Source organism: Helianthus annuus, chromosome 5 (assembly GCF_002127325.2).
Source record: "Helianthus annuus cultivar XRQ/B chromosome 5, HanXRQr2.0-SUNRISE, whole genome shotgun sequence".
NCBI classification, from domain to species: Eukaryota; Viridiplantae; Streptophyta; class Magnoliopsida; order Asterales; family Asteraceae; genus Helianthus; species Helianthus annuus.
Window position 1 is genome coordinate 154,887,304 of NC_035437.2, and position 72,089 is coordinate 154,959,392.

The 72,089-nt window shown below is 41.4% G+C and overlaps 1 non-coding gene across 1 annotated transcript; it reads right to left on the reverse strand.

The window, feature by feature from the left end:
• Positions 1-14,900: 14,900 nt before the first annotated feature.
• LOC118492679 lies at positions 14,901-15,007 on the reverse strand. Its single transcript, XR_004894681.1, has one exon. It is a non-coding gene; the product is annotated as a small nucleolar RNA R71 (small nucleolar RNA).
• Between the last annotated feature and the right edge of the window lie 57,082 nt (positions 15,008-72,089).

Sequence of the window (72,089 nt, forward strand, 5' to 3'; positions counted from 1 at the left end):
TCAAGTAGACTTTTACTTACATAGTAGATAGGATATTGTGTACCTTCGTGATCCTTAACAAGTACAGCACTTACAGCGGTTGAGGATACCGCCAGATATAAGGATAACACATCTCCTTTTTCCGGTTTTGCTAATGCTGGTGCTGAGGACATATACTCTTTTAGGGCTTGTAAAGCATTCTCATGCTTCTCAGTCCATTCGAACTTCTTATTCTTCCTTAGGATATCGTAGAATTCTTTGCACTTTTCTGAGGATTTCGATATGAATCTGTTCAAAGCTGCTATCCTGCCTGTTAGTCTTTGAACATCCTTGGCATTGGCAGGAGATTTGATATTTATTAATGCTTTGATTTGTTCCGGGCTTGCTTCAATGCCCCTCTGGGTTACCATGTATCCTAAGAACTTTCCTGCCTTAACACCAAAATGGCATTTCGAAGGATTTAGTTTCATGTTGTACTTATCAAGGATATCGAATGCTTCTTCCAAGTCCCTTAGGTGATCCTCAGCTTTCTTTGACTTGACCACCATATCATCTATGTACACCTCCATAGTTTTTCCAATTTGATCTTTGAACATCATATTTACCAGCCTTTGATATGTTGCACCTGCATTTCTTAGTCCAAAAGGCATGGCGATATAACAATATAAACCGGTTGGGGTCATAAAGGCTGTATCCTCTTGGTCAGATGGTTCCATCTGGATTTGTTGGAATCCAGATGATGCATCCATAAAGGTTAACAGTTCATGCCCCGCTGTTGCATCCACCATGGAGTCAATGTGGGGTAATGGGAAAGGATCCTTGGGACATGCCTTATTCAAATCAGTGAAATCGACACATACCCTCCACTTTCCGTTTTTCTTTTGGACAACAACCACATTGGCTAACCATTTTGGATACTTTACCTCTCTGATCATACCTGCTCGAAGTAGTCTCTCTACTTCTTCTTGGATAATGGCATTCCTTTCTGGTGCAAACTTCCTCCTTTTTTGATGGATTGGCTTGATAGACCTGTCAATGCCAAGTTTGTGAGTAATAATATCCTTGGATATACCTGTCATATCTTCATGTTTCCATGCAAAGGTAGATTTTCTTCTTTTGAGGAAGGATATCATGTCTTCTTTCATCTTGCCAAGGATCCCTGATCCGATATAGATTTTTGATTCAGGATCACTAGGATCCAAGAGGATTTCATCTACATCTTGTTCCCTTGCCTCCAAGACATTCCTCGGAGGATACTGTAATTGCTATTGCTCCCTTGGCTTCGAGGTTGGCTTCATGGATGAGGTATAGCAATCCTTAGCCTCTTGCTGATCACTGTCGATCTTGATTATCCCCCATGGGCTAGGGAGCTTCACACATTGATGGTAGGTAGATGGAACTGCTTTCATGTCATGTATCCAAGGCCTGCCAAGGATAACGTTGCAACAAGATAAACAGTCAATAACACAAAATTTTTGGTAATTATGTAATCCTTCCACGTAGATTGGGAGTTTGATGTCCCCCAGAGTTTTCTTCGTTTCCCCACTGAATCCTACAAGCACGGAGGATCTTGGTGTAATGTCTGATTCTGGGATTCCCATCTTCTTCAAGACATCAAGCTGGATAATGTTCACTGAGCTCCCTCCGTCAATAAGGATCCTGCGGACAAAATGGTTAGAGATAAAGAGAGTGATAACTAAGCTATCATGGTGAGGATCCTGAACATTGACGCGATCATCCTCATCAAATGTTATCATCTTCCCTTCTGAGACACTCGAGGTTCTAATAGGCCTTTCTCCATTATCCATTTTTGATTCTTTTGCATGTCTTTTGGCCGCTGAGAAGGATGTACCACAAATGTCTGATCCTCCGGATATGAAGTTAATCACTTGTGCGTTTGCCGGAGGTGCTGGAGCCTTTTCAGGGATCCTTTCAGGATCCTGGGTCCTTTGCTTTTTTCTCCCCAACAATTCTTTTAGATGCCCCTTGCTTAGCAGGTATCCGATTTCTTTTCGTAAGGCTATGCAATCTTCAGTTAGGTGCCCGAAATCCTCATGGTATGCACACCATTTGGACTTGTCTTTAGTCCCGGATGGTTTATCATTCTTCCTGGGCCACCTAGCCTTTTCACCTAGATTCTGCATTGCAAGGATTAGTTCATGATTATCAACGGAAAAACAATATTCTGAGATGGGAGGATATTCTTCATCATCCTCTTCTTGGTCGACAGCGTGCACATTCTTGTTCTCGTTTCTTTGGTAGGATTTGAACTTGTTGTTTTTGAAGGAGGATCCTTGCTTATCTTGTTTTGAGGATCCTACTTGTCTCTCCTGGATCCTTTTGTCATCCTCTAGCCGGATAAACCTGAGTGCTCGAGTTCTTACTTCATCTAAATTCCTGCATGGTGTCATAACAAGATCATCATAGAATAATGAATCCTTAAGCAGTCCCATTTTGAAGGCTTCAACAGCCGTAGCCATATCCAAGTTGGGAATGTCCAAGGATTCTTTACTAAATTTAGTTATATAATCCCTTAATGATTCGTTATGATTTTGAGTTATCCTGTACAAATCACTAGTTAATTTTTCAAATTTTCTACTACAAGAGAATTGGTTATTGAATAAATTAACTAAATTAGCAAATGAAGTAATAGAGTAAGGGGGAAGACTTAGCAGCCACTTAAGAGCTGATCCAGTTAGAGTGGATCCAAATCCTTTACATAGGCATGCTTCCTTCAACTTTTCTGGGATAGGATTGATTTCCATCCTTTCCCTGTATTGTGCTATATGCTCCTCTGGATCCGTTGTGCCATCATACAGCTTCATGGTAGGGATATGGAACCTTTTGGGCACCTCTGCATCACAGATTGGTGGTGCAAAGCGAGATACCTTGTGGCTTCCATCTGCAATCTCTGGGATAGGCTTGACTACCCCTGGAACACTTGAGATCATGTCCTTTAGTTTCTGTAATTCCCTGGCCATAGCGTGATTGGTACCTGTATCCTGCATGAATCCATGGTTAGTGGTAGGATAATTATTTAAAGTGTTACCTCCCATTGGGTTCAAGTTAGGGAATCCATATTGCTGGGATTCTGGAACAACGGAGGGGCCAGTGGAAGCAATGGTCTGCATTGGGATGAAGTCCCCTTGATGGACATCTAGACTTCCTGTTTGCAAACTTTTTAGGGATCCTGGCATCTGTAAGGATCCTGGTATCTGGGATGATCCTGGAACGAAGGAGGATCCTTGAACCTGGGATGATCCTGGAACAAAGGAGGATCCTTGAACCTGGGATGATCCTGGAACAAAGGAGGATCCTTGGCCCTGGAATGATCCTGGAACAAAGGAGGATCCTTGGCCCTGGAATGATCCTGGAATAAAGTAGGATCCTTGAAACTGCTGTGCCCCCGGATAGGCTCCCGGATTCATGAAGGATCCCATGTACTGAGGATAGGATCCTATTGGCTGAAAATGTGAATCTGATGTCTGAGTCATTGCTGCCGAGTTGAGACGTGATCCTCTTGACTCTCCTGTGATTTGCACGTCCGGGATCCCTGATGACTGGGAAGTGATTATTGGAGTATCAAAGCTCAAGGATTTGGGCATTAGTGGAGAATGATCATCTGCCGCTTTCTTTTGTCTTTTGAGATCTCCAATTTCCCTGAGGATCCTTTCGTTAGTTTCATCTTGCCGCTGCATACGATCCTTCATCTGCAAAATCAAAGCAAATACATCACTAGTACTGGGAATAGAAGAATTCATAGCAGAAGAAGATAGAGGTTTAGAGAAAGTGGGAGTTGATCTCTTCTCAGTATTTTTCTGAGATCCTGTCGGTGGAGGAGGCAAGGTGATCTGTGATGAAGTGACCGTAGACATCGCCGTGGACGTGTTCTTCAATGATGAAGCCATGTAACTCTTTGAAATGATTTCGAACAAAAGATTTTCTTATGAATGAAGCACCAATTGCCCCACGGTGGGCGCCAAACTGTTTTGGTCAAAAATCACACAAGGATAATGCAACCAAACTCTAAGTAAACGGGGTATGATGCTTGGTTTGTAGAAAAAGTAAAGGATCACTTCAATGTGAAATATACAAAGACACAATGATTTATACGAGGAAAAAGCCCTTGATCAATGTATGATCTCCGGCATAAAAAACCTCGGGTGATGGCAACTACCGATCACCAACTTCAATATAATGAAAATGTAGTTACAACTTTGGATGATAATGAGCTGAGTACAAGGATCACTGAGTGTCTAAGTGTTTGAGAGTTGTGTCGTATGTCGTGTGTGTTCTTTCGAATGAAGAAGAGTGGTACTTATACATGTGTAGGTGACCTATTTTAGGTAAAATGACTAAATATCAGCTCATTACCCCTTTAGAAATAAAGATAATCTAGCCTAAATTGCTGCTCTTAGATCAAGCCTAGTTTCTATATCCGGTACAACGTCCGTCTTCAATTTAGCTCTTGCCATAATTGTGAAAACGCGTTCCTTGATCATGATGCCTAGAGCATATCCTGCTAGATGTTCCTGCAAAATAATATTGTAGTAAGCGAAGGTGACCGTTAGTATAAGGATCACCATAACGTCCCATGATCCTGATCTTGAAGTCCGGCTGAGGATCACTGCCTGCCAAAGAAACAAGGATCACTGGTTAGGATCACATATAAGGATCACTTATAGTAAAAATCCAGCCCTAACAAGTATCTTTGTTTAAAAATTTAAATAAATAATGAAATATAAGTGAAATTAGGATACTTATCTTGTTTTGGTTGTGTAGGTGCTGGAAAATCCACCAAGTCTGCTTCAAAGTTCAGTGTCACCGATCTCACCACCATCAGATCCTCCAAAAGAAAGGCTCCTACCAGCCCGACAGCTTCGGTCCCCAAGGCACCCCTCAGAGGAAAGGGAGGCAAGAAGAGAAAGGCCTCTGAAGCTGAGGATCTGCAAGGTCTCCCCTTGATCCGCCAACAATTCCTTGACTACTTCAGTGAGGTAAGGATCACAGTCCCTGCTCTTATATCCTGCTGATATGAGGATCACTTGGTTCTGACCTTATCCTTTGTCTTCTTTGCAGAAATTTTGAGACCTATGTTGGCCACGTTGAGGATCAGGATAGCAAGATTGCTGATCTTCAACAAGTTGCAGTGCTAAAGGACCTCAAGATTGCTGATCTTCAGAAGGATCTCCAGAATGCCAGAAACGAGACGGCCAAGGTGTTGATCAACTTTGACTACGAGAGGCACGAGATCACCGAGGATGCCAAGGTCTCCGCCGCCATAGCAATGTACAAGACCAAGCTGCAAATGGCCCTGGAAGCTCAGGATCCTGCTTTTGACAAGAGCACCTGGGATGTGGAGGGCTGGAAGGCAAGGCTGGCTGAACTGGAGGATGAAGAAGAGGCTGAAGAGATCCTGACCATTGAGGCTGGAGGCAAGGGTGAAGGTGGTGAAGCAAGTGGAGCCGGAGGTGGTGATGCAGTGAAGGTTTAGGCTGCAGGATTGGGCGATGAAGGAAACTTCTAGACATAGCCGGAGCCCAATTTTTTTAGTTTGATGGTTGTTTGTTGAACAATTCAATGGTTTGTATTTCGAACAATAGTTTTTAGGATTAAGGATCTAGGATCCTTCAGACAATAGGTAGGATTGCAAATGGTGGAGGGATCCTCTGTTTGGGGGATGAAGCCATTGTGATCCTGCCGCCTTTATATTCCTGCACTACTTTGAACCTATTATCATGGACACCCTTTACCTACCCCAGCGGACGGGCCACGTATTGCTGGTAGATGCTCGGGGTAGGTAATTTTGACAACCTTTGAAGGGTTAGTCTCTTTGTTAATAAATAAAATCTTAATCTTTTGTCGCTTATCCTGAGTTATTATCCTTTTGGTTCCTTTAATTCTCAATTGTTTTGATGTACACTTATTAAATAAGCAATTTTGAATAAGTCAGATTGAAAACATGTAGGATATGATCCATGATCAAATATCCTATAGTTGAAAAATCCCAAAAAGTAGTATATGTTTTAAGGATCATAAGTTCAGTTGTCAAAGTATAAGGGTTATTCGAATAAACAATGAATAGAATTAAAAATAGTTAAGGATCATACCTGAGGATCCAAGTTAGGATCCTAACCACAATCAGGATAACTATAAGATAAACCTTAGAGAGGAGTAAGGATCGAGGATCCCTAGTTGTTTAACTTCAAGGACCTGAAATAGAGCATAACTTGGGACTAAGCCAATATAAAACAAGAGTTAGCAACTGGGGATAAACCCAAGGATAACTGGGGACAAGCCCAAGGATAACTGGGGACAAGCCCAAGGATAACTGGGGACAAGCCCAAGGATAACTGGGGACAAGCCCAAGGATCGTCTGTAAACTGGAGTATGGCCCTAACTGGCGACTATCCAAACTTAGTGACATGGTAATGCCAAAACCTTAGCTAACGTGAAAACGAGGAAACCTTAGGAACGGATGTATGGTACGTCTACCATTATACGTAGGATCCTAGGTATAGCCAGTACAATGGAATTATCAGCCCCTAAAGCGAGTACTGGTCCCACTGCCTTGAACTATACCAGGATCATCATGCGCTACAGGCGGAACTGGGGTCAAGCCCAAATAACTGGGGTTAAACCCAAGGAACTGGATTGCTTCTGTAGATAATAAACGCTTTGCTAAGGATTCCTGAACTTTCAAAACTCAAAATCTTGTGAGAGAAGGATAAAGGACACATGATCCTTATCCTTATATGAGAAAATAAGGAAATGAAATAGTTCAAGATTAGGACATTACCAGAGTAAGGATCATTGATGCTTTAAGGATCCTTCAAGGATACCCCTAATGCAAGGATCATCTATGCCATGAGGATGCTGCTCACATGAAATATTTCTTCAAGTGAACAGCATTCCAAGCTCTTGGTAACAAATCACCTTCCATGGTCAGCAATCTATATGCCCCCTTTCCTGCTTCAGCTTCAATCAAATAAGGGCCTTCCCATTTCGGTGCCAACTTTCCATCAGCAGGATTGGTGGTATTCTGGAATGCTTTCCTCAATACCATATCTCCAACTTGAAACTTCCTGATCCTGACATTTTTGTTGTAAGCACCAGCCATTCTTTGTTGATAACTGGCCATCCTTATCCTAGCTAGATCCCTGATTTCTTCAATGGTATCCAGGTCTTGAGCCAAGTTCTCATCATTTTCCTCAGGATCACGGGTACTTGTTCTAGCAGTTGGAACCACCATTTCTGTTGGGATCACTGACTCTGCCCCAAATACTAAAGAGAATGGAGTCTGGCCTGTAGCATTCTTGGGGGTTGTCCTATCAGCCCAAAGCACATAAGGTAATTCTTCTGCCCATTTCCCTTTCTTGGATCCAAGCTTCTTCTTCAAATTGTTGATGATGATCTTGTTGGATGATTCTGCTTGACCATTAGCTTGTGGGTTGTCACACCCCTAATTTCCACGTGTCACCGGTGGGCCCGGTGGGGGATTAACGTGACGTAGTTGATATCATCATAGTCAAACAACACAAATTATAATGCACAGCGGAAGCAAGATAGATTCATTTCAACTTAAATTATTGTAATATTCAAACATCACAAAATGTCGAAATAGAATCCACAGGCAGAATCAAACGAAAAAGGAACTTCATTTCAACAGACTTCATGCATCCTAAGCTTGCGGACTTCTATGGATGCTTAAGGAGTGACCAGCCTATTACGCGTAGTACCTGCACTTAGTCTTTTTGGAAAATACGTCAGTTTACACTGGTAAATACAATTTAACCGACTCATTTTGAAAATGTTTAAAATTGATTTAAATGCTCGTGGCATAAAACTTTTTATAACTTGGGATAATTATTTTGCTTAATAATCTTGTAAAAGAATTACATGTTCGTTCTGCGTTCAGTAGCCCGGGTCGTGACGGGTTAAAGATTAATAGACACACCACTTAATATAATTCCGCCGCGAGACTTCTCTCGTGCCGACGATTATACATATTGTACAACACTACGGGTGTATGCCTACACCCGAGTACTAAGGTCGTGGCCATTCTTTGAATGATGCCAAGGATATCCGGGACATGGTCATTAAGCCCCCAAAGGCGTTAAACAAACAAAACAACATTTTCAAACGGGTTAATTTGACTGCACATAACCAAGACCGGTTACGGTCAATTCCCGGCCAAGCGGTATTTTATATACCGTACCCCAAGCCCGTATAGGGAAAATAAGTTAAACGTATTTACCTGAGCAAAGTATAAACCAAATATAACGAGTGCACGTAGCTTTTACTGGGCTCCTAGATCTAGAAATTAAGGTTTTAATAACCTATTAGAATCCTAACGGGTCTTAAGCTTAGACCGGTTAGTTTTATATAAAGATTACGGTTTTAAACGCACAATAAGGCGAAGACCGTTTTAGAATGTGGTTTTGTCCCAACAAGCTTGCACACTTGTTTTATATGGGCAACATAATCACATTCTGGATTTTGAGACCAAAAAGATATGGTTTGACCCGTTTCGGCTAAAATGGCCAAACTAGTCACACAAGCTGATCCGAACGCGTATAATGCGTAACGAGTAACCATAAGAGTCAAATACAAGTTTCTGAAGTCAATATGCTTAAAATATGTTGTGATATCAGAATGATACCTTCCATTATGCCCCAAATGATTATAAACCAAAACTATGCCTCAAAAGGGCGTTTTGGTCATTTTATAAGGTGAAAAAGGGTTAAAATGATAACCTGAGTTACAGGTCTTATTAAATTAGTAAATATACTTAATTTACTAAGTTATAACAGTAGGGTATCAAATTTATGTGAAATTTATTATCTTTAACCTTACTATGCACCGTAGGGGCATTTTGGTAATTTCACATGTGCCTAAAAGGTCAATTCTGGAATTCTGAGTTCAAAAAATTTGCCTACTGTTTAAAATATAAAATTTCACTAATTACATCAGTAGGTTCAATCCCTTAAGCTTAATAAGGTTCTAGTGCACACTTATGTGTTAAAAATGCCTAAAAAGGCGATTTGGAGCCATTTCCGGGTTTTCTGTAAAAAGCTGATATTTTTAATATTCCAGAAGGCTCAAAATAATTTATTTATCATAACAAATTAGTAGAAATTGGTTTGAGGTCAAAAGGATTTGTAAAACTCAATTTATGGCCAAAAAGGGCAAAACCGGCATAAACCGAATTAATCTTAGAACACTAAGTTATGCTCAGCCTAAAAATAAATAAAAATCTTCAAAAATCCCAAAATATTATTTTATAACAGTGGGTAAAAAGTTTGGTATAAAAATTTGGGTTTTGATAGGCTATACGTAATTTACGCCATTTAATTATTAAAGAAGCTCTTAATTACGCTATTGAGCATAACTCTTAATCTAGACCTCAAACTGACTTCAAATTTTGGGTGCAAGTTTATAAATCAGTAGCTAAAGTGCCTACCCTTTTTACATTTTCAAAATCACGTTTTAGGGTCAAATGGGCATAATGGTCAACATATAAGCGATTAACGGAAACATGCAAGTGAAAAGGATATCTAATGAACCAAGTTGTATAATCTCAGAGTTATACTAACATGTAAATAGGTTCAAAAGAAGCTCTAAGGCAATCCTAATCTTGGCTTAAACGGGTCAGAACTGAAAGTCAAAGCAGAAGTCAAACTTTGCGACTTTCGGTTCCAAACCGAGCCTAAACTGAAAATTGTCGAGTTGAACATGTTGGAACATGTTCTTACATTAATTACCAAGTTATTTTAATGATTAAACAGGTTGCATGCATCCTACATTGCTAATTATGTATTAATTCGCAAATAACCTTTCTGTTGACTTTTTGTAATAAGCTTTGACTCGACAATTAACATAGTTAGAGTGGGAAACTGGAAATACCCTTTTAAGGGTTTGTTACCCACATAATTACCTACTTAAAGGTACTTTTAATTCTGATTTGACAGAGCACATTTTAATTAATCACGAAGTCAAACCTTAATTACGACGGTTTGACTTTTAGCTAATTAACTAAGCTAAAACGAATTAGGAAGGGTTAAGGACACTTACAAGAGTCCTAATTAGGATTAGGGATGCTAAGGAAGAGTGCTTGCTGTCCAGAGAGCTCCAGAGAGTATACTTGTGAACTTTGCAAATGGGTGAACATTTGGTTCACAACTCATGCTCCTTATATACAACATTTGATCTTACAAGATGGTGCCAAACAAGTCTACACTTGTTGTAGGATCATCCCACATGTCCCTAATGCATGAAAACCAGTTTGCACAGCCCCTGGTATCATTTCATAGGTTCATAAGTCGGTTAACAGCTTTAAACAGGCAGCTGTAGGTGAATTTTGTCGCTGGCACCCTGACGCGGCCCGCGTGAGTTTTTAAGGGGGGCTTACGCGGGTCGCCTGACCTGTCTGATCCAGTCAACAAGTTTCATTTGCAATTTCAGTCCCTGGTCCTTTGTAACGTGGTTTTGAGCTTCTAATTTGCCATTTCAGCCTCCAAACTTGATTTTTAAGGGCCTTGGGACATTTACTAACTTCGTTAAGTCCTTGACCAACCTTGTAACCACTCATAAGGCCATAGAATTCAATGTTGACGCTTTTAACCCCTCGAACACGAATTTGATCATAACTTTCTCATACGATAACGAAACTTTATGAAATTTTAACCACATATTATAGTGAGTATATTTTATCGTTACAAAGCTTCGGGTCTGCCAAAAGGTCACTCAGAGGTATACTTTGCACATGTTGACACTTTTAGCCCCTGTAGTTTGTAATTCCTCACTTTCCTTTATGTTTCGCTTCGTATGATCCATGATTTATTCGTTGGAAGGTATAAACATTATGTAGGGCTATTTTAGAATATATTTATCCATTGTTGACACTTTGGACCCTTATATTCACGTAGTTTCCCTGTTTGTCAACTTTAGTCCCTCCAAAGTATTCTTTCTCACGTTCAGAGCTTATGACACGTGTTTATACTTTATTGGACACAAATTTTCAAGGTGTTACATCCTCACCCCCTTAAAAGAAATCTCGTCCTCGAGATTTAAGGAAACAGATGAGGGTATTTCTCTTTCATTGAGGATTCTAGCTCCCATGTGTATTCAGGACCTCTGCGGGCGTCCCACTTCACCTTGACAATAGGCACAAGCTTTCTCCGAAGCTTCTTTACCTGTCGATCCTCAATCGACACAGGTTTTTCCACAAATTTTAAGCTCTCGTCTATATGCACATCTGTGTGTGGTATGACTAGCGACTCATCGGCCAGGCATTTCTTCAGATTGCAGACGTGAAATACATTATGAATACCATCGAGCTCTTCAGGTAAGTCTAACTTGTAAGCCACTGATCCTACACATTCGATGATCTCGAATGGTCCTATGTACCTTGGGCTTAACTTACCCTTTTTGCCAAATCGCATCACCCCTTTCCAAGGTGATACTTTGAGCAAAACTTTATCGCCTACCTCAAACTTGAGAGGTTTTCGTCTTTCATCCGCATAGCTCTTTTGCCTGTCTCGAGCAGCTTTCAGACGGTCGCGAATTTGGACAATCTTGTCCGTTGTCTCGAAGACTAAGTCAGGACCTGATAATTGCGTATCTCCCACTTCTGCCCAGCAAATGGGCGTTCTGCACTTTCTACCATATAATGCCTCAAAAGGCGCAGCCTTAATGCTAGTATGGTAGCTATTATTGTAGGAGAATTCGACCAACGGTAAATGCCTGTCCCAACTTCCTCCTAGATCAATCACACATGCACGCAACATGTCTTCCAACGTCTGAATGGTACGCTCACTCTGCCCATCCGTCTGAGGATGGTAAGCCGTACTGAAATTCAATTGAGTGCCCAGAGACTGTTGGAAACTTTTCCAGAAATGAGATGTGTATCTAGTATCCCGATCTGAGATAACAGATACTGGCACGCCATGCAAGGCCACAATCTTATCCACGTACAGTTGGGCTAGCATGTCAGAGCTGAAGGTCTCTCTAATGGGCAGGAAATGTGCTGACTTAGTCAGTCTATCAACTATGACCCATATAGTATCATTTCCCTTCGGCGTCTTAGGAAATTTGGTGATGAAGTCCATCGTCACCATTTCCCATTTTCAAGTGGGAATTTCAGGCTGTTGCAGCAAACCTGGCGGCTTCTGGTGTTTAGCTTTGACTTTAGCACACGTCAAGCATTTAGCTACATAAGCAGCTATAGACTTTTTCAAGCCTATCCACCAATAATTTGCCTTTAAATCCTGGTACATCTTGTCAGCTCCAGGATGGACGAAATACTTGGAACTGTGGGCTTCCTTGAGGATAACTGATGTGTGTAAAATGCAACATATAAATCACATTAATTAAGGCATAAAACTAACCCTTTTTAAGTACTAATGTTGGAAAAAGAGTGTTTTTGTCTTCCTTTTGTATTTTCAGGATGAAATGAGCTCAAATTCACAAAAGAAGCAAAAAGACAACTAATTCTAGCATACATACAAGAAAAGGAATAAAAGTAGTCTGCCCGGACCCTCAACGGCATCCTCCAAAGCAAAGAAGAGAAAACAGAAGCCTGAACACGCCCCGTGCTCAGCCAGCACGGGGCCGTGCCCAAGAAGCAGCATAAAAGACAAACTTGTAGAAGCTTCTATTGCCCACCACGGGGCCGTGTCCAGTGAGCACGGGGGCGTGGTGAAAGTACAGTAGGCGCATTAATTGTAATTGCGAATTACAATTAATGAAGAGAGAGAATGTCAGACGGGCACAGGGGCGTGTACAGCGGACACGGGGCCGTGCCCAGCCTTCTGTTCAGCCTATAAATAGGAGTGCTTGGTTTCATTCCATCTCATCCCTTGGCACACCACCTCTCTCACACTTCATCCACCACCCACCACCACCATAACACCATCATCCACCACCATCATCCATTGTCCATCGTAGAGTGTGTAAGTCGTCTCGGGATCCAAGATTGATAGTAAGAGTTCTTGACAATCAAGGCCATGTTTGCCTAAGTCTCTTACATCACTTGGTGAAGACAAGTGTTTAGTATAATACTTTTTATTTTTAATCTTTTGCACTTTTTATTTGGTTTTGTATTAATGACTTTAATAACTAGTTGCTTATGTTGAAGGTGATCTTTCCTTATCGTTTGTCCGTGGTGTCTTGGCATTATTTTACTGTCTATATAAAATAAAAGATTTTCACCATTCATATCTCCACGATCTATATGGAGGTATGTTGGCTACCTGGTCGGGGGTTAAGGGAACGGTTTGGTAAGGGTCTTGCCCTTGTTCAGCGTTTAGAGGTCCTGCTTGGGACCTGGGTCAAATTTAGTAGGATCTCCTTCAATGCCCATAGGTATTAGATGGCGGGGATCCAAACTCTTTGACCCCCTCATAAGTTAACTACTATTAATACTATAACCCGGCTAGTTAGGACTGTATCCTTGCTGACTCAGACTATTTAGCCGAGGGTAACGTCACCGCCGAAAGCGGGGCCTACCACAATTTGCATTAATAACTTAATTCATTATCTTCCAATAATCCGACCCTTTAGGATTGTATCCTTGCTGACTCAAACTACTGGGTTGAGAGTAACGTCGCCTTCAAAAGAGGGGCCTACTACAATAACTAAGATAATCTCTTAAACAAGTGCAAAAGTGCGAAAATAATCAAAGGTTATACTAATACACGAGTCGGATCCAAGTGATTCATCTTGTCTATCTGTTTTTATTTTATTTTATTTTTCAGCATTTAGTTAGTTTTTATTTTCTTAGTTTAAAAATATTTTTCTCACTTTTTGATTTGATTAGACGTTGAGGATAAACCGGTATTAAAAGCTCTTGTGTCCTTGGACGACCTCGGTATCTTACCAACACTATACTACGTCCACGATGGGTGCACTTGCCCATATGTGTGTTTAGTGTTAGTGAATATCGTGTTTTATAAATTTAAAACTTGGCTAAAGGTGTAAAAAGGGCTTAATTATACATTAAAAATATATTACACTACACACGCATCAAGTTTTTGGCGCCGCTGCCGGGGACACAAGGATTTTAAGATAGTTAGGAATCAACGGCCTAGTCATATTTTTATTTTTTTCTTTTTAATTTTTAGGATTTTCTTAGTTTTTCAGCTTCTGCAGAGCTCAGCACGGGCCGTGCCTGGTCGGACACGGGCCGTGCCCAGCATCGTTACTGGCAGTTTTTAGTTTTCCAGGTTACAGAAGGCTGACCACGGGGCCGTGTCGGTGCTACACGGGGCCGTGTCCAACTTCCAGTAACTGGGATCTGGAAAACATTAACTGTAACTCCGACCACGGGCCGTGTTCGCTGAACACGGGGCCGTGGTGAACCTTCTGACCAACACTCTTTTCTGTTTTTATTGCAGGACTTGGAACCCGACGCCAATCTTACATAGTGTATGAGCTCCAGTTCTAATAAGGACATAAAGGAACCTCTAGAAGAACCCGAACGCTTTCTCAGAAAAAGATTAAAAGCTAAAAACCAAGAGAAGGTTTCGGGTGATCCACCTCTAATGGCGGACCAACGTACCCTCATGGATTATCTACGACCCACCGTAGGTAACCTAGGCGCCGCTATCAATGCTCCGAATGTTGAAGCTAATAACTTCGAACTTCGGCCGCATTTGATGCAAATGCTCCAAAACTCCGCAACCTTCCATGGGCTTGCGGACGAGGATCCCCATCTACATATCACCAATTTCTTAGAAATATGTGATACCTTTCGGATCAACGGAGCATCAAATGATGCCATCCGCCTCCGTATGTTTCCTTTCTCACTGAAAGACCGAGCGAAAGCTTGGCTCAACGCCCTCCCAGCTGGATCGGTAAACACCTGGGATGAACTAGCCCAAAAATTTCTATATAAGTATTTCCCTCCCGCTAAAACTGCTAAATTAATGACTGAAATTAATACATATTCACAAGAGGACGGGGAATCCTTATATGAAACTTGGGAAAGGTTCAAGGAGTTATTACGCAAGTGTCCGCATCACGGCCTTGCGATATGGCAACAAGTATCCACTTTCTATAATGGATTGTTGCCACACACCAGGCAGACACTTGATTCTAGCTCCGGGGGACTTTTAGGTAATCGACGCCCGCATGAAATATATAATCAAATTGAGAAAATTGCTCAAACCAATTTTCAATGGCACACCCCCCGGGGAAATAAATCTATTGCCCCAGGTGCCCATAAGGTCGATGAAAGCACTTCTTTACAAGCCCAAATCGAGGCCCTTTCTTCGAAAATAAAAAAATTGGAAATGACAAAAACAGTTTCGGTTATGGCTTGTGAAGGGTGTGGTGGGTCAGATGAAAATTGGAGTTGTATGAAAGAAACGGACGATCAACAAGAAATGGTAAACTACATTGATAATAGACCTAGGCCGTCGGGTCCCCCAACGGGAACTTACAACCAAGGATGGCGAAACCACCCAAAACTTGGTTGGAGAGAACCTGGCAATAGTAGTAACCAACAAACCCAACGAACAAACTTTCAACAACCAAGAAATGAGTCACCAAATTTCACTCAACAACAAAGTGGAAGAGAAAGGCTTGAGGATACTGTATCTCGCCTCATCTCCGACACTGAAAAGAAAAACTCGGAAAGATTTCTACAATTAGAATCAAATTTTAGAAATCAACAAGCTAGTATTCAAAACATAGAAAAACAATTAAATCAAATAGCTCAAAATTTTGCCGAGAGACCGCAAGGCGCATTACCTAGTAATACCGAAACAAACCCAAAAGCGCAAGTTCACCTCATCACACTACGAAACCGAACCGTAGGGCCTGCAGAAGCGCCGCCGCCAACCGAAGAAACAGTACCCACACCTCTGCAGGAGAAGAACTCCCCTCCATCACCAGAGCTTACCAAAGCTCCTCGCGTTCCGTACCCCGGTAGGTTAATTCGTCAAAAGACCAATGAGCAATTCGCAAAATTCGAAAGTCTATTAAAACAATTGCATGTCAATATTCCTTTTATCGAGGTCCTAACCCAAATGCCCAAATACTCTAAATTCATGAGGGACTTCCTTACGCATAAAAAGAAAATTGAAAATTTGCAATTAGTCAATTTAGGCGAAGAATGCTCTGCACTCGTACTCAATAAACTTCCCCAAAAGAAAATCGATGCCGGAAGCTTCACGATTCCCTGCTCAATAGGGGAATCCCCCGTTCGTAATGCTCTAGCCGACCTTGGAGCCAGCATTAACCTCATGCCCTCATCAATGTTTAAAAGACTCGGCTTGGGAACCACGAGTCCCACAAAAATGAGCATACAACTCGCTGATCGCTCCGTCAAATTTCCACAAGGTGTCATCGAAAACGTCTTGGTAAAGGTAAGCAGGTTCGTCTATCCAGCCGACTTTGTCATACTAGATATGGAGGAAGACACCGAAGTCCCCCTCATACTAGGAAGACCCTTTCTTGCCACCACCCAAGCGGTAGTAGATATGAATGACGGAACACTCACTCTGAGGTATGGGGATGATAAAGTAAAATTCGGAGTTGGGAAGAGAATAGAGGACGACGACCCGGTCAACTACATGAAGGTTATTGATTCAAGCTTGGATGCCGCTCTCTGACGGTGTAACATGGGACGCCAGGCATCCCACTCAGAAAACATATAACCTCGCATTGGGTCTAGCCAAGGACCCTTATAAACGTGGCACACCACGGAGGCATTCTGCGGAACTATCCTTAGATTAGTTTAATCTTTTAGTTTTAATTTGCAGGAATAAAACACACTCATGGTGGTAATGGATGAAAAAGGGAACGAGAAAAATGGCCCCATGCACAAAGAACAGAGCAACCCGACACAAATCTCCATCACAGAAGGCTCAACACGGGCCGTGCCCAACCAACACGGCCCCGTGCTGAGCCACCTGCAGAAAAACGCCCAGTTCAGGTAACTGGACACGGGCCGTGTTCACCGGACACGCCCCCGTGTCCAGGCTTCTGTCTCATTTCTTTAATTTCTGTTACTGGCACCTGACCACGGGGCCGTGTCCGGTCACCACGGGGCCGTGTCCAGGCTGCCAGTAACATAAATCTTTGCTTTTTAACACCACACCACACATCCAATCAACCTAAAAATTTATTTTTGGGACACATTGAGGACAATGTGTAATTTAAGTGTGGGGGGGAAGCTAACACTTTGAAATTTTGCAAGTCCTAACAACAAGCCTTACACAAAACTCTATTGGAACCGCTAAACACCCCAAATTTTTTCAAAAAAAATTCTTTCATTTTCACTTGTCTAAAGTTTAAGTTAGGAATTACAAGTTTAATAAGGTTATATTTTTATGAAATTTACAACCGAGAGCGTCGTGATAACAAGAACCAACATAAGAAAATTATGAAAAGGCATAACAAGTCTAGTCAAAATTCGATTATATATACTTGATCACATTAAAAAAACCCATTCCCACAAAAGTGAGTTTTGAGCCTTTATTGAGCATACAAATTTACATCTTTAGACTAAATGCTCATTTTTCGTTTCTTGTGTGAATAGCCGCTTGGTTCTTACAACGCTAGAACTTGCCACGACGATACATTCCCGGTCCTTACCAACTTAAACCCAAGTAAGTAAATGATGGAGGCATTAGGACTAACCATTTTTTCTTTCTACACCATTATTTTTCATTTTTTTTACCACCTACCCAAAATCCCCCTAGTTAACCCCTTTGAGCCTAAACCTTTCATTTCATTACCCTAAAACCCTTTTTACCCACCAAAAAAACCCTTTTTATTTTTCACCCTTTATTTTAGTATCAAGCTCGGTTTTTCGCAAGCTCGCTCTTTTATGTGACTGATAAAAAAATAAGAATAAAAAATGATGATGAAGTTAAAAACAAACAAAGCTATACTAATAAAAGCTTGTTTGGAGAAATACTTCAAAATAAAAAGCCACTAAAAACAAGGTGTGTTACGAAAACCGACGCTTTTACACTTTTCGCCCTTTTTACTAACCACTAACCCAACCACCCACCTTTAACCCAAGCCTAACCCTTCACCCAAAAAGTCCTCTTGATATTTACAAAGGTAAAAAGTTAAAAAGGAGGAGGATTGATTGCTTGGCAAGCCTATGGAAGGCGTAAGTTCCATGCCGCTCTCGAGTGATTCACTAAAAATACACCTTCGGCCGAGTGTTGAGTGATTTATCCCGTGAGGTATGTGAACTTGTATATAAATGGAATTTTAAAAAGGCATGTTATGCCCAAATAAGTAATTTATCCTATGAAACGTTCTAAATAAATCATAACGAATAGGATTGTAAATAAATAAAAATAAAACCTAAAAAGATCTTGGATTCCCGACACTCTATGACAAGCAAAAAAACTTTCTCTTCTACCCATTCCATTTGAGAGTGTAAGCCACATTTAAAGAGTTTTGCTTGAGGACAAGCAAAAGTTCAAGTGTGGGGGTATTTGATGTGTGTAAAATGCAACATATAAATCACATCAATTAAGGCATAAAACTAACCCTTTTTAAGTACTAATGTTGGAAAAAGAGTGTTTTTGTCTTCCTTTTGTATTTTCAGGATGAAATGAGCTCAAATTCACAAAAGAAGCAAAAAGACAACTAATTCTAGCATAAATACAAGAAAAGGAATAAAAGTAGACTGCCCGGACCCTCAACGGCATCCTCCAAAGCAAAGAAGAGAAAACAGAAGCCTGAACACGCCCCGTGCTCAGCCAGCACGGGGCCGTGCCCAAGAAGCAGCATAAAAGACAAACTTGTAGAAGCTTCTATTGCCCACCACGGGGCCGTGTCCAGTGAGCACGGGGGCGTGGTGAAAGTACAACAGGCGCATTAATTGTAATTGCGAATTACAATTAATGAAGAGAGAGAATGTCAGACGGGCACGGGGGCGTGTCCAGCGGACACGGGGCCGTGCCCAGCCTTCTGTTCAGCCTATAAATAGGAGTGCTTGGTTTCATTCCATCTCATCCCTTGGCCAACCACCTCTCTCACACTTCATCCACCACCCACGACCACCATAACACCATCATCCACCACCATCATCCATTGTCCATCGTAGAGTGTGTGAGTCGTCTCGGGATCCAAGATTGATAATAAGAGTTCTTGACAATCAAGGCCATGTTTGCCTAAGTCTCTTACATCACTTGGTGAAGACAAGTGTATAGTATAATACTTTTTATTTTTAATCTTTTGCACTTTTTATTTGGTTTTGTAGTAATGACTTTAATAACTAGTTGCTTATGTTGAAGGTCATCTTTCCTTATCGTTTGTCCGTGGTATCTTGGCATTATTTTACTGTCTATATAAAATAAAAGATTTTCACCATTCATATCTCCACGGTCTATATGGAGGTATGTTGGCTACCTGGTCGGGGTGTAAGGGAACGGTTTGGTAAGGGTCTTGCCCTTGTTCAGCGTTTAGAGGTCCTGCTTGGGACCTGGGTCAAATTTAGTAGGATCTCCTTCAATGCCCATAGGTATTGGATGGCGGGGATCCAAACTCTTTGACCCCCTCATAAGTTAACTACTATTAATACTATAACCCGGCTATTTAGGACTGTATCCTTGCTGACTCAGACTACTTAGCCGAGGGTAACGTCACCGCCGAAAGCGGGGCCTACCACAATTTGCATTAATAACTTAATTCATTATCTTCCAATAATCCGACCCTTTAGGATTGTATCCTTGCTGACTCAAACTACTGGGTTGAGGGTAACGTCGCCTTCAAAAGAGGGGCCTACTACAATAACTAAGATAATCTCTTAAACAAGTGCAAAAGTGCGAAAATACTAATACACGAGTCGGATCCAAGTGATTCATCTTGTCTATCTATTTTTATTTTATTTTATTTTTCAGCATTTAGTTAGTTTTTATTTTCTTAGTTTAAAAATATTTTTCTCACTTTTTGATTTGATTAGACGTTGAGGATAAACCGGTATTAAAAGCTCTTGTGTCCTTGGACGACCTCGGTATCTTACCAACACTATACTACGTCCACGATGGGTGCACTTGCCCATATGTGTGTTTAGTGTTAGTGAATATCGTGTTTTATAAATTTAAAACTTGGCTAAAGGTGTAAAAAGGGCTTAATTATACATTAAAAATATATTACACTACACACGCATCAATAACATCCCGAAGTCCTCCATATACAGGAACCCATACACGTACATTTAACCTCAACATTCCGTCCTTGTCGTAGGACAACTGTTCTTCAGTTACTCCTAATTTCTCCTCAGGATAGTTAGCTTCCAACACAGCTTCCTTTTATGCAGCTAACAACCTTTCATTCAAACTATTCTTAATTTCAATGCTCTTGGCATTGATCCTTATCGGCTTCACTCTTTCCTTCCTGCTCAAGGCATCTGCGACTACATTGGCCTTGCCTGGATGGTATCTTATTTCACAATCATAATCGTTCAAGGTTTCCATCCATCGTCGCTGCCTCATGTTCAGATCCTTCTGATTGAACAGGTGTTGAAGGCTCTTGTGGTCGGAATAGATCACACACTTCGTCCCATACAGATAATGCCTCCAAAGCTTAAGTGCAAATACAACGGCACCCAACTCCAAATCATGGGTGGGGTAATTCTTTTCGTGCACCTTTAATTGACGCGAAGCATAGGCTATGACCTTCCCTTTTTGCATTAACACACACCCCATTCCGGTGTGTGATGCATCACAATACACCACAAATTCTTCAATGCCTTCAGGTAGAGTCAGCACTGGTGCGTTACTCAACTTCTGCTTCAAGATATCAAAAGATTCTTGCTGCTTGGGCCCCCAATTAAACTAAATGTTCTTACGGGTTAACGACGTTAAGGGTGCAGCAATCCTTGAGAATTTTTCAATAAAACGCCTATAGTATCCAGCCAAACCTAGGAAGCTACGAATCTCTGAAGGTGTCTTTGGCTCCTGCCAGTTCATAATAGCTTCTATCTTTGCGGGATCCACTTGAATTCCACGTTCACTCACAACATGTCCAAGGAACTGGACTTTGCGAAGCCAAAATTCACACTTTGAAAACTTGGCATAGAGCTTCTCTTGATGGAGCAGCTTAAGAATGCACCGAAGATGTTTCTCATGGTCAGCTTGGTTCTTCGAGTAGATGAGGATGTCATCGATGAAGACGATGACAAATTTATCCAGATACGGCTTGCATACGCGATTCATGAGATCCATGAATGCGGCAGGTGCGTTGGTGAGCCCAAAAGGCATCACTAGGAACTCGTAGTGACCATAACGAGTCCTAAACGCGGTCTTATGTACATCCTCCTCCTTGACTTTTAATTGATGATAGCCTGACCTGAGATCTATCTTAGAAAAGTAACTTGCTCCCTGTAGCTGGTCGAATAGATCATCGATTCTAGGCAAAGGATATCTGTTCTTGATAGTAACCTTGTTTAGCTCACGGTAATCAATGCATAGACGCATTGATCCATCCTTCTTTTTGACAAACAGAATTGGCGCTCCCCATGGAGATGAACTAGGTCTAATAAAACCTTTAGCTAGTAAATCATCTAGCCGTGTCCTTAATTCCTTCATCTCCGTTGGTGCTAATCTATATGGTGCTCTGGCCACTGGTGCAGCTCCGGGGATGATGTCAATCCTAAATTCCACCTGCCTATCTGGTGGCAAACCAGGTAGTTCCTCCGGATAAACCTCGGGATAGTCAGAAATGACCGGTATGTCTTCGATCCTGGGCTTCTTCTCGTCAATGGTTACTTATACCATATAAATGACACAACCCTTACTCGTGCATCCGGATGCCTTAAGCATGGCCACATGCTCTGGTATTCCGTGTTGAGTATCTCCCTGAATAGTGAGTGGCTCACCAGATGGGGTCTTGATTACTACCTGCTTCTTGTTGCACATTATCTGGGCTTGGTTACGCGATAACCAATCCATTCCTATTACTACATCAAAGCCGGCTAGCTTAAAGGGTAGCAAGGACAAAGGAAAAGAGTGGTTCCTAATGGATAGGACACATCCATCTAATACAGTTGAAACTGTTTCTATTGTTCCATCAGCTAATTCCACTTCATATTTCATACTTAAAACTTTAACAGGTAATTTCAACAGTTCACAGAACTTATTATCTACAAAGGATCTATCCGCCCCAGAGTCAAACAATACCCTTGCGTAGACATCATTAATGAGAAAAGTACCTGTTATGACATTATCATCCTGAATAGCTTCCTTTGCATCCATGCGGAAGACCCTTGCATTAGTCTTCTTTCCTTCTTCTGTTTTCTTGGCAAGCTTCGGGAAGTTGGGTCTAATATGTCCCTTCTCATTACAATTGTAGCAGGTGGCATCCTTAAGTTTCTTGCAATCTAATGCCTTATGATCCGAGGACTTGCAAATCCCACATAGTTTCTGCTGAGATTGGGATCTAGACTCCTGCCTGCATTTCCCGAAATGGTGCTTCTTACAAACTTTGCACCTAGGATTTTCACTCGACTGTTGATCCCCCTTCCTGGATCCCGACCCCTTCCTGTGGTCGTCATTGCCCTTTCGCTTCTTGTCTGAGCGTTGCGAACCATCATCTTCGCGTTTTCGTTTCTCGGCATCTGCGGCTCTCAGTGATCTCTGTCTAACTGCGTCTTGTGTAAGGGACAGAGAAATGTCAGCCACTGATCGAAACGTAGTGGGCCGAGAGGCCTTGACGCTCGTTTTAATTTCTGGGGCCAGACCCCCAATGAAACGGGCTATCCTCTTCGGTTCAGGTGTTACAAGATAGGGAACTAGCCTTGACAAGGTATTGAAGGTTGTGAGGTACGCCTGGCAGTCCAGGTTCTTCATGACTAAGGACAGAAAATCAGATTCTATCATTTCCACCTCGTGTTGGGGACAGTAATTCTCCTTGATTAGGGCAACAAATTGTTCCCAAGACATGTTGTAAAGAGGTATCTTCCCGGTGGCTTGAATCAGCGACTTCCACCATTGTAGTGCATCACCTTTGAAAGATTGTGTCACAAACTTCACAATATCTCTTTCAGCACAGCCACTTATATCCACTACTGTCTCCATCTCATCAAGCCAAGTCATACAGTCCACTGCCCCCTTCTCCCCAGTAAAATCCCGGGGTTTACAAGACACAAAGTATTTATACGTGCAACCCTTGGCACGTGGGGCATCATAAAGCACGATCTTCTTGGAATGATTATCATTCTCATTCGAAGAATGTCTATCATCATCCTTCTTAGATTCTTCCTTTTTAGACTTGGGTTGGACAGATGGTGGCTTGCTGTGAGACTCCGAATGAGTCTTGGATTTGATATGCGGTGTAGACAAGGTCCTACTATGGGTCCCACTGTACTCACTGTACTGTCTTTCTAATGCCTTAGTAACCGCATCATCCACAAGCGCTTTCAGCTCTGCGCCAGTTAACTGTATTTTTGCATTATCATGGTTCTCTATCGGACGACTGTTCACTTCGTCCGACCCCGCCATGTAGCTTCAATTGCTACATATAGACAATAATAGGCAAGGTTTTATTTAACAGCTTAATACAGTATTTTATGTATTTTATTAACCATGGTTTTAAATAGCCATTGCAGGTTAATTTATTAATCAAATATTAATTCAGGATTTGTATTATAATCCTATATTATAGTTAAGAATTAACATATAACTTAGTCACAAGGACAGTGTTAGTTTATAACCCGGATTCTTACAGAATCAAGGTATTAGGATCTGAATCACAGTTCATTACCCTATTCTAGACAGTGAGTTGCAGACTCAAACTGTCTCTTAGTCCCTAGGACATTAATTATTACCCGTAGGTACTTCATTCCCAAGGAATGGATATTTACTTACAGGTAATTTTAAATTAACCCAATTTTCAATAATGGCTCATGTGACTTTTACTGTGTCACAATTTGCCCAGTATGTTAACATACTTACATATGTTAACAAAATTTGGAATCTTCTAGACAGGTTCTACCATTTTGGCCATGTCTGCAACGACACGTGGCTAGGTTTTACCCCTTAGATTCTCTTTATAACGCAGATCAATCCTAAGTTGAGACGTTAATTATGGACCTGAATCTAATTATGGAGATACCATCTTGGCCTTGTCTTAAAATGACATGTGGCTAGGTCTTGTCCCTTTTTAGATTTTGCCATTTTGTATTAATGGTAGGTCTTCTTTAATTCAGGAAATGTTATTTTCATTTTTACCTGTTTATTTTAAGTTTATATACTTATTTATAACAACAATCATGAAAATTTTAAATGCAACATTTCACTAATAAAGATTCAACAGTACAATACTTGCCCTAAACGGGACTTCTACAAATAACATGCCCACGCAGGGGCGAAATACAACAAACAAATAAACAGACAAAACAACAAACAAACCCACGTAGGGGTTAATTGAAAGACATGCCCACGCAGGGGCAGAATACTAAAAGACAAGCTCGCGCAGGAGCTGAATACAGAAACAACAAGTCCACGCAGGGACTGATTACAACTAAGCAACAAACAACAAGGTCTTTAGTGACCCCTCCTCTTGGACTTCCCCTTTAGCAAGTCTGACAGACCCTTGAAGAAGCCTTGCCGCTCTCTGCGGTCTTCTCAAACTTCTCGTTCGACCTGGTTCAATCTATCAAGAACCTCCTGCTGACGCTCCGGCGGGATAAGCTGTGGCTGCGGCGGCTGGTACATAGGTGGATGCTGGTACCCATAAGTTGGGTAACCAGTGGTTCATGGTCCTCCGTATGGCCCTTCAGGGTGAAGAGCATTGTAGTCCCGAGCCACTTGATATGGATCGACCTCCGCATAATTAAAGCTGTTGTGGCCCGACATTTCAAACGGGTTGTATGCCGCGGAATAAGCAGGAATTGGGTTGTCAAAACCCAACGGAGGCGCCCCAGGCACTGAGTTAACATCTGGAATGGGGTTTGATGGAACCCCCATCTGTGGTTCTTCTGCTTCCTCCTGGAGTGGCGGATAATGGCTGCCACTTGATGGTTGGGGAGTGCTGATGTGGACACCCCCTCGCACGGACATCCGTGCGTTTGACCTCCTCCGCCTCGGTGGCTCCGGAGGCAGCTGCTGTTCCAGTGGTGGTGGTGGTGGCGGAGTAACTGCCACGAAACGAGAATCCTGAGAAGGATCCTGTTGCTGTTGCTGCTGCTACTGCTGATATGGAGAGGAGTGGTGTGAGGGGGTAAAATACCAATCGATATTCCGGAACCTCTCCTCGTAGCTATCCGGACCATGATAAGGCGATCCGTGAAAAGATGACCCGTCAGAGATCTCTATCGGGTGGTTGGGTGTTCCAGACGCGGGCTCCACGGGGTCCGTGTCTTCGTCCATGTCATCAGCGTGGTCACCTGGGAAGTGATCCTCAGGCCCTAGTGGGTTAGGACCCACGAGTTCTGGAAAGATATTAGCTGGGTTGAACCGGCTCTGGAAGGTTGGGGTTGGGTCACCAAAGGAGTGGTGAGAGTTGGATCTCTGCAAAGGTATGAAAGAGGGTGGTTGCTCGTTGGGCTCGTTTTCCGATTGAGGCCCAAAGGAATGCTGGTAAGAAGGTGAAGAGCTGAGGGAAACTGACCGTCTCCCGGGTTCAACATAGAGCCTCCACGGCTCTTGTGGACTAGTGCTCATGGTAATGGATGGGGTACGCCGGTGCGAAGGCCTGGCTTCGTGATCGTGACCCGTGACTGGTCCTTTGCCTCGACCGCGAAGAAATCTTGGTGGCATGGTGACCTGCATACAAGTTTTAGATAACAACAACAACATATAATAATAATACCCAAAAATAAAACAAAACAGAGTTTGTCCTATGTTCTATGTCTAGACTCGGAACTCGAAGAATGTGCAATTCGTGCACTGAGACTAAACACAAAAGGCTAGTGTTTACTTCACTCGGTGTTGGCTCTGATACCAACCTGTCACACCCCTAATTTCCACGTGTCACTGGTGGGCCCGGTGGGGGATTAACGTGACGTAGTTGATATCATCATAGTCAAACAACACAAATTATAATGCACAGCGGAAAGCAAGATAGATTCATTTCAACTTAAATTATTGTAATATTCAAACATCACAAAATGTCGAAATAGAATCCACAGGCAGAATCAAACGAAAAAGGAACTTCATTTCAACAGACTTCATGCATCCTAAGCTTGCGAGACTTCTATGGATGCTTAAGGAGTGACCAGCCTATTACGCGTAGTACCTGCACTTAGTCTTTTTGGAAAATACGTCAGTTTACACTGGTAAATACAATTTAACTGACTCATTTTGAAAATGTTTAAAATTGATTTAAATGCTCGTGGCATAAAACTTTTTATAACTTGGGATAATTATTTTGCTTAATAATCTTGTAAAAGAATTACATGTTCGTTCTGCGTTCAGTAGCCCGGGTCGTGCCGGGTTAAAGATTAATAGACACACCACTTAATATAATTCCGCCGCGAGACTTCTCTCGTGCCGACGATTATACATATTGTACAACACTACGGGTGTACGCCTACACCCGAGTACTAAGGTCGTGGCCATTCTTTGAATGATGCCAAGGATATCCGGGACATGGTCATTAAGCCCCCAAAGGCGTTAAACAAACAAAACAGCATTTTCAAACGGGTTAATTTGACTGCACAAAACCAAGACCGGTTACGGTCAATTCCCGGCCAAGCGGTATTTTATATACCGTACCCCAAGCCCGTATAGGGAAAATAAGTTAAACGTATTTACCTGAGCAAAGTATAAACCAAATATAACGAGTGCACATAGCTTTTACTGGGCTCCTAGATCTGGAAATTAAGGTTTTAATAACCTATTCGAATCCTAACGGGTCTTAAGCTTAGACCGGTTAGTTTTATATAAAGATTACGGTTTTAAACGCACAATAAGGCGAAGACCGTTTTAGAATGTGGTTTTGTCCCAACAAGCTTGCACACTTGTTTTATATGGGTAACATCATCACATTCTGGATTTTGAGACCAAAAAGATATGGTTTGACCCGTTTCGGCTAAAATGGCCAAACTAGTCACATAAGCCGATCCGAACGCGTATAATGTGTAACGAGTAGCCATAAGAGTCAAATACAAGTTTCTGAAGTCAATATGCTTAAAATATGTTGTGATATCAGAATGATACCTTCCATTATGCCCCAAATGATTATAAACCAAAACTATGCCTCAAAAGGGCGTTTTGGTCATTTTATAAGGTGAAAAAGGGTTAAAATGATAACCTGAGTTACAGGTCTGATTAAATTAGTAAATATACTTAATTTACTAAGTTATAACAGTAGGGTATCAAATTTATGTGAAATTTATTATCTTTAACCTTACTATGCACCGTAGGGGCATTTTGGTAATTTCACATGTGCCTAAAAGGTCAATTCTGGAATTCTGAGTTCAAAACATTTGCCTACTGTTTAAAATATAAAATTTCACTAATTACATCAGTAGGTTCAATCCCTTAAGCTTAATAAGGTTCTAGTGCACACTTATGTGTTAAAAATGCCTAAAAAGGCGATTTGGAGCCATTTCCGGGTTTTCTGTAAAAAGCTGATATTTTTAATATTTCAGAAGGCTCAAAATAATTTATTTATCATAACAAATCAGTAGAAATTGGTTTGAGGTCAAAAGGATTTGTAAAACTCAATTTATGGCCAAAAAGGGCAAAACCGGCATAAACCGAATTAATCTTAGAACACTAAGTTATGCTCAGCCTAAAAATAAATAAAAATCTTCAAAAATCCCAAAATATTATTTTATAACAGTGGGTAAAAAGTTTGGTATAAAAATTTGGGTTTTGATAGGCTATACGTAATTTACGCCATTTAATTATTAAAGAAGCTCTTAATTACGCTATTGAGCATAACTCTTAATCTAGACCTCAAACTGACTTCAAATTTTGGGTGCAAGTTTATAAATCAGTAGCTAAGGTGCCTACCCTTTTACATTTTCAAAATCACATTTTAGGGTCAAATGGGCATAATGGTCAACATATAAGCGATTAACGGAAACATGCAAGTGAAAAGGATATCTAATGAACCAAGTTGTATTATCTCAGAGAGTTATACTAACATGTAAATAGGTTCAAAAGAAGCTCTAAGGCAATCCTAATCTTGGCTTAAACGGGTCAGAACTGAAAGTCAAAGCAGAAGTCAAACTTTGCGACTTTCGGTTCCAAACCGAGCCTAAACTGAAAATTGTCGAGTTAAACATGTTGGAACATGTTCTTACATTAATTACCAAGTTATTTTAATGATTAAACAGGTTGCATGCATCCTACATTGCTAATTATGTATTAATTCGCAAATAACCTTTCTGTTGACTTTTTGTAATAAGCTTTGACTCGACAATTAACATAGTTAGAGTGGGAAACTGGAAATACCCTTTTAAGGGTTTGTTACCCACAAAATTACCTACGTAAAGGTACTTTTAATTCGTGATTTGACAGAGCACATTTTAATTAATCATGAAGTCAAACCTTAATTACGACGGTTTGACTTTTAGCTAATTAACTAAGCTAAAACGAATTAGGAAGGGTTAAGGACATTTACAAGAGTCCTAATAAGGATTAGGGATGCTAAGGAAGAGTGCTTGCTGTCCAGAGAGCTCCAGAGAGTATACTTGTGAACTTTGAAAATGGGTGAACATTTGGTTCACAACTCATGCTCCTTATATACAACATTTGATCTTACAAGATGGTGCCAAACAAGTCTACACTTGTTGTAGGATCATCCCGCATGTCCCTAATGCATGAAAACCAGTTTGCACAGCCCCTGGTATCATTTCATAGGTTCATAAGTCGGTTAACAGCTATAAACAAGCAGCTGCAGGTGAATTTTGTCGCTGGCACCCTGACACGGTCTGCGTGAGTTTTTAAGGGGGGCTTACGCGGGTCGCCTGACCTGTCTGATCCAGTCAACAAGTTTCAAACTTTGCAATTTCAGTCCCTGGTCCTTTGTAACGTGGTTTTGAGCTTCTAATTTGCCATTTCTGCCACCAAACTTGATTTTTAAGGGCCTTGGGACATTTACTAACTTGGTTAAGTCCTTGACCAACCTTGTAACCACTCATAAGGCCATAGAATTCAATGTTGACGCTTTTAACCCCTCAAACACGAATTTGATCATAACTTTCTCATACGATAACAAAACTTTATGAAATTTTAACCACATATTCTAGTGAGTATATTTTATCGTTACAAAGCTTCGGGTCTGCCAAAAGGTCACTCAGAGGTATACTTTGCACATGTTGACACTTTTAGCCCCTGTAGTTTGTAATTCCTCACTTTCCTTTATGTTTCGCTTCGTATGATCCATGATTTATTCGTTGGAAGGTATAAACATTATGTAGGGCTATTTTAGAATATATTTATCCATTGTTGACACTTTGGACCCTTATATTCATGTAGTTTCCCTGTTTGTCAACTTTAGTCCCTCCAAAGTATTCTTTCTCGCGTTCAGAGCTTATGACACGTGTTTATACTTTATTGGACACAAATTTTCAAGGTGTTACATGGGTGGACTGGTGTTGATGTTATCATCTTAATCCCCCAGCTGTCACAAAAGTTAGTAGTTCTGCCCCCAATAAATTGGGAACCATTATCACATATAATTTCAGAAGGAATACCAAATCTAGTTATATTATTTCTTTTAATGAAGGATATAACTTCCTTTTCTCTGACTTGGGCAAAAGCTTCAGCTTCTATCCACTTGGAGAAGTAATCAGTCATGGCTAGCATGAACACTTTTCCACCAGGTGCCTTAGGGAGCTTACCAACTATATCCATGCCCCATCTCATAAATGGCCAAGAGGAGGATATAGGATGTAGAAATTCAGCCGGCTGATGAAGGATATTGCTGTGTCTCTGACAAGGATCACACTTCTTAGCATATTCCACGGCATCCCTTTTCATAGTTGGCCAGTAGTATCCTGTCCTTAGGATCCTTGAGAACAGTGCCCTGCCCCCAGTGTGGTTTCCGCAATCTCCTTCATGGAAGTCTTTTAAAACTTCTTGGACTTCAGGATCCTCAATGCATCTTAAATATGGTCCTGCAAGAGATCGCTTATACAACATATTATTTAAGATTGTGAACTGAGATACCTTAATTTTGAAAGCCCTAGGGTTTTCTCCCATAGGAATCTCTCCGTGTTGTAGGTATCTCATGATTGGTGAGATCCATGATCCTGATCCTGAATAAGATTGAATATCCTCACTAGGGATAATTGCAGAATCCTCTCCTATTTCCATGGCCACATGATCCTCTATGGCAGGAGCCAAGATATGGATAATAGGGATACTTATATCCTCCGGGATCTTCAAGGATGATCCTAAGTTAGCCAATGCATCAGCTTCTGTACTTTCTTCCCATGGTACCTGTGTCAAACTAAAGGAAACAAAAGAGAGTGCCAACTCTTTGACTATCTCTAAATATTTAGTTAGTTTTTCACCTTTAACAGCATAGGATCCATTAAAGTGATTAGTGATTTACAACGAATCCACATGTACCTCAAGATACATGATCCCCATATGCTTAGCAATTTGCAAACCAGCAATCAAGGCTTCATATTCAGCCTCATTGTTAGTGGTTTGGAACTCACAAGCTATAGAGTGGGGTATTATGTCCCCCTGTGGCGATTTTAGTAGTATTCCAAGCCCTGTGCCTTTGATATTTGAGGATCCTTCAGTATAGAGTATCCAAGGATCCTTGGTCTCTTCTAGCTGCTGGACTTCTAACTCAGCTTTTTTTTGTAAATCACTACTGCTGGAACAAAGGAGGATCCTTGAACCTGGGATGATCATGGAACAAAGGAGGATCCTTGAACCTGGGATGATCCTGGAACAAAGGAGGATCCTTGAACCTGGGATGATCCTGGAACAAAGGAGGATCCTTGAACCTGCTGCGCTCCTGAGTATCCTCCCGAATTCGTGAAGGATCCCATATGCTGAGGGTAGGATCCTGTTGGCTGGAAATATGAGCCTGATGGCTGAGTCACCATTGTTGATCCATAGTGCACTCCTTTTGGTCCACCCACATATTGAACATCTGGAACCACCGATGGCTGAGAAGTAATCACCGGAGTATCAAAATTCAAAGATCTGGGCACCAGTGGGGAATGATCCTTTGCCGCTTTCTTTTGTTTCTTGAGATCTCCGATTTCTTTGAGAATACTTTCATTGGTCTTATCCTGTCGCTGTATATGATCCTTCATCTGCAAAATCAAAGTAAACATGTTACTAGTAGTAGGAGTGTAAGAAGCAGAAGAAGTTGGAGGTTTGGAGAAAATGGGAGTTGGTTTCTTCTCAGCATTTTTCTGAGATCCAGCAGGTGGTGGAGGCAAAGGTGGAATGCCCTGAGACGAATTGACCGCAGACATTGCAGTAGAGCTATTCTTCAATGATGAAGCCATGTGCTTGTATGCAATGAACCAGAATGATCACCAATAGAAAAACTTCTTAGGAATGAAGCACCAATTGCCCCACTGTTAGGGCTGGATTTTTATGACCTATGATCCTTACATGTGATCCTAACAAGTGATCCTTACTTCTTTGGCAGATAGTGATCCTCAGAGGAGCTCCAGGATCAGGATCACGGATCATCCTAAGGATCCTCACACTAACGATTGTTCTCTTTGGATTAAATGTTGTTTTGCAGGAATTACGAGTTGGACTTGGTCATAGCAACGTAAACAAGGAATCTATCACGCTAATTTTGCACATGCATAATCAAAGATGGACGTTATGAAGAATATGGAAACTCGGCACAATTCAAGGGCGATTATTTAGGCTAAATTTACTTCTATTTCTAAAGGGGTAACGAGCTAGTAGTTAGGTGATTTGCCTAAAATAGAACCACACAGACTTGTATAAAAGGCACTCTTGAACATTCGGAAGACACAACACATTTCTCACACGCCTTAGCATACGTTACTTTAGTGATCCTTGTACCTAGCCCGTTACCATCCAAAGTTGTAACCATTATTTGTTATATTGAAGATTGGTGATCGGTAGTTTCCATCACCCGAGGTTTTTTATGCCGGAGATCATTGATCAAGGGCTTTTTCCTCGTATAAATCCTTGTGTCACTTGTGCATTTTATATCTGAGTGATCCTTCACTTTGTTCATCATACCAAGCATCATTCCCCGTTTACATAAAGTTTGGTTGCATTATCTTTAAGTGATTTTTGACCAAAACAGTTTGGCGCCCACCGTGGGGCAGTTGGTGCTTCATTCATAAGAAAATTTTTCTGTTAGTGATCATTTCGAAATATTGCATGGCTTCATCGTTGAAGAATACCTCCACAGCGATGTCTGCAGTCAACTCATCTCAGAGCACTCTACCTTTGCCTCCACTACCAGCTGGATCTCAGAAAAATGCTGAGAAGAGACCAACTCCTATCTCCTCTAAACCATCATCTTCTGCTCTAACTTCTTCTGTTCCCAGTACTAGTGATATATTTACTTTGATTTTGCAGATGAGGGATCGTATGCAGCAGCAGGATGAAACTAATGACAGGATCCTCAAGGAAATCGGAGATCTCAAAAGGCAAAAGAAAACGGCAGAGGATCATTCCCCACTAATGCCCAAATCTTTGAATTTTGATACTCCGATGATTACTTCTTAGCCATCAGAGGTCCCAAACATTCAACATACTGATGGATTAAGAGGAGTGCATTTCGGCCCAGCAGCAATGACTCAGGCATCAGGATCATATTTCCAACCGGCAGGATCCTACACTCAGCATATGGGATCCTTCATGAACTTAGGATCCTCCTTTGTTCCAGGATCATCCCAGGTTCAAGGATCCTCCTTTGTTCCAGGATCATCCCAGGTTCAAGGATCCCTTCAGATACCAGGATCCTTGAAGAATTTGCAAACAGGAAGTCCAGATGTCCATCAAGGAGATTTTATTCCAATGCAAACCATTGCTTCCACTGGTCTCTCCATCATCCCAGAATCCCAGCAACATGGATTCACATCCAATGTTCCTAACTTGAACCCGATGGGAGGTAACACTTTTAATAATTCTTATACCACTAACCATGGATTCATGCAGGATACAGGTATCAATCATGCTATGGCCAGAGAACTATAAAAACTGAATGATATGATATCAAGTGTTCCAGGGGTAGTCAAACCTATCCTGGAGATTGCAGATGGGAGCCATAAGGTATCTCGTTTTGCACCACCAATCTGTGATGCTGAGATACCCAAAAGATTCCATATCCCTACTATGAAGCTGTATGATGGTACAACGGATCCTGAGGAACACATAGCACAATACAGGGAGAGGATGGAGATCAATCCTATTCCAGAAAGGTTAAAGGAAGCATGCCTGTGCAAGGGATTTGGATCCACTCTTACTGGATCAGCTCTTAAATGGCTGCTAAGTCTTCCCCCTTACTCTATCACTTCGTTTGCTAATTTAGTTAACTTATTCAATAATCAATTTTCTTGTAGCAGAAAATTTGAACGATTGACTAGTAATTTATATAGGGTAACTCAGGGTCATAATAAATCATTAAGGGATTATATAACCAAATTTAGTAAAGAATCCTTAGACATTCCCAACTTGGATATGGCCACAGCTGTTGAGGCCTTCAAAATGGGATTGCTTAGGGATTCATTGTTCTATGATGATCTTGTTATGACACCATGCAGGAACCTAGATGAAGTAAGAACTCGGGCACTCAGGTTCATCCGGCTAGAGGATGACAAGAGGATCCAGGAGAGACAAGTAGGATCCTCAAAACAAGAAAAGCAAGGATCCTCTTTCAAAAACAACAGATTCAAGTCCTACAATAGAAATGACAACCAGAACGTGCATGCTGTTGACCAAGAAGAGGATGATGAGGATTATCCTCCGATTTCTGAATATTGTTTTTCCGTTGATAATCATGAACTAATCCTTGCAATGCAGAATCTAGGAGAAAAAGCCAAATGGCCCAGAAAAAACGACAAACCAGACGGAACTAAAGACAAGTCAAAGTGGTGTGCATATCACGAGGATTTCGGGCATTTAAGTGAAGAATGCATCGCATTGAGAAAGGAAATTGGATATCTGCTAAGCAAGGGACATTTAAAAGAGTTGTTGGGAAGAAAAAAGCAAAGGACTCAGGATCCTGAAAGGATCCCTGAAAAAGCTCCAGCCCCTCCGGCAAATGCACAAGTGATCAACTTTATCTCTGGAGGATCAGACATCTGTGGTACATCCTTCTCAGCGGCTAAAAGGCATGCAAAGGAAGCTAAAATGGATAACGGAGAAAGGACTATTCGAACATCAAGTGTCTCGGAAGGAAAAGCGATAACCTTTGATGAGGATGATCGCATTAACATTCAGGATCCTCATCATGATAGTCTAGTCATCACTCTCTTTATCTCTAACCATTTTGTCCGCAGGATCCTTATTGACAGAGGAAGCTCAGTGAATATTATCCAACTTGATGTTATGAAGAAGATGGGTATCCCTGAATCAGATATCACTCCAAGATCCTCCGTGCTTGTGGGATTTAGTGGCGAAACTAAGAAAACCCTGGGGGACATCAAACTCCCAATTTATGTGGAAGGATTACATAATTATCAAACATTTTGTGTTATTGACTGTTTGTCTTGTTGTAATGTTATCCTTGGCAGGCCCTGGATACATGATATGAAGGTAGTCCCATCCACCTACCATCATTGTGTGAAGCTCCCTAGCCCATGGGGAATAATCAAGATCGACAGTAATCAGCAGGAGGCTAAGGATTGTTACACCTCGTCAATGAAACCAGCCTCGAAGCCAAGGGAGCAATAGCAATTACAGTATCCTCCAAGGAATGTCTTGGAGGCGAGAGAACAGGATGTGGACGAAATCCTCTTGGATCCTAATGATCCTGAATCAAAAATCTATATCGGATCAGGGATCCTTGGTAAAATGAAAGAAGACATAGTATCCTTCCTCAAAAGAAGAAAGTCTACCTTTGCATGGAAACATGAGGATATGACAGGTATATCTAAGGATATTATCACTCACAAACTTGGCATTGACAGATCAATCAAACCAATCCATCAAAAAAGGAGGAAGTTTGCACCGGAAAGAAATGCCATTATCCAGGAAGAAGTAGAAAGATTACTTCGAGCAGGTATGATCAGAGAGGTAAAATATCCAAAATGGCTAGCCAATGTGGTTGTTGTTCAAAAGAAAAACGGAAAGTGGAGGGTATGTGTCGATTTCACTGACTTGAATAAGGCATGTCCCAAGGATCCTTTCCCATTACCCCACATTGACTCCATGGTGGATGCAACGGCGGGTCATGAACTGTTAACCTTTATGGATGCATCATCTGGATTCCATCAAATTCAGATGGAGCCATCTGACCAGGAGGATACGGCTTTTATGACCCCAACCGGTTTATATTGTTATATTGCTATGCCGTTTGGATTAAGGAATGCAGGTGCAACATATCAAAGACTGGTAAACATGATGTTCAAAGATCAGATTGGACAAACTATGGAAGTATACATAGACGATATGGTCGTAAAATCCAAGAAAGCTGAGGATCACCTAAGGGACTTGGAGGAAGCATTTGATATCCTTGTGATGTGTGTCGGTGTGTATATATTTTTGATGTATATTTAAGCCCCTTTTTTTTACACTTTTAACCAAGTTTTAAATTTATAAAACACGATATTCACTAACACTAAACACACATATGGGCAAGTGCACCCATCGTGGACGTAGTATAGTGTTGGTAAGATACCGAGGTCGTCCAAGGACACAAGAGCTTTTAATACCGGTTTATCCTCAACGTCTAATCAAATCAAAAAGTTAGAAAAATGTTTTAAACTAAGAAAAATAAAAACTAGCTAAATGCTGAAAATAAAAATAAAATAAAAACAGATAGACAAGATGAATCACTTGGATCCGACACGTGTATTAGTATAACCTTTGATTATTTTTGCACTTTTGCACTTGTTTAAGAGATTATCTTAGTTATTGTAGTAGGCCTCTCTTTTGAAGGCGACGTTACCCTCAACCCAGTAGTTTGAGTCAGCAAGGATACAATCCTAAAGGGTCGGATTATTGAAAGATAATGAATTAAGTTATTAATGCAAATTGTGGTAGGCCCCGCTTTTGGCGGTGACGTTACCCTCGGCTAAGTAGTCTGAGTCAGCAGGGATACAGTCCTAAATAGCCGGGTTATAGTATTAATAGTAGTTAACTTATGAGGGGGTCAAAGAGTTTGGATCCCCGCCATCCAATACCTATGGGCATTGAAGGAGATCCTACTAAATTTGACCCAGGTCCCAAGCAGGACCTCTAAACGCTGAACAAGGGCAAGACCCTTACCAAACCGTTCCCTTAACCCCCGACCAGGTAGCCAACATACCTCCATATAGACCGTGGAGATATGAATGGTGAAAATCTTTTATTTTATATAGACAGTAAAATAATGCCAAGACACCACGGACAAACGATAAGGAAAGATCACCTTCAACATAAGTAACTAGTTATTAAAGTCATTAATACAAAACCAAATAAAAAGTGCAAAAGATTAAAAATAAAAAGTATTATACTAAACACTTGTCTTCACCAAGTGATGTAAGAGACTTAGGCAAACATGGCCTTGATTGTCAAGAACTCTTACGATCAATCTTGGATCCCGAGACGACTCACACACTCTACGATGGACAATGGATGATGGTGGTGGATGATGGTGTTATGGTGGTGGTGGGTGGTGGATGAAGTGTGAGAGAGGTGGTGTGCCAAGGGATGAGAGAAAATGAAGCCAAGCTCCTCTATTTATAGGCTGAACAGAAGGCTGGACACGGCCCCGTGTCCGCTGGACACGGCCCCGTGCCCGTCTGACATTCTCTCTCTTCATTAATTGTAATTGCGAATTACAATTAATGCGCCTGCTGTACTTTCACCACGCCCCCGTGCCCGCTGGACACGGCCCCGTGGTGGGCAATGGAAGCTTCTACTGGTTTGTCTTTTCTGCTGCTTCCTGGGCACGCCCCCCGTGTTCGCTGGACACGGGGCGTGTTCAGACTCTGTTTCTTCTCCTTTGCTTTGGGAGGTGCCGTTGAGGGTCCGGGCAGTCTACTTTTGTTCCTTTTCTTGTATTTATGGTAGAATTAGTTGTCTTTTTGCTTCTTTTGTGATTTTGAGCTCATTTCATCCTGAAAATACAAAAGGAATACAAAAACACTCTTTTTCCAACATTAGTACTTAAAAAGGGTTAGTTTTATGCCTTAATTGATGTGATTTATATGTTGCATTTTACACACATCAAATACCCCCACACTTGAACTTTTGCTTGTCCTCAAGCAAAACTCTTTAAATGTGGCTTACACTCCCAAATGGAATAGGTAGAAGAGAAGTTTTTAGCTTGTCCTAGAGTGTCGGGAATCCAAGGTCTTTGTAAGTTTTATTTTTATTTATTTACAATCCTATTCGTTATGATTTATTTTGAACGTTTCATAAGATAAATTACTTATTTGGGCATAGCATGCCTTATTAAAATTCCATTTATATACAAGTTCACATACCTCACGGGAGATCACTCAACACTCGACCGAAGGTGTATATTTTAGTGAATCACTCGAGAGCGGCACGGAACTTACGCCTTCCATAGGCTTGCCAAGCAATCAATCCTCCTCCTTTTTAACTTTTTACCTTTGTAAATATCAAGAGGACTTTTGGGTGAAGGGTTAGGCTTTGGGTTAAAGGTGGGTGGTTGGGTTAGTGGTTAGTAAAAAGGGCGAAAATCGTAAAAAGCGTCGGTTTTCGTAAAATACCTTGTTTTTAGTGACTTTTTATTTTGAAGTATTTCTCCAAACAAGCTTTTTTATAGCTTTTGTTTGTTTTTGACTTCATCATTTTTTTTTATTTTTTTTATTTTTTTTTGATCGTCACATAAAAAGGTGAGTTTACGAAAAAGCGAGCTTGTTACTAAAATAAAGGGTGAAAAATAAAAAGGTTTTTGGTGGGTAAAAAGGGTTTTGGGGTAATGAAATGAAAGGTTTAGGCTCAAAGGGGCTATCTAGGGGGATTTTGGGTAGGTAATAAAAAAAATGAAAAATAATGGTTTTGAAAGAAAATGGTTAGTCCTAATGCCTCCATCATTTACTTACTTGGGTTTAAGTTGGTAAGGACCGGGAATGTATCGTCGTGGCAAGTTCTAGATTTGTAAGAACCGAGCGGCTATTCACACAAGAAACGAAAAATGTGCATTTAATCTAAATATGTATATTTTTGTGCTCAATAAAGGCTCAAAACTCACTTTTGTGGGAATGGGTTTTTAATGTGATCAAGTATATATAATCGATTTTTTAACTAGACTTGTTATGCCCTTTCATAATTTTCTTATTTTGGTTCTTTTTTTTTTATCACGACGCTATCGGTTGTAAACTTTTAAAAATATAACCTTTTTAGAACTTGTTATTCCCAACTTAAACTAAGACAAGTAAATAAAGAAAATGAAAAAGTTTTTGAAAAAATTTGGGGTGTTTAGCGGTTCCAATAGAGTTTTGTGTAAGGCTTGTGTTTAGGATTTTGCAAAATTTCAAGGTTTTAGCATCCCCCCACACTTAAATTACACATTGTCCTCAATGTGTCCAAAAATAAAGTTTTTGGTTGATTAGAATGTGTAAAAGTGGGTTTAAAAGCAAAGTTTTGTGTTACTGGCATCCTGGACACGGCCCCGTGTTGACCGGTCACGGCCCCGTGGTCAAGTGCCAGTAACAAAAATTAGAGAATTGAAACAGAAGCCTGGACACGGGGGCGTGTCCGCTGAACACGGCCCGTGTCCAGTTACCTGAACTGGGTGATTTTCTGCAGGGGGCTCAGCACGGGGCCGTGTTGGTTGGGCACGGCCCGTGTTGAGCCTTCTGTGATGGAGATTTTTGTCGGGTTGCTCTGTTCTTCTTGCATGGTTCCATTTTTCTCGTTCCCTTTTTCATCCATTACCACCATGAGTGTGTTTTATTCTTAAAACAACCATCAATCTTAAAAACCATCATAACATTACTAATCATAGAGAGACATTACATAAAGATAAAGATAAAAATTACATAAATATTAAACTTATGGAGTTCTAGCCTTATGTTTTATTTTAATTTAGCAAAATTTCCAAGAAGCTACTAATCTTGGTTAGATAAGGCTTTGTAGAACTCCTACTTCCGGGTGTGGTTCTCCTCATATGTCGGCAAGCCACTCCTCTACCTCCCTTGGAAGGAGAAAAGAGGGCTCGTTCGCATTAGTTTGAGGAGTTTCAACTTCCGCTGGAACTTCTTGTGGGTTTTCCATGGGAGGTTCTGCGGGAAAGTCTCCCCACCCGATAGGGTTGTTAACACCGAGTGCCAAGTTCCAGTCTTGTTGTGGAAGGACTGGTTCCATAGGAGGTGCTACCAAAATGTTTAACCTTTGGTGCAAAAGGTTAATCTCTTGGAAGCTGCTTTCAAGTCCCATTGTAAGATCGTTAATACGGTCAATGAGGACCTCCTCTACTGACGTCATTTCGTCGAGAGCTTCCCTCAGTGCTATCACGTAGTGCACAAGTGTAGCTTCAACGGAGGGCCTCCTTCCCCTTCGGCTGTTTGAGGAATGAACGGATGATGTTTCGCTGTTTTCACTCGCCATTCTACGAAAAATAAACCAAAAGCAGTTTATATGACGAAACAGTTTCTGGACACGGCCCCGTGCTCATTGAGCACGGCCCCGTGTTCATCTTTCTGCAGAATTTTGGAGCAAGGAATCTTGGGTTTTTAAGTTATTTCCTGAGTTTATGCAAGCTTTTTGACAGTAAATAACTCTAAACAATGTTACATAACATGTTTTTACCAAGATTCCATGATCAAAACTCATTGTTCCCTACCACAAAGATTGAAAATTCAAACTTTTTATGGTAGTTCTTGAAGAAAGATGAAGAAGAAGGAAATGTCTAGAAGAGGAAAGGACAAGATGGGTTGTTGGAAACTTCTTTTAGACTTACCTAGGATTGTTTGAGAGAAGATTCCTTCAAATCTCTGTCCCAAGTTGGTCCAAATGTGCAGGATTTTTGGCTGCATTTATAGAAAACGACAGCCTGCTGGACACGGCCCCGTGTCCACTGGACACGGCCCCGTGTGCAGATAAAATTCTGACACAGTTTGTCCGTATTCTGACGTTCTGATCAGAAGGGAATCTTGTGGTGGACACGGGGGCATGTTGGCCGGGCACGGCCCCGTGTCGGAAAGCTGTTTTATGAAGTTTTGTCTCTACTAAGGAGCTAATCTATATCGGGTGGCTCTTGACTTGTTGGAACAACCCCAAAGTGCCTAAGATACCTTAATTGTCCTATACTAAGGCGAGAACGCAAGAGGTTGTCGGTGAGGGTAATTCCTATTTTCATTCTAGGTGGACAAGTCCAACCCTTTCCCGGGCTCTCGTTAATGCCGAATCGCTCAGGTCTATGTATGCACCGAACGAGGTCGATGGGGAGTCCTTCACGGCATAATCGGCACAGGGACGACTATCGTCCACGTCTTTTCTAGGTAAGAAGGTATTTTCGGGAGCAACGAGGTTGTCGGAATGCGGTTCCAACATTTCCTCATGGTCATCATCTTGGGATGGATCTAAAAAATCCTTCCTAAGTTCTTTTGACCAATTGAGAAGTAGTTCTTCTAGTTGAAATAACTCGTCAAGGAGCATTTCTCCTAGAATATCTGGCTGGGCGCATTCGAGGGAGAAATAGTGCTTATTTTTACTTTCGCCCCTCTTAAGGTTATAAGGAATCGGTGGGTCTATATAGTGGGTCCTATAAGTGAGAAAATAACATTTTAATTCCTAATGTTCGCCTCCACATATTCGACACCACAAACCATAAGAGTGCCGAAAGTAAAAAGAATTACTATCACTCATGTTTGTGTCAGAAATTACCAACCGCCGGGATCTAACGGTTCTGTTTTCAGCAACTGAATCTTGGGCACGGGGGCGTGTTGAGTGGACACGGCCCCGTGTTCAGCCTACTGTCTGACTTAAAACAGGATTGCCAGTTCCAATGATTGAGCACGGGGTGTGTTCAGCAGGCACGACCCCGTGTTGAGCTCTGCAGAAGCTGAAAAACAAAAAAAAAATCCTAAAAATTAAAGAAAAATAAAAATATGATTAGGCCGCTGATTCCTAACTTTCTTAAAATCCTTGTGTCCCCGGCAACGGCGCCAAAAACTTGATGTGTGTCGGTGTGTATATATTTTTGATGTATATTTAAGCCCCTTTTTTTTTTACACTTTTAACCAAGTTTTAAATTTATAAAACACGATATTCACTAACACTAAACACACATATGGGCAAGTGCACCCATCGTGGACGTAGTATAGTGTTGGTAAGATACCGAAGTCGTCCAAGGACACAAGAGCTTTTAATACCGGTTTATCCTCAACGTCTAATCAAATCAAAAAGTTAGAAAAATGTTTTAAACTAAGAAAAATAAAAACTAACTAAATGCTGAAAATAAAAATAAAATAAAAACAGATAGACAAGATGAATCACTTGGATCCGACACGTGTATTAGTATAACCTTTGATTATTTTTGCACTTTTGCACTTGTTTAAGAGATTATCTTAGTTATTGTAGTAGGCCCCTCTTTTGAAGGCGACGTTACCCTCAACCCAGTAGTTTGAGTCAGCAAGGATACAATCCTAAAGGGTCGGATTATTGAAAGATAATGAATTAAGTTATTAATGCAAATTGTGGTAGGCCCCGCTTTTGGCGGTGACGTTACCCTCGGCTAAGTAGTCTGAGTCAGCAGGGATACAGTCCTAAATAGCCAGGTTATAGTATTAATAGTAGTTAACTTATGAGGGGGTCAAAGAGTTTGGATCCCCGCCATCCAATACCTATGGGCATTGAAGGAGATCCTACTAAATTTGACCCAGGTCCCAAGCAGGACCTCTAAACGCTGAACAAGGGCAAGACCCTTACCAAACCGTTCTCTTAACCCCCGACCAGGTAGCCAACATACCTCCATATAGACCGTGGAGATATGAATGGTGAAAATCTTTTATTTTATATAGACAATAAAATAATGCCAAGACACCACGGACAAACGATAAGGAAAGATCACCTTCAACATAAGTAACTAGTTATTAAAGTCATTAATACAAAACCAAATAAAAAGTGCAAAAGATTAAAAATAAAAAGTATTATACTAAACACTTGTCTTCACCAAGTGATGTAAGAGACTTAGGCAAACATGGCCTTGATTGTCAAGAACTCTTACGATCAATCTTGGATCCCGAGACAACTCACACACTCTACGATGGACAATGGATGATGGTGGTGGATGATGGTGTTATGGTGGTGGTGGGTGGTGGATGAAGTGTGAGAGAGGTGGTGTGCCAAGGGATGAGAGAAAATGAAGCCAAGCTCCTCTGTTTATAGGCTGAACAGAAGGCTGGACACGGCCCCGTGTCCGCTGGACACGGCCCCGTGCCCGTCTGACATTCTCTCTCTTCATTAATTGTAATTGCGAATTACAATTAATGCGCCTGCTGTACTTTCACCACGCCCCCGTGCCCGCTGGACACGGCCCCGTGGTGGGCAATGGAAGCTTCTACTGGTTTGTCTTTTCTGCTGCTTCCTGGGCACGCCCCCCGTGTTCGCTGGACACGGGGCGTGTTCAGACTCTGTTTCTTCTCCTTTGCTTTGGGAGGTGCCGTTGAGGGTCCGGGCAGTCTACTTTTGTTCCTTTTCTTGTATTTATGGTAGAATTAGTTGTCTTTTTGCTTCTTTTGTGATTTTGAGCTCATTTCATCCTGAAAATACAAAAGGAAGACAAAAACACCCTTTTTCCAACATTAGTACTTAAAAAGGGTTAGTTTTATGCCTTAATTGATGTGATTTATATGTTGCATTTTACACACATCACCTTGATAATTATAACATGAAGCTTAATCCTTCAAAATGTCACTTTGGTGTTAAAGCAGGTAAATTTCTAGGATATATGGTGACCCAGAGGGGCATTGAAGCAAGCCCGGAACAAATCAAAGCATTGGTGAATATCAAATCCCCTGCCAATGCTAAGGATGTGCAAAGGCTAACAGGCAGGATAGCAGCTCTAAACAGATTCATATCCAAATCCTCAGAAAGGTGTAAGGAGTTCTATGATATCCTAAGAAAGAACAAGAAATTTGAGTGGACTGAAAAGCATGAGAATGCTTTACAAGCCCTCAAAGAATACATGTCCTCGGCTCCAGCATTGATGAAACCAGAAAAAGGAGATGTGTTATCCTTATATCTGGCGGTATCCTCAAAAGCAGTAAGTGCAGTCCTTGTTAAGGATCATGAAGGTACACAATATCCTGTCTATTATGTAAGTAAGAGTTTACTTGATGCTGAATCCAGGTACTCACACCTTGAAAAACTTATTCTTGCATTGATTATGGCATCTACTAAGCTAAGACATTATTTTGAAACCCATGTTATTATTGTTAGAACTAATTTTCCGATCAAGAATGTCCTCAGGAAACCAGAAATGTCCGGAAGGATGGCTAAATGGGCAGTAAAGCTCAGTGCTCATGATATAAGATATGAGCCTAGAACAGCCATCAAATCTCAAGCATTAGCAGACTTTGTGGCTGATTTCAGTAGTGATCTACAAAAGGAAGCAGAATTGGAAGTTCAGCAGCTGGATGAAACTAAGGATCCTTGGATACTACATACTGACGGATCCTCAAATGTCAAAGGCACGGGGATTGGTATACTACTAAAATCGCCACAGGGGGACATAATACCCCATTCCATAGCTTGTGAGTTCCAAGCCACTAATAATGAGGCTGAATATGAAGCCTTAATCGCTGGTTTACAAATCGCTAAACATATGAGGATCAGGTATTTTGAGGTATACGTGGATTCATTGTTAATCACCAATCACTTCAATGGATCCTATGCTATTAAAGGTGAAAAACTAACCAAATATTTAGAGATAGTCAAAGAATTGGCACTCTCCTTTGTTTCTTTCAGTTTGACACAGGTACCAAGGGAGGAAAATACAGAAGCTGATGCATTGGCCAATCTAGGATCATCTTTGAAGATCCCAGAGGATATAAGTATCCCCATCATCCATATCCTGGCTCCTGCTATTGAAAAACAGGTGGCCATGGAAATAGAAGAGGATACTGCAATGATCCCTAGTGAGAATACTCAATCTTATTCAGGATCATGGATCTCACCAATCATGAGATACTTACAACACGGGGAGATTCCTATGGGAGAAAATCCTAGGGCTTTCAGGATTAAGGTATCTCAATTCACAATCTTGAATAATGTGCTATATAAGCGATCTCTTGCAGGACCATATTTAAGATGTATCGAGGATCCTGAAGTTCAAGAAGTGTTAAAAGACTTCCATGAAGGAGATTGTGGAAACCACACTGGGGGCAGGGCATTGTTCTCAAGGATCTTAAGGACAGGATACTACTGGCCAACTATGAAAAGGGACGCTGTGGAGTATGCTAAGAAGTGTGATCCTTGTCAAAGACACAGTAATATCCTTCATCAACCGGCTGAATTTCTACATCCTATTCCATCCTCTTGGCCATTTATGAGATGGGGGATGGATATAGTTGGCAAGCTCCCTAAGGCACCTGGTGGAAAAGTATTCATGCTTGCCATGACTGACTACTTCTCCAAGTGGATAGAGGCTGAAGCTTTTGCCCAAGTCAGAGAAAAGGAAGTTATATCCTTTATTAAGAGAAACATTATAACTAGATTTGGCATTCCTTCTGAAATTGTATGTGATAATGGTTCCCAATTTATTGGGAGCAGGACTACTAACTTTTGTGACAGTTGGGGGATTAAGATGATAACATCAACACCAGTCCACCCACAAGCCAATGGCCAAGCAGAATCATCCAACAAGATCATCATCAACAATCTGAAGAAGAAACTTGGATCCAAGAAGGGGAAATGGGCAGAGGAGTTGCCTTATGTGCTCTGGGCTGATAGGACAACCCCCAAGAATGCTACTGGTCAAACACCCTTCTCTTTGGTGTTTGGGGCAGAAGCAGTGATCCCAACAGAAATGGTGGTTCCAACTGCTAGAACAAGTACCCGTGATCCTAAAGAGAATGATGCAAACCTGGCTCAAGACTTGGATACTATTGAAGAAATCAGGGATCTGGCTAGGATAAGGATGGCTAGCTACCAACAAAGAATGGCTGGTGCTTACAACAAAAATGTCAGGATAAGGAAATTCCAAGTTGGGGATATGGTATTGAGAAAAGCATTCCAAAATACCATCAATCCTGCTGATGGGAAATTGGCACCAAAGTGGGAAGGCCCTTACTTGATTGAAGCCGAAGCAGGAAAGGGGGCATATAGATTGCTAACCATGGAAGGAAATTTGTTACCAAGAGCCTGGAATGCTGTCCACTTGAAAAAATATTTCATGTGAGCAGGATCCTTCTGGTATGAGTGATCCTTACATTGGAAGTATCCTTCAAGGATCCCTGAAGCATCAATGATCCTAACTCTGGTAATGCCCTAAGCTCGAACTCTTATTTACATATCTTCCTATTTAAGGATAAGGATCATGTATCCTTCATCCTTCTCTCACGAGATTTTGAGTTCTGATAAGTCCAGGTATCCTTAGCATAATGTCAACAATCTTCAGAAGCAACTCAGATCCTTGGGCTTGTCTCCAGTTATCCTTGGGCTTGTCCCCAGTTTTCGCCTGTAGCGCACGATGATCCTGGTATAGTTCACGTCTTTGGGACCAGTACTCGCTTTAGGGGCTGATAACCTCATCGTACTGGCTATACCTAGGATCCTACGTATAATGGTAGACGTACCATACATCCGTTCCTAAGGTTTCTAACGTCTTCACGTTAGCTAAGGTTTTGGCATTTTCATGTCACTAAGTTTGGATAGTCGCCAGTGAGGGCCATACTCCAGTTTACATACGATCTTTGGGCTTGTCCCCAGTTATCCTTTGGGCTTGTCCCCAGTTATCCTTTGGGCTTGTCCCCAGTTACTAACTAATCTTTTATATTGGCTTAGTCCCAAGTTATGTTCTACTTTTCTGGTTTTCAAAGTTAAACAATTAAGGATCCTTAATCCTTACTATCCAATAGAGTTTCACTTATGGTTATCCTGATTAAAGGTTAGGATCCTAACTTGGATCCTCAGGTATGATCCTCAACTATTTTCAATTTCATTCATTAATTGTTTGAATAACCCTTAGACTTTGACAACTGAACCCATGATCCTTAAAATAAACTACTTTGAAAATTTTCGACTATAGGATATTTGATCCAGGATCATATCCTAAATTTCTCAAACATAATTTGCTTAACTTTTCTTACTCAAACGAATATGTATCAAAACAATTGGAAATTAAAAGAATAACAATACGAGATAAGCCAAAAAGATTAGAGTCATTTTATTAACAAAGGTTTAAAACCCTTCAAAGTTGTCAAAATTGCCAACCCACGTTTCTACCAGCAAAACGTGGCCCGTCCACATGGGTTGGCAAAGGGTGTCCATTGTTTGTGCGGTCATAGCATGCAGGAAAGGCGGCAGGATCACAATGGCTTCATCCCCCAAACAGAGGACCCCTCCACCATTTGTAATCCTACCTATTGTCTGAAGGATCCTGGATCCTTAACCCTAAAACTATTGTTCGAAGTTACAGACCATAATTGTTTTAAAAAAAAACATCAACAACCACCAAACAAAAAAAATTGGGCTCCGGCTATGTCTAGAAGTTTCCTTCATCGCCCAATCCTGCAGCTCAATCCTTCGCTGCACCATCACCACTAGCTCCACTTGCCTCTCCAGCATGATCCTTGCCAACCTCTCCACCCTCAAGCATCGGGATCTCTTCAGCTTCATCATCATCCTCCAACTCTGTCAGCCTCGCCTTCCAGCCCTCAACGTCCCATGTGCTCTTGTCGAAGGCAGAATCCTGAGCCTCCGCAGCCATCTGCAGCTGGATCTTATACATGGTTATCGCAGCAGAGACCTTGGCATCCTGGGTGATCTCATGCTTCTCATAATCAAAATTGATCAGCATTTTGGCAGCATCATCCTTGGTGGCCCGCAGCTCCTTCTCAAGATCAGCAATCTTAAGATCCTTCAGCACACCCATTTGTTGGAGGTCAGCGATTTGGCGGTCTTGATCCTCGACGTGGCCAACATAAGTCTCTATCTCAGCAAATTTCTGCAAGGAAAACAAGGCGTAACGTCAGAAACAAGTGATCCTCAAAACTGTCAGGATAACAAACAGGGGCAGTGATCCTTACCTCGTTGAAGTAGTCCAGAAACTGTTGGCGGAGCAGCGGCAGACCTTGTAAATCCTCAGAGGCCTTTCTCTTCTTTCCTTTACCCCTAATAGGTGCTTTAGGGGCTGAAGCAGTTGGGCTAGCAGCAGGAGTCTTCTTCCTTGCAGATTTGACATTAGCAAGATCATCAATACCGAACTTTGAAGCAGACTTAGAGGATTTTCCAGCACCTACACAACCAAAATAAGATAAGTATTCTAATTAAACTTGAAAATCCTACATAGAATTACTTTTTAAATGAGGATACTTACTTGACATTGTGACAGAGGCAGAGGATACTTCTTGAGAATCCTGGATGGCAACCTGGAAAGTTCTTGCCTCCGGATCAAGCTTCTTAAAGGCCAAAAGTCTCTCTTTTGCAGCAGGTGTCAACTTCAGATGAGAGATGGAGATAGCTGCACAAAAAATAACAGAACATCAGTAATCCTTATGCTAAAAGATAGGTCCTACGGTGATCCTTCCAGGATCCTCTATCCTACCATGAGTAGCCCACTCCTTGGGCAAATCCTTCCCATCAGGGATGGTATCTCTCCTAACAAAAAAGAACCGTCGCTTCCAGTTCGTGTCGTTCTTGGTAACTTTGAAGACAGGATGATCCTCTCCAGCTTTTCGCTTAAACAAGTATCGGTGGGATCCGAAAGTGGTAAGATCATACATCTCAGCCAACTCCGCCATGCCAAGGTCAATACCCTCTTGCCCAATGATCCTTTCAAGGGTGTATAACACCCTCCAGATCATCGGCATAGCCTGGATATAGCTGATGCCGGTAAGGGAGAAGAAAGATTGGGTGAATTGGGGAAAAGGATACGAATATCCTATCAAGAAAGGAGTGACCGGGAAAGCTACCCAAGTCTCAGAAATATAATCGCTCAGAGCGGTAGGGTCAAAAGATTTAAAGAGGGTGTTCGCCGGAAAACAATGACAGATTTTGTCAATGTAAGGATCAGTAAAACAACACCTCTCAGTGGGAGAATCCTTGATGATCCCTTGACCCTTCAAGGGACTGTTCTTCTTAGGATCCTTGTGCGGGGAGTTCCGGAGCAACATCTTTTCAAGACGATGGAAAGAAAAAGAAAAACAGAGCAAGCAAGATAGAAGGAGAAGGGGAATACCTGTTCAATCCTCTGATCGCGGTTATAAAGGGAAGAGTTCTCGAATTTAAATGCAAACGATCCTATCCCTATTTCTATTTATAATGATGATTTGTGCAGGGCTGTCATCTCCGTGACGTCAGATCGCAACGGATAGTTCATTCTTAACGGCTATATATCCGTTGAGTTAGTTATAGATAAGATTCGGCAAAATATAACTCGTTAATATTACATAAATACTCCTTATATTTTGGGGGCAACTGTTAGGGCTGGATTTTTATGACCTATGATCCTTACATGTGATCCTAACAAGTGATCCTTACTTCTTTGGCAGATAGTGATCCTCAGAGGAGCTCCAGGATCAGGATCACGGATCATCCTAAGGATCCTCACACTAACGATTGTTCTCTTTGGATTAAATGTTGTTTTGTAGGAATTACGAGTTGGACTTGGTCTTAGCAACGTAAACAAGGAATCTATCACGCTAATTTTGCACATGCATAATCAAAGATGGACGTTATGAAGAATATGGAAACTCGGCACAATTCAATGGCGATTATTTAGGCTAAATTTACTTCTATTTCTAAAGGGGTAACGAGCTAGTAGTTAGGTGATTTGCCTAAAATAGAACCACACACACTTGTATAAAAGGCACTCTTGAGCATTCGGAAGACATAACACATTTCTCACACGCCTTAGCATACGTTACTATAGTGATCCTTGTACCTAGCCCGGTACCATCCAAAGTTGTAACCATTATTTGTTATATTGAAGATTGGTGATCGGTAGTTTCCATCACCCGAGGTTTTTTATGCCGGAGATCATTGATCAAGGGTTTTTTCCTCGTATAAATCCTTGTGTCACTTGTGCATTTTATATCTGAGTGATCCTTCACTTTGTTCATCATACCAAGCATCATTCCCCGTTTACATAAAGTTTGTGTTTTGGTCAAAAATCACACAAGGATAATGCAACCAAACTCTAAGTAAACGGGGAATGATGCTTGGTTTGTTGGAAAAGTTAAGGATCACTTTGATAAGAAATATGCAAATGACACAAGGATTTATACGAGGAAAAAGCCCTTGATCAATGAATGATCTCCGGCATAAAAAACCTCGGGTGATGGCAACTACCGATCACCAACTTCAATATATCAAAATATGGTTACAACTTCGGATGATAATGAGCTGAGTACAAGGATCACTATCGTAATGTGTGTCTAAGCGTGTAAGAACTGTGTTGTGTGTCTTCCGAATGGGGAAGAGTGTTATATATACAAGTGTAGGTGGCCTATTTTAGGTAAAAAGACTAATAATCAGCTCATTACCCCTTTAGAAATAAAAGTAAATCTAGCCTAAATTATCGCCCTTAAATCATGCCAAGTTTCCATATCCTTCACAACGTTCATCTCTGATTAAGCATATGCCAAAGTTGTAAAGACGCGTCCCTTGATTGTGATGCTAAGAGCGGATCCTGCTAGATATTCCTGCAAAATGACATTAAGTTCAATGAAAGCAACTGTTAGCATGAGGATCCTATAATGGTCCGTGATCCTGATCCTGGAACTCTGCTGAGGATCACTATCTGCCAAAGAAACAAGGATCACTGGTTAGGATCACATGTAAGGATCATGTATTATAAAAATCCAGCCCTAACAATTGCCCCCAAAATATAAGGAGTTTATTGTAAATTAACGAGTTGTATTTTGCTTTGATCCTATCTGTAACGGGCGACCCGGATAACTAGCCGTTATAATCGGACTAGCCGTTGCAACCCTTACGTCATTGAAGTGACAACCCTGCAGATCATGATTATAAATAGGAGATAGAGTTAGGATCAATTTGCATTTAAATTCAAGATATACTCCTTTATAATCTCGTCCGAAGATCGATCAGGTATTCTCCTCTTTTCTTTCTTCCTTCTTTTACTCTGTTTTTCTGCTCCTCTGTTTACATTCTTCTGTTAGTATGTTGCTCTGAAATTCCCCTCACAAGGATCATAAGAAGAGCAGCCCCCCGAAAAGCCAAGGGATCATCAAGGACTCTCCTACTGAGAGGTGTTGCTTCACCGATGCTCACATCGATAGGATCCGTCACTGTTTTCCGGCGGATACTATCTTCAAGTCTTTCATTCCCACCGCTCTAAGTGATTTTGTTTCTGACACATGGGTAGCTTTTCCTGTAACTCCGTTTACCATAGGATATTCGTATCCTTTTCCAGCTTTCACCCAATCCTTCTTTTCCCTGACCGGCATGTCTTATATCCGAGCCATGCCGATGATCTGGAGGGTTCTGTATACCCTTGAGAGGATCATCGAGCAGGAGGGAATTGACTTAGGGATGTCGGAGCTGGCTGAGCTATATGATCTTACCACGTTTGGTTCCTGTCGATACTTGTTGAAACGGAAAGCTGGGGAGGATCACCCTGTTCTTAAGGTCACCAAGAATGATACAAATTGGAAGCGATGATTCTTCTTTGTTAGGAGGGATACCATCCCTAATGGGAAGGATCTGCCCAAGGAGTGGGCTACTCATGGTAGGATAGAGGATCCTGGAAGGATCACCATCAGACTTGTCTCTTATGATGAGGATCACTAATGTCTTTCTTTGTTTTTTGTTTATTGTGCAGCTATCTTCATCTCTTATCTGAAGCTGACCCCTGCGGCAAAAGAGAGGCTTTTGGCCTTCAAGAAGCTTGATCCGGAGACAAGAAGTTTTCAAGTTGCCATTCAAGATTCACAGGAAGTATCCTCCGCATCTGCCACAATGTCAAGTAAGTATCCTCATTAAAAAGTAGTTCTATGTAGGATTTTTTGAATTAGTTAAAGTACTTATCTTATTTTGATTGTGTAGGCGCTGGGAAATCTGTCAAGTCTGCCTCCAAGTTTGGTATTGATGACCTTGCAAACGTTAAATCTGCAAGGAAGAAGGCTCCTGCTGCCAGTCCCTCTGCTTCAGCCCCTAAAGCACCTATTAGGGGTAAAGGAAAGAAGAGGAAGGTCTCTGAGGATCTTCAAGGATTTCCCCTGCTCCGCCAGCAGTTTCTTGATTATGTTAATGAAGTAAGGATCATTGCCCCTGTTTGTTATCCTACTTGAATATCCTGCTTGTATATCCTGCTTCTTTGAGGATCACCTGGTCCTGAACTTACCGCTTTCCCTTTCTGTAGAAACTTGCTGAAATAGAAACATATCTTGGCCATGTTGAGGATCAGGACCGTCAAATTGCCGACCTCCAATAGATGGGTGTGCTGAAGGATCTCAAGATTGCTGATCTTGAGAAGGAGCTCCGGGCTACAAAGGATGAAGCTGCTCAAATGCTGGTCAACATGGACGATGAGAAGCAGGAGATCACCCAGGACGCCAAGGTCTCTGCCGCAATAGCTATGTATAAGATACAACTGCAGATGGCTGCGGAGGCTCAGGATCCTTCCTTTGATAAAAGCTCATGGGACGTAGAGGGCTGGAAGGCAAGATTGGCAGAGCTGGAGGATGAGGACGAAGCTGAGGAGATCCCAATGCTGGAAGGTGGTGAGGCTGGCAAGGATCAGGGTGGAGATGGAGCAGCAAAGGTTTGAGTTGCAGGATTGGGCGATGATGGATATTTCGAGACTAGGCCGGAGCCCAATTTTTTAAGTTTGGTAGTGGTTTTTTTGTGGTTGTGATGTTTTGAAACAGTTTATGGTCTGTAACTTAAACAATAGTTTTTAGGGTTAAGGATCATGGATCCTTTGAACAATAGGTAGGATTGCAAATGGTGGAGGGATCCTCTGTTTGGGGGATGAAGCCTTTGTGATCCTGCCGCTTTTAATTTCCTGCACCTGCTATGACCGCATAGACAATGGACACCCTTTGCCAACCCATGTGGACGGGCCACGTTTTGCTGGTAGAAACGTGGGTTGGCAATTTTGACAACTTTTTTGAAAGGGTTAAAGATCCTTTGTTAATAAAATAACTTTAATCTTTCTGGCTTACCTTGTTTCGTTATCCTTTATTTATCCTCTTGTTGTCCAATTATTTTAGAAATATATTTGTTAGAATAACAGAAGTTGAGCAAATCATGTTTAATAAATTTAGGATATGATCCTAGATCAAATATCCTATCATTGAAATTTTTCAAAGCAATTTATTTCAAGGATCATAGGTTTAGTTGTCGAAGTGTAAGGGTTGTTTAGACTAATGAGTATAATCAAAATAGTCAAGGATCATACCTGAGGATCCAAGTTAGGATCCTAACCTTTAATCAAGATAACCGTGGATGGGATTTTAATGGATAATAAGGATTAAGGATCCTTATTTGTTTAACTTCGAAAACCTGAAAAAATGGAATATAACTTGGGACTAAGCCAATGTAAAAGATAAATTAGTAGCTGGGGACATGCCCAAAGGATAACTGGGGACAAGCCCAAAGGATCACTGGGGACAAGCCCAAAGGATAACTGGGGACAAGCCCAAGGATCGTATGTAAACTGGAGTATGGCCCTTACTGGCGACTATCCAAGCTTGGTGACATGAAAATGTCAAAACCTTAGCTAACGTGAAAACGTTAGAAACCTTTGGAACGGATGTATGGTACGTCTACCATTATACGTAGGATCCTAGGTATAGCCAGTACGATGAGGTTGTCAGCCCCGAAAGTGGGTACTGGTCCCAAAGACGTGAACTATACCAGGATCATCGTGCGCTACTGGCGAAAACTGGGGACAAGCCCAAGGATAACTGGGGTTGAACCCAAGGATCTGTGGTGCTTTTGAAGATCTTTAATGATATGCTGAAGATACCTGGACTATCATAACTCGAATTCTCGTGAGAGAAGGATGAAGGATACGTGATCCTTATCCTTAGGTAAAAATAAGAAAATGGAAGAGTTTTGAGATAAGGATTTTACCAGAGTAAAGGATCACTGATGTCGCCGGGATCCTTCGAGGATGCTTCCGATGTAAGGATCATATGCTTGAAGGATCCTGTTCACATGAAATACTTCTTTAAGTGAATAGCATTCCAGGCTCTTGGTAACAAATTTCCTTCCATGGTTAGCAATCTGTATGCCCCCTTTCCTGCTTCGGCTTCAATCAAGTAAGGGCCTTCCCATTTTGGTGCCAATTTTCCGTCAGCAGGATTGATGGTGTTTTGGAATGCTTTTCTCAACACCATATCCCCGACTTGGAACTTCCTTATCCTGACATTTTTGTTGTAAGCACCAGCCATTCTTTGTTGGTAGCTTGCCATCCTTATCCTAGCCAAATCCCTGATTTCCTCAATAGTATCTGTTTTGGTCAAAAATCACACAAGGATAATGTAACCAAACTTTATGTAAACGGGGTATGATGCTTGGTTAGCTATGAAAGTAAAGGATCACTTCTGTGATGAATATACAAAGACACAATGATTTATACGAGGAAAAAGCCCTTGATCAATGTATGATCTCCGGCATAAAAAACCTCGGGTGATGGCAACTACCGATCACCAACTTCAATATAATAAAAATGTAGTTACAACTTCGGATGATAATGAGCTGAGTACAAGGATCACTGAGTGTCTAAGTGTTGAGAGTTGTGTCGTATGTTGTGTGTGTTCTTCCGAATGAGGAAGATGGGTATTTATACATGTGTAGGTAACTTATTTTAGGTAGATAGACCACTAATCAGCTCATTACCCCTTTAGAAATAAAGATAATCTAGCCTAAATTGCTGCCCATTAATCAAGCTAAGTTTCCATATCCGGTACAACGTCTATCTCCAATTTAGCTCTTGCCATATTTGTGAAAACGCGTCCCTGGATCATGATGTGTAGGGCATATCCTGCTAGGTGTTCCTGCAAAACAATTTTGTAACAAGTGGAAGTGACCGTTAGTGTAAGGATCACCATATCGTCCCATGATCCTGATCCTGAAGTCTGGCTGAGGATCACTATCTGCCAAAGAAACAAGGATCACTGGTCAGGATCACGTATAAGGATCATTTATAGTAAAATCCAGCCCCAACAATTGCCCCCAAAATATAAGGAGTTAATTGTAAATAGATGAGTTATATTTTGTTTTGAGCTTATCTCTAACGGACGATTCCGGGTTACTAGCCGTTACATATGGACTAGCCGTTGTGATATTTACGTCACTGATGTGACGATCCCTGCAAATCATCATTATAAATAGGAGATAGGGTTAGGATCATTTTGTATTTAAATTCGAAGTATCTCCCTTTATAACCATCATTGAAGACTCTTGATCAGGTATCATCTTCCTCTTTCTCTTCTTTGCTCTGTTCTTTCGTGCTTTTACTCTGTTTTTCATTCAAAATATGCTGCTCCGTAATTCTCCGCACAAGAGTCCCAAGGAGAGTCCCTTAAAGAGCCAGGGAATTATCAAGGATTCTCTCGTGGAGAGATGCTGCTTTACTGATGTCCACATAGACAAGATTCGCCATTGTTTCCCAGCGAATGTTGTTTTCAAACCCTTTGATCCTACTGCTTTGAGCGATCTTGTCTCAGATGTCTGGGTGGCTTTTCCTGCTACTCCCTTCCTCATTGGGTATTCATATCCTTTTCCGATGTTCACCCAATCTTTCTTTTCTCTTACCGGCATCTCATATATCCAAGCTATGCCGATGATCTGGAGGGTTCTATATACCTTCGAGAGGATCATCGAGCAAGAAGGGATTGATCTGGGGATGGCAGAGCTGGCCGAGCTCTATGATCTTACTACGTTTGGTTCCCACCGGTATCTGCTGAAACGGAAAGCTGGGGAGGATCACCCTATTTTCAAAGTGACCAAGAATGATGCCAACTGGAAACGTCGATTTTTCTTTGTTAAGAGGGATTCCATCCCGAATGGGAAGGATCTGCCCAAGGAATGGGCCACTCATGGTAGGATAGAGGATCCTCGAAGGATCACTATCAGTTCTGTCTCATATGATGAGGATCACTGATGTCTTTTCTTTTTTTTGTCTTTTTATGCAGCTATCTCCGTTGCTCACTTAAGGTTGACCCCTGCTGCCAAAGAAAGAGTGTTAGCTTTCAAGAAGCTTGATCCTGAAGTTCGAAGCTTTCAGATTATTATCCAAGATTCTCAAGAGACATCCTCTGCGTCTGCCACAATGTCAAGTAAGTATCTTCATAAAAAATAAGTTTTATGTGAGAGTATTTAATTTAACAAGGGAACTTATCTTGTTTTTGAATTGTGTAGGTGCCGGAAAATCTGCCAGGTCTGTTAAATCTGCCTCCATGTTTGGGATAAGTGACCTTGCCAATGTCACGTCTTCTAAGAAGAAGAAGGCTCCTGCTGCCAGCCCTTCAGCCTCAGCCCCTAAAGCACCTGCCCGAGGCAAAGGGAAAAAGAGGAAGGCTTCAGATGATCTTCAGGGATTTCCTCTTCTCCGTCAGCAATTCCTTGACTATTTTGATGAGGTTAGGATCACTACCCCTGTTAATTGTCTTCGACAAGTCCGAGGATCACATGTGTCTGATGTTGCTTTTCTGTTGTCTTCTTTAGAAATTCTCCGAAATGGAGACTTACGTCAATCAGGTTGAGGATCAGGATCGTCAAATTGCTGACCTTCAACAGACGTGTGGGCTGAAGGATCTTAAGATTGCCGATCTTGAGAAGGAGATCCGGGCAGTCAAAGATGAGGCTGTTAAAGCGTTGATCAAGTTTGATTATGAGAAGCATGACATTACCCAAGACGCTAAGGTCTCTGCCGCGGTAACCATGTACAAGATACAACTGCAGATGGCTACGGAGGCTCAGGATCCTTCCTTTGACAGGAGCACATGGGATGTTGAAGGTTGGAAGGCAAGGTTAGCAGAGTTGGAAGATGACGATGATGCTGAGGATATCCCAATGCTGGAGGGAGGTGATGTTGAGAGGGATCAAGGTGGAGATGCTGGTGGTGATGAAGCAGCGGAGAAGTAAGCTGCATGATTGGGCGATGATGGATATTTCGAGACTAGGCCGGAGCCCAATTTTTTAGGATTGGTAGTGGTTTTCTGTGGTAGTGGTGTTTGGAACAATTTATGGTCTGTAACTTAAACAATAGTTTCTTAGGGTTAAGGATCCTGGATCCTTTTAGACAATAGGTAGGATTACAAAAGGTGGAGGGATCCTCTGTTTGGGGGATGAAGCCTTTGTGATCCTGCCGCTTTTACTTTCCTGCAAAAATGCTAAGACCGCATAGACAATGGACACCCTTTGCCAACCCATGTGGACGGGCCACGTTTTGCTGGTAGAAATGTGGGTTGGCAATTTTGACAACTTTTTTGAAAGGGTTAATGATCCTTTGGTTTAATAATATAACTTTAATCTTTCTGGCTTATCTTGTGTTGTTATCCTTCAATAATCCTCTTATTTCTCAATTGCTCTATTTGTTAAAATAATAAGAGTTGAAAAAGTGTTTAATAAACTTAGGATATGATCCTAGATCAAATATCCTCACATTCAAAGAATTTTTAGTTCAAGGATTATAGGTTCGGTTGTCAAAGTGTAAGGGTTGGTTAGGATAAAGAGTATAATCAAAAATAGTCAAGGATCATACCTGAGGACCCACGTTAGGATCCTAACCTTCAATCAAGACAAACATAGATAAGACTTTGATAATTAATGAGGATCTAGGATCCTTATGTGTTTAGATTTCCAAAACCTGAAAAGTGAGATATAACTTGGGACTAAGCCAATGTAAAAGATAAATTAGTAACTGGGGACATGCCCAAAGTATAACTGAGAATGATCCCAGAGGATCACTGGGGACAAGCCCATAGGATAACTGGGGATGATCCCGGAGGATCACTGGGGACAAGCCCATAGGATAACTGGGGATGATCCCGGAGGATCACTGGGGACAAGCCCATAGGATAACTGGGGACAAGCCCAAAGGATCGTATGTAAACTGGAGTATGGCCCTTTCTGGCAACTATCCAAACTTTAGTGACATGAAAATGTCAAAACCTTAGCTAACGTGAAAACGTTAGAAACCTTAGGAACGGATGTATGGTGCGTCCACCATTATACGTAGGATCCCAAGTATAGCCAGTACGATGAGGTCGCCAGCCCCGAAAATGGGTACTGATCCCAAAGACGTGAACTATATCAGGATCATCGTGCGCTGCTGGCGGAAACTGGGGATAATCCCAAGGATAACTGGGGTTGTACCCAAGGATCTGTGGTGCTTTTGGTGATCTTTGACAATTTGCTGAAGATACCTGAACTATCATAACTCAAATGGTTTGTGAGTAGAGGATGAAGGATACATGATCCTTATCCTTAGGCAAAAAGTAAGAAAATGCAATAGTTTTAGGATAAGCATATTACCAGAATGAGGATCATCAATGGCACCGGGATCCTTCAAGGATACTCCAATGTAAGGATCACATGCATGAAGGATCCTGTTCACATGAAATATTTCTTTAAGTGAACAGCATTCCATGCTCTTGGCAACAAGTTCCCTTTCATGGTTAGCAGCCTGTATGCCCCCTTTCCTGCTTCGGCTTCAATTAAGTAGGGACCTTCCCATTTTGGTGCTAGCTTCCCGTCAGCAGGATTAATAGTATTTTGAAATGCTTTTCTTAATACCATATCTCCGACTTGGAACTTCCTTATCCTGACATTTTTGTTGTAGGCACCAGCCATTCTTTGTTGGTAGCTTGCCATCCTTATTCTGGCTAGATCCCTGATTTCCTCAATAGTATCCAAATCCTGAGCTAGAGTTGCAGCATTTTCTTCAGGATCACGAGCACTTGTTCTAGCAGTTGGGATCACCATTTCTGTTGGGATCACTGCTTCTGCCCCAAATACTAAAGAGAAAGGTGTTTGACCAGTGGCGTTTTTGGGAGTTGTCCTATCAGCCCATAGCACATAAGGCAATTCTTCTGCCCATTTCCCTTTCTTGGATCCTAGCTTTTTCTTCAGATTGTTGATGATGATCTTATTGGATGATTCTGCTTGACCATTGGCTTGTGGATGAACTGGTGTTGATGTTATCATCTTGATTCCCCAACTGTCACAAAAGTTAGTGGTTCTCCTTCCAATGAATTGAGAACCATTATCACATATAATTTCAGAGGGGATGCCAAATCTGGTTATAATGTTTCTTTTGATAAAGGATATAACTTCCTTCTCTCTGACTTGAGCAAAGGCTTCAGCTTCTATCCACTTGGAAAAATAGTCAGTCATGGCAAGCATAAATACTTTTCCACCAGGTGCTTTAGGAAGCTTGCCAACTATATCCATTCCCCATCTCATGAATGGCCAAGAGGATGGTATGGGGTGTAGTAATTCAGCTGGTTGGTGAAGGATATTGCTATGTCTTTGGCAAGGATCACATTTCTTAGCATACTCCGTAGCATCCCTTTTCATGGTTGGCCAGTAGTATCCTGTTCTAAGGATCCTTGAGAACAAAGCTCTGCCCCCAGTATGGTTTCCACAATCTCCTTCATGGAAATCCTTCAACACCTCTTCAATTTCAGGATCCTCGATACATCTCAAATATGGTCCTGCAAGAGATCGCTTATATAATACATTATTCAGAATTGTGAATTGAGATACCTTAATCCTGAAAGCTCTAGGATTTTCTCCCATCGGGATCTCCCCGTGTTGCAAATATCCCATGATCGGTGAGATCCATGATCCTGAATTAGGTTGGGCTTCTTCACTAGGGATCATTACAGTATCCTCTTCTATTTCCATGGCCACCTGTTTTTCAATAGCAGGAGCCAGGATATGGATGATAGGGATACTTATATCTTCTGGAATCTTCAAGGATGATCCTAGGTTGGCCAATGCATCAGCTTCCGTGTTATCCTCCCTTGGTACCTGTGTTAAGCTAAAAGAAACAAAAGAGAGTGCCAATTCTTTGACTATCTCTAAATATTTGGTTAGTTTTTCACCTTTAACAGCATAGGATCCATTAAAGTGATTGGTGATCAATAATGAATCTACATATACTTCGAGATATCTTACCCCCATATCCTTAGCAATCTGTAAGCCAGCAATTAAGGCTTCATATTCAGCCTCATTGTTAGTTGCTTGGAATTCACAGGCTATGGAGTGGGGTATTATGTCCCCCTGTGGCGATTTTAGTAGGATCCCTAGCCCTGTGCCTTTGATATTTGAGGATCCGTCAGTGTGTAGGATCCAAGGATCCTTGGTCTCATCCAGCTGTTGGACCTCCAATTCTGCTTCCTTTTGTAGATCACTACTGAAATCAGCCACAAAGTCGGCTAAGGCTTGAGATTTAATGGCTGTTCTTGGTTCGTATCTTATATCATGGGCACTAAGCTTCACTGCCCACTTAGCCATTCTCCCTGACATATCCGGTTTCCTGAGGACATTCTTAATTGGAAAATTAGTTTTAACAATAATAGTATGGGTTTCAAAATAATGCCTTAACTTCGTGGATGCCATGATTAATGCAAGGATGAGTTTTTCGAGGTGTGAGTACCTGGATTCGGCATCAAGTAGACTTTTACTTACATAGTAGATAGGATATTGTGTACCTTCGTGATCCTTAACAAGGACAGCACTTATAGTGGTTGAGGATACCGCCAGATATAAGGATAACACATCTCCTTTTTCCGGTTTTGCTAATGCTGGTGCTGAGGACATATACTCTTTTAGGGCTTGTAAAGCATTTTCATGCTTCTCAGTCCATTCGAACTTCTTATTCTTCCTTAGGATATCGTAGAATTCTTTGCACTTTTCTGAGGATTTCGATATGAACCTGTTCAAAGCTGCTATCCTGCCTGTTAGTCTTTGAACATCCTTGGCATTGGCAGGAGATTTGATATTTATTAATGCTTTGATTTGTTCCGGGCTTGCTTCAATGCCCCTCTGGGTTACCATGTATCCTAAGAACTTTCCTGCCTTAACACCAAAATGGCATTTTGAAGGATTAAGTTTCATATTATAATTATCAAGGATATCGAATGCTTCTTCCAAGTCCCTTAGGTGATCCTCTGCTTTCTTTGACTTGACCACCATATCATCTATGTACACCTCCATAGTTTTTCCAATTTGATCCTTGAACATCATATTTACCAGCCTTTGATATGTTGCACCTGCATTTCTTAGTCCAAAAGGCATGGCAATATAACAATATAAACCGGTTGGGGTCATAAAGGCTGTATCCTCTTGGTCAGATGGTTCCATCTGGATTTGTTGGAATCCAGATGATGCATCCATAAAAGTTAACAGTTCATGCCCCGCTGTTGCATCCACCATGGAGTCAATGTGGGGTAATGGGAAAGGATCCTTGGGACATGCCTTATTCAAATCAGTGAAATCGACACATACCCTCCACTTTCCGTTTTTCTTTTGGACAACAACCACATTGGCTAACCATTTAGGATACTTTACCTCTCTGATCATACCTGCTCGAAGTAGTCTCTCTACTTCTTCTTGGATAATGGCATTCCTTTCTGGTGCAAACTTCCTCCTTTTTTGATGGATTGGCTTGATAGACCTGTCAATGCCAAGTTTGTGAGTAATAATATCCTTGGATATACCTGTCATATCTTCATGTTTCCAAGCAAAGGTAGATTTTCTTCTTTTGAGGAAGGATATCATGTCTTCTTTCATCTTGCCAAGGATCCCTGATCCGATATAGATTTTTGATTCAGGATCACTAGGGTCCAAGAGGATTTCATCTACATCTTGCTCCCTTGCCTCCAAGACATTCCTCGGAGGATACTGTAATTGCTATTGCTCCCTTGGCTTCGAGGTTGGCTTCATGGATGAGGTATAGCAATCCTTAGCCTCTTGCTGATCGCTGTCGATCTTGATTATTCCCCATGGGCTAGGGAGCTTCACACATTGATGGTAGGTAGATGGAACCGCTTTCATGTCATGTATCCAGGGCCTGCCAAGGATAACGTTGCAACAAGATAAACAGTCAATAACACAAAATTTCTGATAATTATGTAATCCTTCCACATAGATTGGGAGTTTGATGTCCCCCAGAGTTTTCTTCGTTTCTCCACTAAATCCTACAAGCACGGAGGATCTTGGTGTGATGTCTGATTCTGGGATACCCATTTTCTTCAGTACATCAAGCTGGATAATGTTGACTGAACTTCCTCCATCGATAAGGATCCTGCGGACAAAATGGTTAGAAATAAAGAGAGTAATAACTAAACTATCATGATGAGGATCTTGGATGTTTATGCGATCATCCTCGTCAAAGGTTATCGTTTTCCCTTCTGAAACACTTGATGTTCTAATAGGCCTTTCTCCATTGTCCATTTTTGATTCTTTTGCATATCTTTTGGCCGCTGAGAAGGATGTACCACAGATGTCTGATCCTCCAGATATAAAGTTGATCACTTGTGCATTTGCCGGAGGTGCTGGGGCTTTTTCGGGGATCCTTTCAGGATCCTGGGTCCTTTGCTTTTTTCTCCCCAGCAATTCTTTTAGATGCCCCTTGCTTAGCAGGTATCCAATTTCCTTTCTTAAGGCTATGCAATCTTCAGTTAGATGCCCGAAATCCTCATGGTATGCACACCATTTGGACTTGTCTTTAGTCCCGGATGGTTTATCATTCTTCCTGGGCCACCTAGCCTTTTCACCTAGATTCTGCATTGCAAGGATTAGTTCATGATTATCAACGGAAAAACAATATTCTGAGATTGGAGGATATTCTTCATCATCCTCTTCTTGGTCGACAGCATGCACATTCTTGTTCTCGTTTCTACGGTAGGATTTGAACTTGTTGTTTTTGAAGGAGGATCCTTGATTATCTTGTTTTGAGGATCCTACTTGTCTCTCCTGGATCCTCTTGTCATCCTCTAGCCGGATAAACCTGAGTGCTCGAGTTCTTACTTCATCTAAATTCCTGCAAGGTGTCATAACAAGATCATCATAGAATAATGAATCCTTAAGTAGTCCCATTTTGAAGGCTTCAACAGCCGTAGCCATATCCAAGTTGGGAATATCCAAGGATTCTTTACTAAATTTAGTTATATAATCCCTTAATGATTCATTATTATTTTGAGTTATCCTGTACAAATCACTAGTTAATTTTTCAAATTTTCTACTACAAGAGAATTGGTTATTGAATAAATTAACTAAATTAGCAAATGAAGTAATAGAGTAAGGGGGAAGACTTAGCAGCCACTTAAGAGCTGATCCAGTTAGAGTGGATCCAAATCCTTTACATAGGCATGCTTCCTTTAACTTTTCTGGGATAGGATTGATTTCCATCCTTTCCCTGTATTGTGCTATATGCTCCTCTGGATCCGTTGTGCCATCATACAGCTTCATGGTAGGGATATGGAACCTTTTGGGCACCTCTGCATCACAAATTGGTGGTGCAAAGCGTGATACCTTGTGGCTTCCATCTGCAATCTCTGGGATAGGCTTGACTACCCCTGGAACACTTGAGATCATGTCCTTTAGTTTCTGTAATTCCCTGGCCATAGCGTGATTGGTACCTGTATCCTGCATGAATCCATGGTTAGTGGTAGGATAATTATTTAAAGTGTTACCTCCCATTGGGTTCAAGTTAGGGAATCCGTATTGCTGGGATTCTGGAACAATGGAGGGACCAGTGGAAGCAATGGTCTGCATTGGAATGAAGTCCCCTTGATGGACATCTAGACTCCCTGCTTGCAAACTTTTTAGGGATCCTGGCATCTGTAAGGATCCTGGTATCTGGGATGATCCTGGAACAAAGGAGGATCCTTGGCCCTGGAACGATCCTGGAATAAAGTAGGATCCTTGAAACTGCTGTGCCCCCGGATAGGCTTCCGGATTCATGAAGGATCCCACATACTGAGGATAGGATCCTGCTGGCTGAAAATACGAGCCCGATGTCTGAGTCATTGCTGCTGACTTGAGATGTAATCCTCTCGTCTCCCCTGTGATCTGTACGTCTGGGATCCCTGATGGCTGAGAGGTGACCATTGGAGTCTCAAAACTCAAGGATTTTGGCATCAGTGGGGAATGATCCTCTGCCGCTTTCTTTTGTCTTTTGAGATCTCCAATCTCCCTGAGGATCCTGTCATTAGTTTCATCCTGCCGCTGCATACGATCCTTCATCTGCAAAATTAAAGCAAACACATCACTAGTACTGGGAATAGAAGAATTCATAGCAGAAGAAGATGGAGATTTAGAGAAGGAAGGGGTTGGTCTCTTCTCAGCATTTCTCTGGGATCCTGCCGGTGGAGGAGGTAGAGTGGTTTGTGCTGAGGTGACTGCAGACATCGCCGTGGAGGTGTTCTTCAATGATGAAGCCATGTAGTTCTTTGAAAATATTTCGAACAAAAGAATTTCTTATGAATGAAGCACCAATTGCCCCACGGTGGGCGCCAAACTGTTTTGGTCAAAAATCACACAAGGATAATGTAACCAAACTTTATGTAAACGGGGTATGATGCTTGGTTAGCTATGAAAGTAAAGGATCACTTCTGTGATGAATATACAAAGACACAATGATTTATACGAGGAAAAAGCCCTTGATCAATGTATGATCTCCGGCATAAAAAACCTCGGGTGATGGCAACTACCGATCACCAACTTCAATATAATAAAAATGTAGTTACAACTTCGGATGATAATGAGCTGAGTACAAGGATCACTGAGTGTCTAAGTGTTGAGAGTTGTGTCGTATGTTGTGTGTGTTCTTCCGAATGAGGAAGATGGGTATTTATACATGTGTAGGTAACTTATTTTAGGTAGATAGACCACTAATCAGCTCATTACCCCTTTAGAAATAAAGATAATCTAGCCTAAATTGCTGCCCATTAATCAAGCTAAGTTTCCATATCCGGTACAACGTCTATCTCCAATTTAGCTCTTGCCATATTTGTGAAAACGCGTCCCTGGATCATGATGTGTAGGGCATATCCTGCTAGGTGTTCCTGCAAAACAATTTTGTAACAAGTGGAAGTGACCGTTAGTGTAAGGATCACCATATCGTCCCATGATCCTGATCCTGAAGTCTGGCTGAGGATCACTATCTGCCAAAGAAACAAGGATCACTGGTCAGGATCACGTATAAGGATCATTTATAGTAAAATCCAGCCCCAACAGTATCCAAGTCTTGAGCTAAGATTGCAGCATTCCTTTCAGGATCACGAGTACTTGTTCTAGCAGTTGGAACCACCATTTCTGTTGGGATCACTGCTTCTGCCCCAAATACTAGAGAGAAGGGTGTTTGACCAGTGGCATTCTTGGGAGTTGTTATATCAGCCCATAGCACATAAGGCAATTCCTCTGCCCATTTCCCCTTCTTGGATCCTAGCTTCTTCTTCAGATTGTTGATGATGATCTTGTTGGATGATTCTGCTTGACCATTGGCTTGTGGATGGACTGGTGTTGATGTTATCATCTTAATTCCCCAACTGTCACAAAAGTTAGTGGTTCTGCTCCCAATGAATTGGGAACCATTATCACATACAATTTCAGAGGGAATGCCAAATCTGGTTATAATGTTTCTCTTAATAAAGGATATAACTTCCTTCTCTCTGACTTGAGCAAAAGCTTCAGCTTCTATCCACTTGGAGAAGTAGTCGGTCATGGCAAGCATAAATACTTTTCCACCAGGTGCTTTAGGGAGCTTGCCAACTATATCCATCCCCCATCTCATGAATGGCCAGGAGGATGGTATTGGATGCAAAAATTCAGCTGGCTGATGAAGGATATTGCTGTGTCTTTGACAAGGATCACACTTCTTAGCATATTCTACAGCATCCCGTTTCATAGTTGGCCAGTAGTATCCTGTTCTAAGGATCCTTGAGAACAATGCCCTGCCCCCAGTGTGGTTTCCACAATCTCCTTCATGGAAGTCTCTCAATACTTCTTGAATTTCAGGATCCTCGATACATCTTAAATATGGTCCTGCAAGAGATCGTTTATATAGCATATTATTTAAGATTGTGAATTGAGATACCTTAATCCTGAAAGCTTTAGGATTTTCTCCCATAGGAATCTCCCCATGTTGCAAGTATCTTATGACTGGTGAGGTCCATGATCCTGAATAAGATCGAGCTTCTTCACTAGGGATCACTGCAGTATCCTCTTCTATTTCCATGGCCACCTGATTTTCAATAGCAGGAGCTAGGATATGGATGATGGGGATACTTATATCCTCTGGGATCTTCAAGGATGATCCTAGGTTGGCCAATGCATCAGCTTCTGTGTTTTCCTCCCTTGGTACCTGTGTTAAGCTGAAAGAGACAAAAGAGAGTGCCAATTCTTTGACTATCTCTAAATATTTGGTTAGTTTTTCTCCTTTAACAGCATAGGATCCATTAAAGTGATTGGTGATCAATAATGAGTCTACATATACTTTAAGATATTTCACCCCCATATCCTTAGCAATTTGCAAGCCAGCAATTAAGGCTTCATATTCAGCCTCATTGTTAGTTGCTTGGAACTCACAGGCTATGGAGTGGGGTATTATGTCCCCCTGTGGCGATTTTAGTAGTATCCCGAGCCCTGTGCCCTTGACATTTGAGGATCCATCAGTGTGTAGTATCCAAGGATCCTTGGTCTCATCTAGCTGCTGGACTTCTAATTCTGCTTCCTTTTGTAGATCACTACTGAAATCAGCCACAAAGTCAGCTAGTGCTTGGGATTTGATGGCTGTTCTAGGCTCATATCTTATATCATGTGCACTAAGCTTTACTGCCCACTTAGCCATTCTTCCGGACATCTCTGGTTTCCTGAGGACATTCTTGATTGGAAAATTAGTTCTAACAACAATAGTGTGGGTTTCAAAATAATGTCTTAACTTAGTTGATGCCATAATTAATGCGAGAATAAGTTTCTCAAGGTGTGAGTACCTGGATTCTGCATCAAGTAAACTCTTACTTACATAGTAAATAGGATGTTGTGTACCTTCGTGATCCTTAACAAGGACAGCACTTACAGCGGTTGAGGATACCGCTAGGTATAAGGATAACACATCTCCTTTTCCGAGTTTCATTAATGCTGGTGCTGAGGACATATATTCTTTAAGGGCTTGTAAAGCATTCTCGTGCTTTTCAGTCCATTCAAATTTCTTGTTTTTCCTTAGGATATCATAAAATTCTTTACATCTTTCTGAGGATTTTGATATGAACCTGTTTAAAGCTGCTATCCTGCCTGTTAGCCTTTGCACATCCTTAGCATTGGCAGGGGATTTGATATTCACCAATGCTTTAATTTGTTCTGGGCTTGCTTCAATGCCCATCTGAGTTACCATATATCCTAGAAATTTACCTGCTTTAACACCAAAGTGACATTTCGAAGGATTAAGCTTCATGTTATAATTATCAAGGATATCAAATGCTTCCTCCAAGTCCCTTAGGTGATCCTCAGCCTTCTTTGACTTGACTACCATATCATCTATGTATACTTCCATAGTTTGTCCTATTTGATCTTTGAACATCATATTCACCAGCCTTTGATATGTTGCACCTGCATTTCTTAGTCCAAAAGGCATGGCAATATAACAATATAAACCGGTTGGGGTCATAAAGGCTGTATCCTCTTGGTCAGATGGTTCCATCTGAATTTGTTGGAATCCAGATGATGCATCCATAAAGGTCAACAGTTCATGCCCCGCCGTTGCATCCACCATGGAGTCAATGTGGGGTAGTGGGAAAGGATCCTTGGGACATGCCTTATTCAGATCAGTGAAATCGACACATACCCTCCACTTTCCGTTTTTCTTTTGGACAACAACCACATTGGCTAACCATTTTGGATATTTTACCTCTCTGATCATACCTGCTCGAAGTAGTCTCTCTACTTCTTCTTGGATAATGGCATTCCTTTCTGGTGCAAACTTCCTCCTTTTTTGATGGATTGGTTTGATAGACCTGTCAATGCCAAGTTTATGAGTGATACTATCCTTAGATATACCTGTCATATCTTCATGTTTCCATGCAAAGGTAGATTTTCTTCTTTTGAGGAAGGATATTATGTCTCCTTTCAACTCGCCAAGGATCCCTGATCCGATATAGATTTTTGATTCAGGATCACTAGGATCCAAAAGGATTTCATCCACATCCTGTTCCCTTGCCTCCAAGACACTCCTTGGAGGATACTGTAATTGCTATTGCTCCCTTGGCTTCGAGGTTGGTTTCATGGATGAGGTATAGCAATCCTTAGCCTCTTACTGGTCACTGTCGATCTTGATTATCCCCCATGGGCTAGGGAGTTTCACACATTGATGGTAGGTAGATGGGACTGCTTTCATATCATGTATCCAGGGCCTGCCAAGGATAACATTACAACAAGATAAACAGTCAATGACACAAAATTTTTGATAATTATGTAATCCTTCCACGTAGATTGGGAGTTTAATGTCCCCCAGAGTTTTCTTCGTTTCTCCACTGAATCCCACAAGCACGGAGGATCTTGGTGTGATGTCTGATTCTGGGATACCCATTTTCTTTAGAACATCAAGCTGGATAATGTTTACTGAGCTTCCTCCGTCGATAAGGATCCTGCGGACAAAATGGTTAGAAATAAAGAGAGTAATAACTAAACTATCATGATGAGGATCCTGGATGTTAATGCGATCATCCTCATCAAACGTTATCGTCTTTCCTTCCGAGAAACTTGATGTTCGAATAGGTCTTTCTCCATTATCCATTTTTGCTTCCTTTGCATGCCTTTTGGCTGCCGAGAAGGATGTACCACAAATATCTGATCCTCCGGAAATAAAGTTGATCACTTGTGCATTTGCCGGAGGGGCTGGAGCCTTTTCAGGGATCCTTTCAGGATCCTGAGTCCTTTGCTTTTTTCTTCCCAACAATTCTTTCAAATGTCCCTTGCTTAGCAGATATCCAATTTCTTTTCTTAATGCTATGCATTCTTCAGTTAGATGCCCGAAATCCTCGTGGTATGCACACCACTTTGACTTGTCTTTAGTCCCGGATGGTTTGTCATTCTTTCTGGGCCATCTGGCTTTTTCTCCTAGATTCTGCATTGCAAGGATTAGTTCGTGATTGTCAACAGAAAAAAAATATTCAGAAATCGGAGGATAATCCTCATCATCCTCTTCTTGGTCAACAGCATGCACGTTCTGGTTGTCATTTCTATGGTAGGATTTGAATTTATTGCTCCTGAAGGAGGATCCTTGCTTCTCCTGTTTTGAGGATCCTACTTGTCTCTCCTGGATCCTCTTGTCATCCTCTAGCCGGATGAACCTGAGTGCCCGAGTTCTTACTTCATCTAAGTTCCTGCACGGTGTCATAACAAGATCATCATAGAACAATGAATCCTTAAGCAGTCCCATTTTGAAGGCCTCAACAGCCGTGGCCATATCCAAGTTGGGAATGTCCAAGGATTCTTTACTGAATTTAGTTATATAATCCCTTAATGACTCATTATGACCTTGAGTTATCCTATATAAATCACTAGTTAATCTTTCAAATTTCCTACTACAAGAGAATTGGTTATTGAATAAATTAACTAAATTAGCAAATGAAGTGATAGAGTAAGGGGGAAGACTTAGCAGCCATTTGAGAGCTGATCCAGTAAGGGTGGATCCAAATCCTTTACATAGGCATGCTTCCTTTAACTTTTTTGGGATTGGATTGATCTCCATCCTCTCCCTGTATTGTGCTATGTGCTCCTCAGGATCCGTTGTACCATCATACAGCTTCATAGTAGGGATATGGAACCTTTTGGGTACCTCTGCATCACAAATTGGTGGTGCAAAACGAGATACCTTACGGCTTCCATCTGCAATCTCCGGGATAGGCTTGACTACCCCTGGAACACTTGAGATCATATCCTTCAGCTTCTGTAACTCCCTGGCCATAGCATGATTGATACCTGTATCCTGCACGAATCCATGGTTAGTGGTAAGATAATTATTTAAGGTGTTACCTCCCATCGGGTTCAAGTTAGGAACATTGGGTGTGGATCCATATTGCTGGGATTCTGGGATAATGGATGGACCAGTGGAAGCAATGGTCTGCATTGGAATAAAATCTCCTTGATGGACATCTAGGCTTCCTGTTTGCAAATTCTTCAAGGATCCTGGTATCTGTAGGGATTCTTGAATCTGGGATGATCCTGGGATGAAGGAGGATCCTTGAACCTGGGATGATCCTGGAACAAAGGAGGATCCTTGAACCTGGGATGATCCCGGAACGAAGGAGGATCCTTGAACCTGGGATGATCCTGGGACAAAGGAAGATCCTAAGCTCATGAAGGATCCCAAATGCTGGGCGTAGGATCCCGCCGGTTGGAAATATGATCCTGATGCCTGAGTCATTGTTGCTGGGCTGAAATGCACTCTCTTGATCCACCCATATATTGAATGTCTGGGACCTCTGATGGCTGAGAAGTAATCATTGGAGTATCAAAATTCAAAGATTTGGGCATTAGTGGGGAATGATCCTCTGCCGTTTTCTTTTGCCTTTTGAGATCTCCGATTTCTCTGAGGATCCTGTCATTAGTTTCATCCTGCTGCTGCATACGATCCCTCATCTGCAAAATCAAAGTAAATATATCACTAGTACTGGGAACAGAAGAAGTTAGAGCAGAAGATGATGGTTTAGAGGAGATAGAAGTTGGTCTCTTCTCAGCATTTTTCTGAGATCCAGCTGGTGGTGGAGGCAAAGGTGGAATGCCAGTAGATGAATTGACTGCCGACATCGCTGTGGATGTATTCTTCAATGATGAAGCCATGTAACTCTTTGAAATGATTTCGAACAGAAAGTTTTGTTATGAATGAAGCACCAATTGCCCTACGGTGGGCGCCAAACTGTTTTGGTCAAAAATCACACAAGGATAATGCAACCAAACTCTAAGTAAACGGGGAATGATGCTTGGTTTGTTGGAAAAGTTAAGGATCACTTTGATAAGAAATATGCAAATGACACAAGGATTTATACGAGGAAAAAGCCCTTGATCAATGAATGATCTCCGGCATAAAAAACCTCGGGTGATGGCAACTACCGATCACCAACTTCAATATATCAAAATATGGTTACAACTTCGGATGATAATGAGCTGAGTACAAGGATCACTATCGTAATGTGTGTCTAAGCGTGTAAGAACTGTGTTGTGTGTCTTCCGAATGGGGAAGAGTGTTATATATACAAGTGTAGGTGGCCTATTTTAGGTAAAAAGACTAATAATCAGCTCATTACCCCTTTAGAAATAAAAGTAAATCTAGCCTAAATTATCGCCCTTAAATCATGCCAAGTTTCCATATCCTTCACAACGTTCATCTCTGATTAAGCATATGCCAAAGTTGTAAAGACGCGTCCCTTGATTGTGATGCTAAGAGCGGATCCTGCTAGATATTCCTGCAAAATGACATTAAGTTCAATGAAAGCAACTGTTAGCATGAGGATCCTATAATGGTCCGTGATCCTGATCCTGGAACTCTGCTGAGGATCACTATCTGCCAAAGAAACAAGGATCACTGGTTAGGATCACATGTAAGGATCATGTATTATAAAAATCCAGCCCTAACAGTTTGGTTGCATTATCTTTAAGTGATTTTTGACCAGAACACCCACGGTGGGCGCCAAACTGTTTTGGTCAAAAATCTAATGAGGATAATGCAACCAAACTCTTAGTTATGGGGAATGATGCTTGAAATGAAGAACAATAATAAGGATCACTTCGATGTAAATTGCACAAACAACACAAGGATTTATACGAGGAAAAAGCCCTTGATCAATGAATGATCTCCGGCATAAAAAACCTCGGGTGATGGAAACTACCGATCACCAAGCTCAAATAAATCAATAAATGTTTACAACTTCGGATAGTGACGAGCTAGGTACAAGGATCACTATAGTTAATTGTGTGAAAGTGTGTGAAAACTGTTAAGTGTTTGCTGAAAGCTTCGAGAGTGCAGTAGTACGAGAGTGTATGTAGCTGAAAATGGCTAAGTGTTCTAAAAATAGCTCGTCACCCCTTTAAAAGCTCACTAAGCTAACAAACTATCCGACTTTTGTGCCATGCTCCCACGTTCTCCACAACGTCCATTTCCATTCAAACGTGTGCGAAATACCCGTGGAATATTCCATAGTAACGTTGCCAAGACCAAGTCAAGCCTATTACTCCTGCAAAACAATACGAAACATGAACAAACAATCGTTAGTATGAGGATCCTTAGGGTGATCCATGATCCTGATCTTGAAGGTCTTCTGAGGATCACTATCTGTCACAGAAGTAAGGATCACTATTAGGATAACAAGTAAGGATCACTAATTGTTAGAAAATCCTCCCCTAACAACAAGTACGATAGCTTTATTCAGTGATTGGCTGACATCACCCTGATAGTGACATCTAACATTTCTAACTGAACAAAATATGAGCAAAAATTATCATATGTTCCAGGCTATACTAAAAACTGATGAAATAAATAATGTTACATTGAGAAAACACTGTCTAAGCTATCCTCTGTTGCAATTGTCCAAACATTTGTTTGGCCTAACAGATGTTTGGTCTTCTTCATCAGGCCTTTGGCTTGATCAGGGCTTGGGTCTTCAACATATGCTAGCCTTCAACAGATGTTCGTACTTTTGAACAGCGGTTCCAAGTCTTTATCAGATGTTAGCCATGCTCTTGAACAAATGTTCTGAATAGGTATTCAAGATTCACTGTCTTTGGGGAGAGGTTGGTTCAATCTTTTGCTTATTTCTTAATCAGTTGATCATGCTTTGGCTTTTGGGTATCATCTGTTTTTTTGTAGGTCCAACAATCTCTCCCTAGAACAAATTACGTCAAAACAGATGATTATTGGATCAACTTTTATTCCTCTTCTTCAACAATAACTTG